The sequence below is a fragment of the Muntiacus reevesi genome, chromosome 2 (genome assembly GCF_963930625.1).
Source record: "Muntiacus reevesi chromosome 2, mMunRee1.1, whole genome shotgun sequence".
NCBI classification, from domain to species: Eukaryota; Metazoa; Chordata; class Mammalia; order Artiodactyla; family Cervidae; genus Muntiacus; species Muntiacus reevesi.
This window is the reverse complement of record NC_089250.1, coordinates 117,452,603-117,524,691: the sequence shown is the minus strand read 5'-3', so window position 1 is coordinate 117,524,691 and position 72,089 is coordinate 117,452,603. Positions and strand designations below refer to the sequence as shown.

Below are 72,089 nucleotides of genomic sequence, written 5' to 3'. Positions count from 1 at the left end.
GCCTTCAATCTCTCCCAACATCAGGGTCTTTTCTAATGAATTGGCTCTTTACATCAGGTGGCCAAAGTATTGGAGCCTAAGCTTTAGCATCAGTCCTTCAATGAATATTCAGGATTGATTTCCTTTAGGATTGACTGGTTTGATCTCCTTGCAGTCCAAGAAACTCTCAAGAGTCTTCTCCAACACTACAGTTCAAAAGCATCAATTCTTTGGCACTCAGCCTTCTTTATGGTCCAACTCTCACATCCATACATGACTACTAGAAAAAGCATAGCTTTGACTATACAGACCTTTGTTGACAGGGTAATGTCTCTGCTTTTTAATACTCTGTCTAGATTTGTCATAGATTTTCTTCCAAGGAGCAAGCATCTTTTAATTTTAAGGAATGAGAAAAGTGAAGCCAGGATAGAGAAGAGAAAGAAGCCTTTTTGAGAAATGTGGATTTGATTTAGGCTTGTGAGAAAAATGGAATTTTGGGCCAGTGAACAAGGTATTCTAAAAACATTTGAGGAAAAGGCAGTATGGAATGTTTTTTGAATTTCCTATAATGCTTCTTAAGCTTCTTTCCTCCTCCCTCATAAGTAGCTTTTCTTCTCTGTGACTCACATCTCTGACTCTCTTCATCTATGTGTCACTCTCTTCATCTATTTGGTTAACTGTCACTTACCCAGATCCTAATTGTGCCTTCTCATTTTCTTTTGGACATTATCACCTAACTCATCAGCTTCCTCTCAGTCCTAACCATTATACCACTCCAGACTGAACTCAACCTACAGGTCTATAGTCACTTTAGTACTTTGTCACAGGACCATCAGCAATATCCTCCTTTTCCAATCAATCTTGCCCACAGAATCCATGATCACGTCCTTCTATGCTATTGCTTATGGCCTAAAATCCCCACCTCCTAACTCCCTTGCTGTACTGCTTCCTATAAATTCCTCTTTAACTTCATAACTACCACTCCTTTCACTGCTCCACTTTCCACAGGACTGCTCCTGGGGTTCACTCACATGGCTTGGATTGCATGGCTCAGAATCATAGCCATATTTTTACTGGCCCTTGGCTAGCAACCATCTTCCATGGGCTTCCATCAGAGCAGCTTAACTTAGCTAAAAAGACAGAAAACTGAAGAGATTACCAATCACCAGAAAGGTATAATTGTGTTGCCTATGATATGCATGAAAAATTTTGAGGTGGGGGAAAGTCAGACCAAACCACTCAGAGTAATAGTGCCAACTAAGTTTGCTCAAAAAAGAGACTTTAAAATTTTGTGATATCCATTATATGCTTGGCATTTTTGTATGAAATTTAATTCTCAAAAGAATCCAGTGAAGTAGATGTTATGCCCATAATACCTCAAGACTCAGGCAGGTCAAGAAATTGCCCGAAGGTACATGATAAACAGAGACACAGCTCCTGAGAGATGTTAGTTTCCTCTGCTCTGCTGCTTTCTGCTTATTTCTGTAATTACAGAAATCCCTTCCTTTAGAGTCTTTTGGCATCTTGACAGTGAAGTTTATCTCATAAATAAATTTTTGTATTCAGTGTAAATAACAGCTCTCTTTTGACCTTGGCTGTCTCATCTGTTTCCTAGTTCTGGATGTTAAATTACATTTCATTATGTGTACATCTGAAATAATATTAGATTTTTGGGGAGCGGATATTAGAAGTTGCCATAAAAGAGACTTATATATTAAAATGTCCATTCTCTAAGAGATTGTCATGTGGGTATTTAGTAAGTAATATTTGAAGGTATAATAGAATCCAAAGTGTACTTTGGAATATATGTGTGTGTGTGTGTATACATATCAGAATACCACTTACATTCATTTTGGATATTCTCTACATTTCTTTCTATAGAACAGCTTCAGTGCCGTGCCACCTGGTCTCTGAATCTCATATCCAGGTCCTGTGCTTGCTACTTTTTGAAGCTCTATAGAAGAAGTCTCAAAGCCAGCTTTCCTGGGCACTGCTAGTTGACAAAATTCTGGATAGTAGCAGAAAGACAATCATTATTTCTATTGCTTCAAAAATTCACACGCTTTGGTGTCGTGTGTATAAAAATCTGTGGCAGCTGATTGGATTGTGGACTTTTGATGCCAATTTTATGAGGCTAATGCAAACCTAATTCTGGTTTACCATAGTTTCCACCAATAGAGGAACCCCAATATGCCGATGGGTGAAGCAAGACATGGCTATTACACAGAGCAACTTGGTCATGAAATTCTTTATTTATGACTGCATTCAGAAAGCCATGAACCTTTCCCACTTACTATCATATTTTAAAACCCTGCCACACTTGTGAGCACACATATAAATCAGGGTGCATCTTTAAAAGATAAATCTCACTCCAAATCCAGGGCAAACTAGTGCATCCTTTTTTTATGGAACCTATGTGACCTGACTGTAAAGAGAATTTTTGATTAATCAAAACTAAGATTTTAATAAAGAAACAGCAGGTGGGCTAACCACAAAATTAAAACTCCCAACCATCTCAGAGTAATAAAGTCATAAATATAAAAGTGCTCAAAATATCTCATTTGCATCTTTGAATAACGTCCCTGTTTAGCCAGGAGAGTGCACTGCCTTGACCAGCAGAGGGCAGTTTCCCACATTCATTGTCTTCCTGGTTCAGTCTTGTCTCAGTATCTTTGTCAATCTTTCACTGTGTAATAGAGCAGGGCTGCATGATAATTAATTGCCATCTGCAGTGTGTTTTTACCAGTAATTTTTACGCCCAATTGCTCAATTGCAATATCGTATCAGCCGCATTTCAGCACATGCTGGAAAACAAAAATGTGCCTTTGGCTTCCTAATCAAATTTGGTCAATTTAAGGATTCTCTTTTGGCAGAAACAATGTCAATTTATTTCTTTGACTGCAGTATAGCCTCCCTATTAGTAGTTAAAATTTTATGACTTTCTGAATAAGGCAGACCAAGGTTTGGAATTAGACTCCGAAGCCTTTGTGATGTGGCTTTGTGATCTTAAAGACACAAGAGACACAGGTTAGGTGTCTTCCCAGGATTAGGAAGATCCCCTGGAGGAGGAAGTGGCAACCCACTCCAGTATTCTTGCCTGAAAATTTCCATGGACAGAGGGGCCTGACAGGCTATAGTCCATGGGGTCACGAAGAGTCAGATACTACTGAGCAACTGAACACATATGCACTGGTTACTTAAACTGGGCTTATTTTCTTATAGTAAAATGTAAATAATGGTACTATAGAGTACAAGGTGGTACTGAGGTTAAACATCCTAACAATCCATGAACTATGCACTTGAAGAATTTTTAGCTCACTTATGTAAGTTACATGTGATCTTAGAACATAGCCTCCCAATAAATTTACCTAAAGAGGTTTTGAACTACAGGAACTACTTCTAGGCAAACTATTGAATCAACACACCCATCTGTTGGTTTAGTGACTGTAAGCATGGCAAAGGATTGATGGCAAGTGCACTTTTTCATTCATAAAATACTTTTATGTTTATTATTTTATTCATTCTTCATGGCAAATCCTTAGTGAAGCAGGACAGACAGTAGGATCTTCCTTTGCAATGAGGAAACCAAGCTTCAGAAGGTTAAACGATTTGTTTCCAACACGGCAATGATAGACTCAGAGTTTCAACTTAGTTCACTCTGATACCCAGTCCACGGTAATCAATCTAGTTCCTCTGAAGAGTCATGGCATTTCCCTCTCTCAGATCCTGCCTCTACATTTGTAACCAATAGAATTAAGACAAATTACCCCCGAGTTTCTTTCTAGCTTTGACCTCCCAGGAGATTGTAGAAAAATTTCCATGAAAGGGATGGTTCTAATATTAGTAGAGAATTGTTGTGATATTTGTACTATTCTTAGAAAATAAGGTTTCAAAGCTTAGAAATACTGAAGAAACTTCTTGGAGGGAAGAGAGGTCAATAAAAAAGGATGGTGAGGTTCTATTGTCCCTGGGTTTTAAAAATCTAGAGACTTTTAAAAGCCAACTGTTTTTCCTCTTCAATACCCATGAAATATCACCTATCATCACTTTAAATACCACCCCTTTCTTTCTGTTTCTTTATCTGTGCCAGGTCTTTGTTGCGGTATGCACAATCTTTAGTTAGGGCTTGTGAACTGTTACTTGTGGCACGTGGTTCTAGTTGTCAGACCAGGGATAGAACGCGGGCCTCCTGCACTGGGAGCACAGTCTTAACCGCTGGACCACCAGGGAAGTCTTCTCAAGTTTCTTTCTAAATCAGTAAATTATAGAACACCAAGCTAACTTCTCTACCTCACTGCCATCTAGACACTACCCTAAAAGCAAACAAGTAACTCCCAATAGCAGTAGTAGCCATAATAGCTATAGTGACAGTAATAAACACGAGTAGGTTTTCTGTGTGCCAGAATTGTCCTTTGTGCTTTTAAAGGCACTATTTTTTATAATCTTTTTGATCTAATGAGGTGGGTACTTTTATTATCCATTTTATACAGCTGAGTAATTTGCTTCATTGTCTTTGCTTCAGTGGCATTTCTTGTCTGGGCTACTATCACTGATTTCCTAGTTAATTCCATAGCTTACCAATGTACTGTGTACTATGAATTTGTATGTATTTGAAGGTACTATGAATTTGACCATTCTAGGTACCTAGTATAAGTGTATTCAAATAGTGTTTGTCTGCACCTACTGTATATTGGAATGCATTTTTAAGGCTAATTTAATATATGTCCTACAAAGAGATTGTACCTTCTTGCTTTTTTCCCCCTGCGCTATACAGTCAGTTCTCATTAGTTATCTATTTGAAAAGCAGAGATAGAGACACAGACGCAGAGAACAAATGTATGGATACCAAGAGGGAAGAGAAGGTGGGATAAATTGGGAGGTTGGGATTCATTTATACACTACTATGTATAAAATATACAAGTAGTGACAACCTACCTTTTAAATTTTATCTCATCTCATTTCATTTCATGCCTCCTCCCTCTTCTGTCATAGGGCTTAACCAATATTGAATTCTTCCCAGTAACTTGGTTGGATCAAGAATTTTCCCAGACTGTGGTCTCTTTCCATGGGGTTCCCTGACTAGAAAGCCTTTCTTCCTATTTTTCCCTTTGTTATCCCCATGCATATCTCCAAATTAATGTCATTTCTTCAGATAGGATTTTCTGGATTACTTGATTATTTTTCTCCAAAATGCAGGACATTTAAACAACCATTTTATTAGATGAAAACAAAAAATATAGAACACATTAAACCATAATTTAAACAAACAAAAAATAACAAATTGCTCAAGGATAATAAAAGAATAAGCACGAATTAAATGAATGACTCTCATCTTTACTATGTAAGATTTTCACCCTCATTAAAAAAAAAAAACTATACTAGTCCACCAGAAGGTAGCATTCAAGGTATTCTGGATCTAACTAATAAAGAAATTATAGAAATATTACTCGGGGAGGTGAACGAGCATCCACCCAAGTATTAGGAAGGTACTCAGGGATGAAACTGAGAAACTGCTGGCCCGGCATTTAATTGGTAAGGCCATATGATGAAAGTTATAAAATTATAATTATATGGATGAGATGAATGGTAACTAGTTCACCCAATCCCAGAACAGTAAAACTAGTAGGCACTCTTCCTAACCCATAGCTTTGAAACTTGAATGAAATATACTTTACACTTAAGGGAAATAAAGTGAAACATTTTAAAATAGAAATATATTTTGGAAAGTTCATATTAATTCATCAATGTTACTATGATGGTATGTTAAGAAGAATAAGGCCAATGGGGAATCCATAATTTAGCTTTTTTAAAAAAATTTTTTTATTTTTTTTTCATAATTTAGCACTTTAATCAGAAGCCCTGGAGCCAAGACACGCTTATCTTCAAACCATTTCCTTATGTGATAGGTTAACACATTTGATGCAATGTGTCAAATTATTACCTACAAGTATACAGTATTTTAGTCCGCACTTTGGTGTCAAATATCTTTCTTTACTAGATTTATGGTGCCAACTCTCATTTAAGTAGCAGACCTACCATTTATTAGGTGGGTACAGGACTGAGTGAGCCTCTTGAGGGGACTGCTGCTAAATTAACTGTGCGCCTCAGTATGTCTGAGGTGGTCATGCTAAGAAGGTGGTTCCCTACTCTATGCCCCAGTGACTGACCACCCACTAGACCTGTTCTTCCTAGGGCTTTGTTCTTACCTTAAATCATTGTTCAATCGATTCTCAATAAATATTTATTGTATGCCTACTAAAAAATGCTAGTTGCTGGCCAAATGGAAAAGAAAGGGGCATCATATCATCTCTTGCAGTGGATGCAAGAGAAAGAAAAATTAAGGGATCATCACTGTATAATGTATAAAATGCTAGAAGAGAAACAAAGGAAAACTGAAGATGAAGAGTCTCATAGAGAACATAGCATTTGAGTTAAATCTTGACCTAAGTTCATAGGGCAACACTTGCGAGGAGGAATGAAAATGTTTATGGAAGAGAAGAGAGATGTGCTAGAATATAATATGCTTAAGAAAATGAAGTTCATTCAAAGGCGAAATGTCTAAAGAGGTAGGCTTCAACTTAAGGAGAAGTCAAACTCTGTCCTGAAGGAATAGAGACTGGGGCCACTGAGAGAAAAGGCTTCACTAAATTTTGAGAGAGAGAAGGAGACGAGACGAGCCTGCTGCTTTCCAATTTGTCTGGCTAGATGAATTATGGTGATGTAAATACTCTGAGATGGGAAACACTAGAGGCAGATTAGTCAAGAGTGTATATGTTGTGTGTATGCACAGTGGAGAGGGAGAAAGTGGTAAGATGGTGGGTTCACCTTTGGACATGTTAGTTTTGGGTCCTTTAGGTAGAGATGTATAGCAGGAAATTTGATGCACAGTCATCAAAAGTCATCAAGACTGACTTGATCAAAAGTCATCAAGATTGACGTTTTGGTTGAAGATGATGACTGAAAAGTCATACAGATAAGAGTGAAAGCCATGACACTACATGAGAATGCATAGACAGAACATTTAATGGAAAGACAAAATGGTATTATTTAATCAGTGCCTACAGTCAAAGCTATATTTTTCTAGTAGTCATGTAAGGATGTGGGAGTTGGTCCAAAAGAAGGCCAAGCACTGAAGAATTGATGCTGGAGAAGACTCTTGAGAGTCCTTTGGACAGAAATGAGATCAAACCAGTCAGTTCTAAAAGAAATCAACCCTGAATATTCATTGGAAGTACTGATACTGAAGCTGAAGTTCCAATACTTTGACCACCTGATGCGAAGAGCTGACTCACTGAAAAAGACCATGATGCTGGGAAAGACTGAAGGCAAAAGGAAAAGGGGCCAGAAGAGGATGAGATGGATGGCATCACTGACTCGATGGACATGAATTTGAGCAAACTCTGGGAGATAAGAGTGGTCACAGGACTGGAAAAGGTCAGTTTTCATTCCAATCCCAAAGAAAGACAATGCCAAAGAATGTTCAAACTTTGTTCAAACTTTGTTCATAGTTGCACTTATCTCACATACTAGCAAAAAATGCTCAAAATTCTCCAAGACAGGCTTCAACAGTACATGAACTGTGAACTTCCAGATGTTCAAGCTGGATTTAGAAAAGTCAGAGGAACCAGATATCAAATTGCCAACATATTCTGGATCATTGAAAAATCATGAGAGTTCCAGAAAAACATCTGCTTCTGCTTTATTGACTACACCAAAGCCTCTGACTGTGTGGATCACAATAAACTGTGGAAAATTCTGAAAGATATGGGAATACCAGACCATCTTATCTGCCTCCTGAACAATCTGTATACATGTCAAGAAGCAACATTTAAAACTGGACATGGAATAACAGACTGGTTCCTAATCGGGAAAGGAGCATGTCAAGGTGGTATATTGTCCCCGGGCTTAATTTAACTTATATGCAGGGTACATCAAGTGAAATGCCAGGCTGGGTGAAGCACAAGCTGGAATCAAAATTGCCAGGAGAAATATCAGTAAGCTCAGATATGTAGATGACCCCACCCTTATGGCAGAAAGTGAAGAAGAACTAAAGAACCTCTGGATGAAAGTGAAAAAGGAGAGTGAAAAAGTTGGCTTAAAACTCAACATTCAGAAATCTAAGATCATGGCATCTGGTCTCATCACTTCATGGCAAATAGATGGGGAAATAATGGAAACAGTGAGCGACTTTATTTTGGGGGGCTCCAAAATCACTGCAGATGTCCCCCTACTGTCAATATTTTATACATTTCCGAAGTCATCTGGGGATTTTAATATCTTAAGTTCTTCATACCTAAATGTATTCAAAACTATTGTATTTTTCTTAGACTACACTAAAAGTAATCTGAGAAAAAATTAGCTCAGGCAGGTCAGAAGCATTTTGATGAAAGTAAAAGGAAATATTTGAGTTACCTGGCTAAAGAATCATTAAACAATTTTTCATCAAAAGAGACCCATAAGAGCTCCACAATTTTTGAAAGTTTGAATGTAGTGTGAAAGTAGAAGATTAGGGATATAACCAAAGACTTTGAATTCCAATTACTTGAAAAATAATTAAAGTGAATTTCTTATACATTTGATTATGCTTGGACTTTAGTCTTTCTAGGCCTCTTAACTATTTTATGAATTAAGGTGTGTCTGTAACAGAGTCTTATGCCTCTTTCCTCAGTGAATATCAAAGCCATCTCGTGTTCTTTATTTCTTACTAACTCTATTAAATTTAAGCTATAAAGAACATGGTACCAACTGACTACTAAGGGATTGAAATTTTAAAGTACAAGCAACATTTAGAAAATAACAATATAGATTCCACACACATAGCTTAGCACTTTGGAAAAAATAGACAAATAGTCCTCTCTGCTTTGAGGGAAGAAAACTAAATTTAGCATTATTGTCTACTGTATCTTGATAAATGCCATAAAAAGAATAACACTGAGACTCAGGAGCCTCTCCTTTCACATTGGTTCTTATAACTGTTTCTAGGATCTTGATAAGCTGCACTCTCTTTGGGTCTCATTTTCCTCATCTCTGAAATAGGATACTTAGAATCACTCATTCCTTCATCTCTAATAGTCTGAGTCTATGAAATAGTTGGATTCAAAGATAACTGAACAAATCTTGGCAGGAGAGATTGGTCTTAGGCCCAGCTGATGCAAAGAATGACGAGATATACAGAGTCCAGCAGCTTTTCTATATTTGGATGCTGAGATGTTCTTTGTAGTTTTCATCTCGGAAGTTGAGAGTTGTCAACTTTTCCTGATTCAAGTAAGCAGATGCTTTTCTTCTGGCCACCTTCAATTATCTGCACCCTGAAACTAGTGGGAGCAAAGATTTTAATCAGATCCACATGAGTACTTGGTGCCACTGGGCATTATATGATTAAGTCTCTAAATAACACTCCAGCCGAATTCAAATCAAAGAGCCTGGATTGCAATTGTCAGTGCATCCACCAGCTATCTATGTGCTGAATAAATATTGCACTTCCTGTGACACAAACTTGCCAAGATACTCCTAGTTTTTTTTTTTTTTTTTCCCCCTAGCATGAGGGCTCCCAACCAGGAACCATGTCCTGGGAGATTGTGGCAGGCTCTGTTACACACCATTTCACACACCTGTTTTTGTCTCCATAAATTCGCAATTACTTTTCCTCCAGGCTTAGACTGATTAGAGCATTCTTTCTCCTCCAGTTGTTGCAAAGGCAGCACTAATACGAATCAGCTCAAATGCCAGAACAGGTCAAAGCTTTAGCTTTTAGCCTCCTCAGTGAGCCTAGTTTAAGTTTAAAAAGGAGCCTTTAAGCCTTGCTGTATAATGCTGTCTTTTGGCCTCTGAGCAAGAAACCAGGAGAGTTAGTAATGATCACAGCAGAGAATTTATTAAGCTGCCCTAATTGAAGGCTGAAGTGAGGGGGAAGTAAGGATGCAAAACTTGACCTGATTGAGCCTGAAGACTGGAGTAGGAAGACAACTAACACTCCATGAAGCATCTAAGAACTAGAGGCTTAAACATTTTATTTTACCCTCATGACATCTCTTTAAGATAAGAATTGTTATCACCATTTTACAGGTTACTCAGGTTAAGTAATTTGCCCAGGGTCACATATCTACAAGTAGAAGATCTATGAGTAGAATGCAGATCTGTGTTCAGGCCAGCATTTTCCCCCCCTGTTTCTAGTCTTCTGGGGAGAAAACTGAGCTTAGGGATATATAAGGCAACAAACAGGAAGAATGGTTTTAGAAATCAGTTTCCTTTGGTAGCAAGACAATGACTAAAGCCTGCTATCATGGGGTTGGAGGCAGAATATGGAAAGGGACTAAAGTAAAATCTGGCCTCTGTAACCTGACACTGAATTAAATCTCGGAGACAGATTTGAGTGAAGTAGAAAAGATTAGTTTTATTCTTTTGACAGGCAAAGAGGGCCCCAGTGGGCTAATGTCCTCAAAACTGAGTCCCAACTTGGAAGGGATAGTGAGGAGTTTCACAGCAATGGTTCAGAGGATGTGATCAGTTCAATGGACATTCTTCTTACTGGTTAGTTGTGAGATAAGTGGGAGTCAGCATCATCAGCCTTCTGGCTCCGGTGACCTGTGGTCTCTGAGCTTGTGGGCGGCATACAATTACCTTATCACATCGGGTGGTGGTTTCACTATCTGCAGAACAGCTCAAAGATAGTGTTATGTAAATCCCTTCAGGGGTGACCAGGACCCTGCCCCAAGGCTACACTTTTGTTTCTTTTGACAGCTCCTGGCCATAGGAAGCATCACTAGGAACAAAGTTAGTGAAGTTGATGGGATTCCAGTTGAGCTACTTCAAATCCTAAAAGTAGATGCTGTGAGAATGCTGTACTTAATGTGCCAACAAATCTGGAAAACCCAGCAGTGGCCACAGGGCCAGAAAAGGTCTGTTTTCATTCAATCCCAAAGAAAGGAAACACCAAAGAATGTTCAAACTACTGAACAATTGCACTCATCCCACATGCTAGCAAAGTAATGCTCAAAATTCTCCAAGCCAGGCTTCAACAGTATGTGAACCATGAACTTCCAGATGTTCAAGTTGAATTTGGAAAAGGCAGAGGAATCAGAGATCGAATTGCCAACATCTGCTGGATCATTGGAAAAGCAGGAGAGTTCCAGAAAAGCATCTACTTCTGCTTTATTGACTATGCCAAAGCCTTTGACTGTGTGGATCACAACAAAGAGTGGAAAATTCTTCAAGAGATGGGATTACCAGGCCGTCTGACCTGCCTCTTGAGTAATGTGTATACAGGTCAAGAAGCAACAGTTAGAACTGGACATGGAACAACAGACTGGTTCCAAATAAGAAAAGGAGTACATCAAGGCTATATATTGCCACCAGGCTTGTTTAACTTATATGCAGAGTACATCATGTGAAACGCCATACTGGATGATGCACAAACTGGAATCAAGATTGCAGGGAGAAATATCAATAACCTCAGATATGCAGATGACACCACTCTTATGGCAGAAAGTGAAGAACTAAAGAGCCTCTTGATGAAACTGAAAGAGGGGAGTGAAAAGTTGGCTTAAAACTCAACATTCAGAAAACTAAGATCATGGCATCTGGTCCCATCACTTCATGGCAAATAGATGGGGAAATAATGGTAACAGTGAGATACTTTATTTTTTTGGGCTCCAAAATCACTGCTGGTGACTGCAGCCATGAAATTAAGAGACACTTGTTCCTTGGGAAAAAAGCCATGACCAACCTAGACAGCATATTAAAAAGCAGAGACATTACTTTGCCAACAAATATCTGTCTGGTCAAAGCTATGGTTTTTCCAGTAGCCATGTATGGTTGTGAGAGTTGAACTATAAAGAAAGCTGCATGCCAAGGAACTGATGCTTTTGAATTGTGGTGTTGGAGAAGACTCTTCAAAGTCCCTTGGACTGCAAGGAAATTCAACTAGTCCATCCTAAAGGAAATCAGTTCTGAATATTCATTGGAAGGACTGATGCTGAAGCTGAAACTCCAATACTTTGGCCACCTGATATGAAGAACTAACTCGTTTGAAAAGACCCTGATGCTGAGAAAGATTGAAGGCAGGAGGACAAGGGGACAACAGAGGATGAGATGGTTGGATGGCATCACCAGCTCAATGGACATGAGTTTGAGTAAGCTCTTGGAGTTGATGATGGACAGGGGAGCCTGATGTGCTGCAGTCCGTGGGTCGCAAAGAGTCAAACACGACTGAGCTACTGAACTGAACTGGATCGAACCCTTGTCTCTCCATCTTCTTTCTTCCATAATTAGCAACTATTTGAACCTGCTCATTGGAGCTCAGGGAAGGTCTTGGAGGCTGAATGAAGCCTATTTCCTATAATCAGTAAATGGGGGACACAGAAAGGCTTTTGTGCCCAGGAGCCCCACAGAGTCCTGCTGGATTTCAGGGGCAGAGGGTACCTCTAATGAATTATAGGTTGGGAGGGCTAGCTGGGAGAGAAAGCATCCAGGGTTCAGGCTTTGTGGATAATTAGCTGGGGCTTCAAGGTATTCATGTAGAAAGTCCAACTTTTAATTTTTGTTACTATCAATTAAACCCTCCAAAGCCAGCCATACTGTTCCAATCTACTGCTCATGCTGGTTGCTGAGTCTCACATGCCCTGCACTTAAGTAATGTGACAACATGCTTCTCTTCCGTGAACTTCACATACCCAAGGCCCCCCAGGGTATGGAGATTTGTCTCTTCCCACTTGCCCTACTCCTCCATCAAGGCTCGGATCAAATGTCTGTAGCCTCTTCTAAGTCTCCGAGGTGAAAATGGAAATCTTCTACTGAATTGCTTTAGCACATTTATGAAGTTCCAACCACAGGACAGTTTTTGTATAAGCTTTGTATTCCCTGCTAGGTTCTCAGATACTTAAAGCTTGAGGCAAGAGATATGGCAGAAGAGGCACATATTTGAGGTTTGAAAATCTTCTCCTTTCTCCTTTCAATATCCTTCACAGACATGATGATACCCAGAAAATATGTATGAAGTAAAGGAATTTATTCCCACCATTATGCTTGCTTTTTCTTTTCATTTCCTTGATAGAAACAACTGATCATCCACTGACTAAGTTTTTATTTACTAAAAACCAACTATGTGGATAATTATGTGAGGGACCACATTATAGAAGGCTTTTTCTCTTATGCTAAGACACTGTTAGTCTTATTTCAGGAGAGATGAATAAGTATGACACAAGGAAGTGACATGATCAGAGTTATATTCCAGAAAGATCCTTTCTGGTGCAATATTAAAGACAGAATGGAGAGAGGTGAACCAGACAGGAGAGAGAACAGAAGTATGGCAACATTCCAGGCATGAGATGATAACGGCTTAAATCATTCTTTATGATGGAGAGGGAAAGGTCTGATGGAATAATAGACTGTGAGTGTCTGTTCATAGACCGTTATAGCCCAGATTTCACCACCTGATTGCATATTGCTGCTTCCCAGTATCTGACTAGTCCTTCATTTCCACTCCATGGGATTTGACTTTTTGTCTTTGTAGATTTGTCAGATAGAAAAAATTAAAACCTTATTATTAAAAGAGAATAAACATGCATTTCTTTTACACTTGCAATGTAAGAGACACGAGTTCAATCTCTACATCAAAAAGATGCCCTGAAGAGGGAAATAGCCACCCACTCCAATATTCTTGCCTGGGAAATCCCATGAATGGAGAAACCTGGTGATCTATAGTCCATGGGGGTTGCAAAAGAATCAGATATAGCTTAGTAATTAAATAACAACAACACAATGTATATCATCAAGAAAAAATGGGTTCCAGAATGTGATGGTCTCACAACACTGTCATAAAATTGCTATGAACCTTGGGCCATATGATGATTATATATGTAGCTATCCAAGGAACTGCCAAGTTCTTTTCTACAGCTGACCTAGCATGTTACATTTCCATTGGCAATGTACAAGTATTCCAATTTCTGTACATCCTCACCAACACTTGCTATTTTTTCTTTTTTTAATTATAGCTATCTTAGTGGTTATGAAATGATATCTCATTGTGACTTTGATTTACATTTTCTTAAAGACAGTTGATGTTTAATATCAGTTCTTGTGATTTTTGTGAAATTTTATATCTTCTCTTGGTAAAGGCCTATTTATATGTTATATGCCCCTCAAGCATAGATTTATAATTATTTTTATGCATTTGAGTGAAAAATAAAAATCTGAAGTTACAAAAAATATAGTGATATTTGTCTTTATATTGCCTGTGTATTTACTTTTATTGTCAACTTGTATTTCTTCATATGGCTTCAGATTACTGTCTAGTGTTCTACCTTTAGAATCTGAAGGACTCCCTTTAGGATTCCTTGTAGGGCAAATTTAGTTTTAATAAATACCCTTAGGGTTTGTTTGCTTATTTGCTTGGGGATATTTTAATTTCTCCTTCATTTTTTGAAGGACAAATTTTCTAGATATAGAATTATCTCTTGCCAGTTTTTTTTTTTTTCTCTCTCAACACTTTATGTCATCATACTGCCTTTCTGCTTCTATGGTTTCTGATGAAAATGACTGCTAACCTTACTGAGGATCTCTTGTGCTTGGTAAATTTGCTTCATTTTTCTCACTGCTTTTAGATTATATCTTATCTTTGACTTAGCTACTTTGATAATAATATATCTTAATATGAATCTCTTAGTTTATCATATTTAGAATTTATTGAATTTCTTGAATTTGTAGACCTATGTATGTCATTTCCATATCTGTATTAATTTTAGAATTAGCTAACCAAATGCTACAATAAAAGCTTGTAGATGAGGCATGAAATTAAATAAAGGCCTGTAGACTAATTTGGAAAAATCAGTATCTTAACAATATTGACCTCCAAGCAGTATATTTTTTCATTCCTTAGTTCTAATATTTCTCAGTAGTATTTGTATCTTTCAGAACACTGAAACTGTTTCTTTACATATCTTGTGTTAAATACACCTCTTAGTTTGGGTGGTTGGTGGTATAAAGAAAATGAAGTTTTTAGTTTGATTTTTCCATTTCTTTACTGGTAATATATAAACACAGAGGTTTATTTTTGTAAATAAACCTTGTGTCCTCTGACATTATTAAATGTGCTTATTCAAATAATTATTTTATCAATTTCTTAGATTCCTCTATATAAGCAGTCATGTTGCCTGCCCCAGAGAAAAAGTTTGCCTCTTTACACTTCCGGCGTTTTGTATCTTTCCTTTTCTTTTTTTTTTTAATATTACTTTGGTCATCTATGCCTTTGTTGGTATTTTATCTAGTTGTTCTATCAGTTGAAAGAGGGAGCTGTTAAATTTTCAAAAATGATAATAGATTGATTATTTTAATTACTTTAATTTTCAATTCATGTGATTGATACAAAGGATATAATTTTTTTGTCTTTTTCTTGAACTGACCATTTTATCGTGAAATATTCCACATCATCAAAGTCAAATATCTTTGACTTAAAGAATATTTTATTGATATAGCCATTCTTGCTTTCTTATGCTTGCAGTTGCATGAGGTATCACCTTTTCATCATTTACGTTTAATCTGTATTTGTTTTATATTTGAGATGTGTATGCAAGATGTAGAAAATTTATGCTATTTTTTAACCAGTTGTACAATCTCTGCATTTCCTTTTGTGTGTTTATTCCAGTAACATTTAAAATAAATACAAATGAGATTGGATTTAGATGTACCATTTTATTCTTTGATTTCTCTTAGTCTTCAAAATTTTTCGTTCTCTGTTTATGATTGCCTATCTTCTTTTCGATTATTTAAACTTTTCTTAAGATTCCATTTTATGTTATTCATTGGCATTTTAGATATGCCTTTATGCATTATTTTCCTAATAATTGATATTAATGTACATATTATAAACTTTTCAGTTTATTTAGAACTAATATGAAGCCACCTCAAATAAACTGGAGAAAACTTGCAAACTTGCATGACCATTTATCACCCACTAATAGTTTACTCTAGAGTTTTCATGTGTATTAAATTTAAATAAGTAAAAATGAGCACATTGCTATGTTATTATTTTACCTTATACTGAGGTATACTTTTATTTTTGTTTCTATTAAGATTTTAACTTTGGAGTGACATGGGCAGCATGGCTGGAATAGATGTCCTCTGTTCATTTTCCCCCTTTAGTAACAATAGTCTGGTATTCATCCGTGGAAGAAACTGCCTTTGTTTGAGCTGTGGGATCCCACATCATATGCAAAGGGACCCAGGGGGAGTCTTGCCAACCTATGCCTCGTGTAATGGGAATATTTGGTCCTGGTTGTGGAGCCTCAACTGGACCCTGACCCTGCAGTGTCTCATGAACAAACTCCAGTCCCTCTTGACTGTGGTCTGGGAGCCCCTGGAAAACACTTACTTAGACAGTCATTTGTGAGTAAGAGAGACTTTGGGGATGTCCAGGTTTCCAGAATTGAAGTTTGAACACTCCTCTGGGGCAAAAAATACAAGTCTGTATGCACGGGAGAAGGTAAAAGAAGCAAGACAAATGACTTTACCTGCATTACTACTTCCCCAAGTGGCACAGTTTAGTGCCAAGAAAGATCTTCTTACCCCATGGTTTCTCCCTCAGAGGAAAGAGAATTTGAGTGAGTGCCCAGCTTCCCCAACTGTGCAGGAAGATGACGAGGAGGTCCACTTCACTCTGAGCACCATCCAGAGTTCAGAGTTATCATTGTGAAGTACAATAACAGATAATTTATCATTTTATTCATTTTGAAGTGTATTTTCAGGGCATTAACTGTGTTAAGAGTGTACAACTTACCCCATTATGGGAACTTGCTAAATGGGTACAGAGTTTCCATTTAGCATTGAAAAAAAGTTGTGAAACTAGGTGACAGTGAATGTGTTTTCAGCAAAAGCTTGACTTGTAAAAGATCAGGGTAAAGTGGGAGTAGAGAGGCTGGGATCTAATACTTAGTAGTCACGAGTCACATGACTAGGGCTGAGAAGAGGCTGGGAGAGTGTAAGGACTCTAAGAGAGCATAAAAAGGATGTGGTTTCCACTTACTGCATCACAGACTTCATCATGAATCCCGCCACCTGTGGCTGACTTTGGCTTTTGTATCTCACTAATAAATAGAGACAGAAAGGAAGTTGAAGGACTCATCATATATTACTTCCTATTTATTCGTTTCTTATGACATCCTTTGAGGAATGTCAAAATTTTGGAAGATAATACTGAGTTGCTATTTTTCATTAATCTTGTTTCAGCATGATGTCCTAGTAGATAATGAAGGAGGGACAACTATTTTTCATATATCTGACTTTAAATTCAACATTCTCAAAAATAATTTACAAGTCTGGGAAAAGTTATCCTTTTCTTTTTTTTCACATATGCCTAGACCACATGTTTTGCAATGTAGGAGTCAAAATTTTGATACTGTAGTATTCTGGATTTTTGGAGTAGCCTACCTAAGCTAAGAGGCTTTCCAGGCGGTGCTATTAGTAAAGAATCCACTTGCACATCAGTCAAAATGGCTGCTATCAAAAAGTCTACAAACAATAAATGCTCAAGAGGGTGCAGAGAAAAGGTAATCCTCTTACACTGTTGGTGGGAATGCAAACTAGTACAGCCACTATGGAGAACAGTGTGGAGATTCCTTAAAAAACTGGAAATAAAACTGCCATACGACCCAGCAATCTCACTGCTGGGCATACACACCGAGGAAACCAAGATTGAAAGAGACACGTATACCCCAATGTTCATCACAGCACTGTTTTCAATAGCCAGGACATGGAAGCAACCTAGATGTCCATTGGCAGATGCATGGATAAGAGAGCTGTGGTACATATACACAATGGAATATTACTCAGACATTAAAAAGAATGCGTTTGAATCAGTTCTAATGAGGTGGATGAAACTGGAGCCTATCATACAGAGAAGTAAGTCAGAAAGAAAAACACCAATACAGTATATTAATGCATATATATGGAATTTAGAAAGATGGTAATAATGCGAGACAGCAAAAGAGACACAGATGTAAAGAACAGACTTTTGGACTCTGGGAGAAGTCGAGGGTGGGGTGATTTGAGAGAATAGCATTGAAACATGTATATTACCATGTATGAAATAGATCACCAGTCCAGGTTTAATACATGAGACAGGGTGCTCAGGACTGGTGCACTGGGATGACCCTGAGGGATGGGATGGGGAGAGAGGTGGGAGGGGGGTCCAGGATGGGAAACACATGTACACCCATGGCTGATTCATGTCAATGTATGGCAAAAATCACTATAATATTGTAAATTAATTAGCCTCTAATTAAAATAAGTAAATTAAATAAAAAACAAATTAATAATAACTGACTTCAAAGACAGAATGGCTGAGTTTTTTACATATTAATATTTGAAAGAGGCAAAATGCATTGGTGCAGCTTGCTTTTAAAATATAAATCTGACATTGTTAAAATAGTTCAGTAATTATGTTTTGTGCTTAAATTCTTGAAGAGTTATGAAAATACATTTGGTTCATTATAGATCATTTCCTTACAACTCTGTGCCTATTTACTGATATTTTAGTATCTGTGTATAATAATAATAGAGATATGCTGAACATTAAAAATTAAAAAAAAAAAGAATCCACCTGCAATGCAGGAGACACCAGAGACAGAGGCTCTATCCCTGGACTGGGAAGATCCCCTGGAGGAGGGAATGGCAACTCACTCCATTATTCTTGCCTGGAGAATGCCATGGACAGAGGAGCCTGGCAGGCTACAGTCCGTAGATTTGCACAGAGTTGGACCCAACAGAAGTGACTTAGCATGCATACATAAAAGCAAGTGTGATGTCAGGTAAACACATTTTTTATACGTTAAAATAATTTCTCATATTGTCTACAATTGCTTCTCCAAGAGGTGATGAACACAATTGCTTGAGTCTTCAAGTGTGTTGAGGGAAAGCTTTTATTTAGACCTGATCTAAGTAAGAAAGAGAATCAACTTGCCTACTGCCATTTAAACATTCACTGACATACCAGAAAAAAAAAAAAAGAGAGAGAGAGAGAAAATTAAAATTTGCAGTAAAGTCTCCGGGTAAATGGTCCATTTTTCTTATCTTCTGTTGATATATTTTCCAAAGTTTTCTTTTGGTTGAGATTCTGTGACTACAGAGATCAATTTTTCAGAGCAAATGGATAGATGAAGGTGTCATAATAAGCAATCAAAATGGAAGGTTTTGCGTGTACATGCATGTGTAGGTGTAAGTAGGCTGATCCTTTGAAATAGACCTTGAGAGATACTGTGATAGACTCTAAAGAATGTGATGATTGATAAGATGTGGGTGGGAGAGGAAAATTTGAAAATGATGCCTGGACATCTTGTTTGGGCATCTTGGTGGATAGTTATATCTTTCAACAAAATAAAAAATACAGAAGTGGGAGCAGGTCTGAGAGTGCAAAATAATGAGTACTGCTTTGGACAAGCTGAGTTGAAAGTGTCTGTGGGCTATCAAGGTGATGTCCAGTAGGCAGCTGGATATATGTTCTAGTGCTCGAGAGAGAGGTGTGGGCTGGAAAAGAGATTTGGAAGTCATCAACAGCACGTCAAGCGCTTGTCAAGTGGAAACTCAAGTGAAAGCCCCAAGATTCATTTTATACTCAACAGACCAAATAAAATACCAGGAAATTCTTTGTGCAAATGGTGCATTTCTCTCTGAGAAATAGCATTCCTATAGCAGAAAACTTTAGTGTTTTAAAACTCTTTGCAGTCCCCTTGTGAAATACAGTTTTTGATAAGTGATCATGCTACCTCTGTCCCTGTGCCATAAAATCGATATTTAACCAGGTAAAGCGAAAATGGAGATAATAAAAAAAATAGTACACAAGATATTAACTTAATAAAACCAGCTTAGGTATTTCATCCTGGACTCTGTAATTAATGACATAACTTTTAAGGAAAGGGAGTTAAGAAAAACATTGGGGAAAAGAAGATTATAAATGTGTGTGTGTGGTTTTTTATTGTGGTAATGTACAAATAACAGATAATTTACCTTTTTTTTTTTTGAAATGTACATTCAGGGCATTAACCATATTAACAGTGTACAACCAACCCCACTATAGGAAGTAACTGCTAAATGGGTACAGAGTTTCCATTTAGCATGAAAAAGAAAGTTCTGGAACTAGGTAACAATGAATGTGCTTTAGGCAAAAGTTTGTCTTGAAAGAGAGCAGGGTAAAGTGGGAGTTAAGAGGCTGAGATCTAATACCACCTTTCCAAAAATGAGATCTGTCCCTGGGTTTAAGATACCTCTCAAGGCTTAATTTCACACTTTATAAAATGAGATAATAGAGTAAAAACTACAGGCTTGTGATGCTAAAACTGAATTATGTATGTGTAGGTGTATGTGTCACTTATCCCAAAATGGGACATTTAATACATATCGGTGTACTAAATGATCAGTGTATTTAATGGGACATTTAATACATAACATACAGAAACCACTGGTTTCTGTACCTGAAGCCCAAAGTACAGTTGGTGTGGGTGGGACATCAACTGCCCATCAGTTGTCCCCTGGAAAGTGACTCCCCTTGGGAGTTTGTCATCACACCAGTGAAGTGAAAACAGTGGAATAAAAACAAGCAGTGAAATGAATGGCAAAGCTTTCCTGTGCTTTGATGGCGTTAAGTGCAAGTTCACTTGCAATACAGTGTATATTCAGAAATAGATTTTGAAATGTGGTGAAGAATTTTAGGAGGATCTAAAAGCCATCCAAAGAATTCAGGAATAAGTTGCTGAGGAGGTGTGAGATTTAATCAGTAAGTGGATAATGAGATTATGGTTAAAAAGTCAGAAGCAGAATGATGCACCATATTGAAGAATTAGGAGAAAGATAAAGGATGGGGGTGTGGAAGATAAAAACAGAGAGAGAGTGGGAGGGAGAAGTATCGATTTAGTCAGATTTAGTCCTTCATCATGTCTTCTTTTTGTAGCGTTAGTCACTCAGTCGTGTCCGACTCTTTGTGACCCCATGGAAAGCTGCAATGTCGTGTTTATCCAAAAGCCAATGAAACAAGGCAGAAGAACCAGGTAAACAGGTGAGTGGCTTGATTCATCAATTTCCTGGAGACAGAACTTTAAGAAAGGAGGGTCCTAGAAGATGAAGGGAGAAAGAATGTCACCTATTGGCCATAACAGTGTCGTTAGAACTCTGCTCATCAATGCTTAGAACTAAGAATAGATTTTATTTTATTTTTAATTGGAGGATAATTGCTTTACAATGTTCTGTTGGTTTCTGCCATATAACTGCACATATAAGTCATAATTATATATACTGTATGTATATATATCCTCTCCCTATGGAGTGGCCCTCCTATCCCTTCCCCATCTCACCCCTCTAGGTCATCACAGAGAACCAGGCTGGTTCCCTGTATTACACAGTGGTTCCTCACTAGCTGTGTGTTTTATTCATGGTGTTATACATGTCAGTTCTACTCTCTCAATTCCTCCCACCCTCTCCTTCCCTCACTGTGTCCCCAAGTCCATTCTCTACGATGTTAAATTAAATCAGAAAATCACTTTTTCGACTCATTGTTTATTCACTCATGCATTCACTGGCTGATACATTCATTTGTTCAATCAATAAGTAAAATTTGAAAATCTACTATACTGCAGTGCATGGGGTCACAAAGAGGCGAACAAGACTTAGTGACTGAACAACAATTATGTGCAAGGTCAGAGATATTGCAAAAGATTTTTCCTAGATATTGGGTGATAGGAAAACTAGGAACAAGGAAAGACAAAATTTCAGTATGAGAGCAAGGGAGTGACCTAAATGTAGAAATTTAAGAATTTGAATCCATTTTCAGAGGGACCTGAATGTGAAGAAAATAGGCTCACATGAGCTTCTCTGAGTGTACTATTCTCATCCCAGTAGAACTCACTTTATAAAAAAGCATCAGTTATAAAGCCTGGTTATAAATTATTTGAAACTTAAATCATATTTCCTCAAAAACACAATACCATGCATGGTACATAATTCTAATGGTTTTTCCATAAATACCTCATTAATCCCCAATGTGGCAGGGAATAAAACTACCAGCATATTACAGGTATGCAATGAATCTTCCCATGATATCCCGAGGGCTCTGATTCAGAAATACTGCTTTAATTGGATTATCCTGTAGTTGTATTTAACTGTGGAAATTCAACTAAACAACACAGGGGGAAAAGTTAGAATGGGGCCAAAAAGAAAATAAGCGTTTTAAGTAGTAAATGTTGCCATGTGACATTTTACTCCAAGAGGTGCCGTCCAAGAGGACACATGAGATGCCGACTTAAGGCCGTGGCGCTTTCAGTGAGTCTCATCCCCACGCGCCTCCCTCTCCTAATGCGAGTGTCGCTCACTTCTGAAAGTGATACCTGAGTTAAAGATAGACAGTAGGCTTTTTGAGTTGGGAAAGCTCTGTTTACAGAAGACAGAGATAGTGTTGCATCTCCTGGGAACTTCTTGCATCTTTCTTTTTATCGGAATATACTTGCTTCACAGCGTCGCGTGGTTTCTGCTCTACAGCAAGGTGAATCAGCTCTATGGACACATACATTCCTTCGCTCTTGAGCCTCCCTCCCACGCCCCCATCCTAACCCTCTAGGTTATCACGGAGTACCGAGCTGAATTCGCTGCACTATACAGCAACTTCCCACTACCGACTTCACACAAGGCAGTGTATATATGTTGATGCTACTCCCTCAGTTTGCCCCATCCTCCCCTTCCCCTCTGCACCACCCACCCTGGCCACGTGTCCATCGGTCCATTGTCTATTCTGCGTCTCTATTCCTGCCCTGCAAATACGTTCATTAGTACCATTTTTCTAGATTCTATATATGTGAATTAACATATGATCTTTGTTTTTCTTTTTTTAACTTAACTTCACTCTGTGTGACAGACTCAAGGTTTATCTTGCCTCTTGAAGATTCATCTCTTGCAAGTTATTGGCCTCTCCAGTGATAGTGGGTTTTCTAATAAGAAAATCTGTTTCTCCCTGAAAACTCCCACTTCCCTCCTTGATGATACAAATTTCCTGACTCTCGTATCTGGATTCTTAGTCCAACCAAAATTCTATGGCAGTTCTCTGAGTGGTCCCGTGTGTTCTCTCCTTTTCACACAGAAGCCAGGGGTAGTATTGTTCAGCTTTTTCCTATGTGCTTTCTTTGACCTTATGTGTCCAAGCTGGTATTATCTCAAACGCTAGAGGCTTGACATTAACAGTACATCGTGAGTTTAATTGCTATCTGAGGACTATGTGAAGTTTCTAACTCATAGTAAGTTGCATCCTTTCTGCAAGTAAATTTATTCTTCCACAAGAGTCAACTGTCTTAGTGGCAGGGTCCACTTGTAAAGGCCTTTGTATCTAAAGCAGACTTCAGCTCACTCACTGAATCTGTTTGCTTATAATGACAGCAAAAATATACAGACTAGAAATAAAAGTACAGCCACTGCAAATGATGGTAGGAGAATGGGCTTTGTTTTAGATAGGATGCTATAGGAAAAACTTTGACCTCTGGTGGAAGCAAAACAGTGCCCATCAAAATCAATAGGCCTGGAGTATAGGCTGTGGTCAGTAGATTCTGTGTTGAAGGACCACAGGCCAGTGTGAAGTGGGAAACCCCAAGGGTAAAGAAGTTCACATGTTTCTTGATGTTAATTACTATGTTTATTTGAATTTAAGTTAGCATATATCCTAGTGTTATTATTTTATAAACAACAAAGGAAGACACAGTGTAGTCAACTTCCAACACACTGTTCTCTGATGTAGAGATTTTATTTTAGATGTATTAATATTCAGATATATAGAGTTTTAATATATATCATGCTGCTCTGTTCAGTAACTCTTTGAATATACAATATTGTCTGTTTTGCTGCTTGCTCGTAGTGTATTATTTTTGAGGACATTAAAAAAGGCAGCTAAACTCAATACATCTCATACTAGCAATATAAGTAACACATAAAGCTATTGTACAATGGATGGTTATGGCCAAGCCTGCCCATTTCAGGCAGTAACAGTCTACCACACAGTTAGCTACTGACCTGCTGCCTGGATGGTGCGTATTCAAACACTATCAACTCTAAGGGATATCAGAATTCAGGAATTTGTAGTATGTGAAAAATAGCATGCATTTTATTATTTTTGAAATGGCATAGTTGAAGGAGAACATGCTTTCTGTTTTGATTGTGATGAACTTAATAAATGTAAGGGTAGCTCTACTCCAATCAAATGATGTGCAGATGTGTGGGACAAGGATTAATTCTGAAGAAATTGATTCTAACATGTTGACATTTGTCACCATGACAGGAAAATCGTTATTCCAAGGGATTTGCTTTCTGTACCTGGTAACAGATACCAAGCTTGCCATTAGAGGAAAAAAACGGAAATGCAGTGAAACCTTGAGCACTTAGAGGACAAACTGCCTTTTGATGGCTGACGTTTGCCTGGATAGAGTACATTGTAGGAGATGGGTTTTGTCATGCACCGTTTCTTCTAAATTTCATAGAAATCAAACGAGTTAAAAATCATTGTTAGCACATTTTATTGATGAGGAACAGAGGTGCAAAAAGGCAGAATAACTCACTTGGTATTCCATAGCTTGTAAACAGAAGGGTGTAATTCAAAATGCCAAGCTGAAGCGTTTCTCATGCAGCTATGCTGTCTCCTGGCAAGTGAACTGGGCCAGTAACTTTCTCTTTATGTGCCAGGTGTTCATAAATTAGGCATTTGTGAGTTGGGAAGACACTCCACAACTCTGGTTTTCTATCAGAATAAATCAGGACTCTCTACTGGCTTCACGGTGGAACCAATGCAGGTGCATGTGGTATCAACTTTTGAGAGTGAGTGGTACAAGGCATTTGATTGTTTTTCTTCATATATTCTTTCTTGAAGGTTTTAGTTGATGGGATTTTAAAATTATTTTTCAACTATTAGACTAATACAGCTAATTGTTAAAATGCTAGTCAATATAAAATATACAATAAAAAAAAAAACAAAAGAGGTTCTTCCTCTTGTTGCCTGCTACTCCAAGGCTTGATGTTGTTCAGTCCTAAACTGTGTCTGACTCTTTGCGACCCCATGGACTGCAGCATGACAGGCTTCCCTGTGCTTCAGTATTTCCCAGAGTTTGCTCAAACTCATGTCCACTGACTAGTGATGCCATCCAACCATCTCATCCTCTGTTGTTCCCTTCTCCTGCCCTCAGTCTTTCTCAGAATCAGGGTCTTTTCCAATGAGTCAGTTCTTCGCATCAGGTGACCAAATATTGGAGCTTCATCTTCAGCATCAGTCCTTCCAATGAATATTCAGGACTGATCTCCTTTAGGAGGGACTGGTTTGATCTCCTTGCAGTGCAAGGGACTCTCAAGAGTCTTCTCCAACAGCACAGCTTGAAAGCATCAATTCTTTGGCACTCAGCTTTCTTTATGGTCCAACTCTCATATCCGTACATGACTACTGGAAAAACCATAACTTTGACTGCTGCTGCTGCTGCTGCTGCTAAGTCACTTCAGTGGTGTCTGACTGTGCGATCCCATAGACGGCAGCCCACCAGACTCCGCCGTCCCTAGGATTCTCCAGGCAAGAACACTGGAGTGGGTTGCCATTTCCTTATCCAATGTATGAAAGTGAAAAGTGAAAGTGAAGTCACTCAGTCGTGTCTGACTCTTAGCGACCCCATGGATTGCAGCCTACCAGGCTCCTCTGTCCATGGGATTTTCCAGGCTCTGTCCATGGGATTTTCCAGGCGAGAGTACTGGAGTGGGGTGCCATTGCCTTCTCCGATACCTTTGTCTATATGGACTTAATTCAGCAAAGTGATGTCTCTGCTTTCTAATATGCTAAGTTTGTCATAGCTTTTCTTCCAAGGAGGCAGCATCTTTTACTTTCATGGCGGCAGTCACTGTCTGCAGTGATTTTGGAGCTCAAGAAAATAAATTTTGTCACTGCTTCCCCTTTTTCCTCATCTATTTTCCGTGAAGTTATGGGACTGGATGCCATGACCTTAATCTTTTGGATATTGAATTTTAAGCTATCTTTTCACTCTCCTTTTTCACCTTCATCAAAAGGCATTTTAGATTCTCTTCACTTTCTGCCATTAGAGTGGTGTCATCTGCATATCTGAAGTTATCGATATTTCTCCCAGCAGTCTTGATTCTAGTTTGTGCTTCATCCAGACCAGCAATCAGTGTCAGTACTTGGCTGTGTCTCTTCTATGATGATTTTTAGATTCATATACAAATAATGTACAAGTTTTATAAAAAAATTATACCAAATTATTCATATTGTTATGAAATATGCCTTTTTACTCACCAATATGTCAAAACATAAACTCAATTTGATCTATTTAAGATTGAGGAGAAATTTAAGGAGATTTAAAGGGGAAATTTATTGGTCATGAATTCCAAAGAAGGATTGAATGATTGTACTATAGGATCATAAGTTTGAGTTGGGCCTCAGTATTTCCTGAAACCAAAATTTTGAACACTCTTCTCTAAACTCAGATTCTTGCATACTGTCAGCTGGATTTGCAAAACAAAACATCTCTACAGGAAGGGAAATGAGGCTACTAACAAGTTCCCAAAGTGCTTTTTCTTAGTTACACTTCAAAAATCTATGACATGACTCTTAATTGATTCAGTTTGGGTTAGGTATCCATCTCTGGATCAATCAGCATGTGTATAAGACTGTGGAATTATGACTGTCATATCTTTGTTCAATTACCCAAGTCAGGGACATTCAACATTGGCTTACAGGACAGGGAAATTAAAATATGCCAATTTCCAGCTTAAACTATGTGGTTGGGAGCAGGAACTGGGTTTTAATAATGGTCTTGTTACATCTCTAAACAAATATCACAAGGATAAAGGTTATCTGGATGAACAAAAAGATAAGAATCCATTAAGCAAAATATGAATGTATTATAGATCATTTCCTGCCTCTCTATGGATGGGCATTCATCTTAGCTTATATTTTTCATCATTACAAATATTTTTCATTATTATAAATAATGCTGCTATGATCATCCTTGCACACATATCTTTCTGTCCATATAATCGTTTCTGCATAATAGACTTGTAAAAATGGAGCTGCAAGTTAAAAGCATATGCATGTTTTAATTCCACAAATACTATAAAATCCCCACCAAAAGGTATTTACACAGCCACCAACAGTGAATGTTTGTGCACCTCACAAATCCCTTAAAAACCATCAGATACAATGAACTAGAAGGAAACTAAACACTTTTATAAGTGGATTATAAATCTGTTACTTCATGGTAAATGTTGAAATTTCTAGGCTCTATTTTTATAAAATTTCAAGGTATGTATTTTTAAGAGTGAATTGACAGTGAGTATGAAGCTTAGTATTAAACTTCGGAAAATTCGGGGTTTGTTTTCCCCAAGAGAGGAAAAGCAAGTTAATCTCAAGACTGAGAATCTACCTCATCATGGAATATGCTGGTGGAAGAGATGTGTTAGATTACCTAGAGGCTCATGGCACATGAAAGGAAAACAAGTTTGAAGAAAATTCCACCAGAAAGTATCTGCTGTGTGTGAGTACTGCCAACAGAAGTGGGTTGTTTACTGAGACTGAAAGGCAGAAAACCTACTCTTGGATGTGGACATGAAATTAGGATTGTAGACCTCGGCATCAGCAAAAAATTCACCTTTGGCAAATAGTTGCACAACTTTTGTGGCAGTAATTTTCCTGCCCCAGAACTATTCCAGGGCAAAATTTAAGATAGACCCAAGTGAGGGGGTGGGTGTGAAGGCTGAGAGCTATCCTATATGCAGGGGTCATCTGATCCCTGCCTTTGGATCTCAAGGAGCCATGAGAGAAGTTATGGAGTGAAACATACCATAGTCCCTTGTACTTGTCCATGGAGTGTAAAAACCTGCTTAAGAAATTTCTTTCTCAGTCCCACCAAGAGAGTCACTTTTGATCAAATTATGAAATATTCATGGATAAATCTGGGTCATAAAGAGAAGTTAAAACCTTATGGAACTACTCCCTGACTACAAAGACCCCCAGAGGGCTGAGTTGATGGTGTTAATAGATTACACACAAGAAGAGCTCAAGGACTCACTGATGGGCCAGAAGTCTAAGGTGATGGCCACCCATCTGCTCCTGGACATACGAGCTCAGAATTGGAGGGCTGTACAATTACTCTGAGGCCCCAGCCTTCTGCTAATCTGGCCAACAGCAGCATTCCTTTCCCATTGCACATGAGAATAGTCTCTGCCAATGCCAACCAATGGAGTTTCAACAATGGAGGTTCAACCAGTGGAGGTTCTGCCGCTCCAATCCACTCCCATCTCTAATTCTCAGAGCAGCAGTGCAGACAATCAGCAGCTTTAGAATGACCAGGAGCCAGAACAAAAACTGGCAGCACAACCAACTTGCTGGCCACCTCCCTGCTTGTCTTGGAGAAGAAGAAAATAACTCCTATTACCTCCACAGAGAGCAATCTCTCCACTAACAGAAATCAAAACAGGAATTCCTCAAATCTAGAGAGGGCAAGCCTCAGCCAGAAAGCAAAGAACCGAGCCAGGCTAAGTCCTGGGGCCTCTTGTGGCAGCTTTGGTGCAGCCCAGCCAGGCCTCCCTGTGCAAAGAATTGGGAGGTGCCTCTGCCCAGTTGCATCAGCATGTCATATCCCTGTTGTTGTTCAGTTGCTACGTCATGTCTGACTATTTGCATCCCCATGGACTGCAGCATGCCAGGCTTCCCTGTCCTTCACTGTCTACCGGAGCTTGCTCAAACTTATGTCCATTGAGTTGGTGATGCCATCCAACCATTTCCTCTTCTGCTGCCCCCTTCTCCTCTTGCCCTCAATCTTTTCCAGCATCAGGGTCTTTTCCAAGGTGACTTCCCACCATGGTGGAGCCCCAGACAGGAAATCCCTTCCATACTGAACAGCTGTCACATATATACGACCAGCAGAATGTGCCCTGTGGGAAGAACCCAGCCTCTTCCTCTGGCGGCAGACAGGACCCGCAGACTTAGTGGAGACATTCAGCTCAAACTTCACCTGGTGGGCAACGGAGGCAATTATAAAAGAATTTCCAGAGCCAAAGTGGTACTCACTCTCCTTTACTTGGAGTATGAAGATTACAAGCAGGTAGAGTCTACTGGGAGATCTAAGGTTCTGGATGCAAACAGCTGCCAGTATGAACTACAGAATAAATACTTCCTATTTTGTGTGCAGAGCTCCTGGGGCCAAAGGGACCACATGCAGTGAAAGATGGAGGGGTGCAACATGATTTGAGGTTTCTTAATATGTTTGACCTAAGTGCATGGGCCATTTCCGGGGCCTTCAGAAACTTTGCCTCTAAGACCACCAAGGAGTTTCAGCTTGTAAAGGCTGCCAGGAGCCACCAGCGAGACAAGAGAAGTAGGCTGGCCCTAGCTGCCAAACCAGCCACTCTGTCCCATGTTTCCCCCTGGGTCACTTCTCCTCTTCTCAAAACTTTCTCTTTTCTTCTCTCTCTCTCTCTCTCTCTCTCTCTCTATATATATATATATATATATATATATATATATATATATATATATATAATTTTTTTCCCCCCTGCCAGGGGAAAGAGATTGATCTTTTGAAATAATGACGAACTATCCAAATGGAAACATAACACTCATATACCTCTCTCTCTCTCTCTGCTATTAACTCATAATGTCTATTAACATGTCTTTGAGCTGAATAGAATAAACTATTCTTTATAGTAATAGACTACATGTTACATAGTAAATATGTTCACATCATGCCCTCTGGAGCAAAAGGGAAGCATACATATATAAAATCTCTGGGTCAGACGGTCAAAACTGTAATCACTTAAAATCAAGGATGGCATGAGAAAACAGGAAAGCACTGAGCTACTTCTGCAAAGAAAAATAAATTGCTTTTCTCTGGAATAAATATAAGCCAATAAAGCTCAGCCAAATGACTTCATGAGTATAAATGTTTTCCAGGCAAACTTATAAAGTGCTAAGATGAACACATCTAACCTGTTGCAATAAAGCTGTTTGGTAATAAGAGCCCCTGAATTCCATAGCTCTAGGGAGGATTAAATATTTTATCTTCTAAGGAACAATAATCAGTTTGGGAGAGTGAAGGAACTGGCTTTATTTAATATTTGATTTTCTTTCCCTGCCATTTCCATGAGTCACCTTTTGGTGTTGACTTTCAGTTTAGCGGCTGTTGTAGCACCAAAATCCTGAATAATGAAGAGAAAAGAGTGGTTTCGTTTAGAAGAAGTAAATATTCCAGCAGCTGTGAACTCAGGGTTTAAAAATCATTCTAACTTGCTGAAAACAAACAGACCCAGCAGAGAGTCAAGTGAGAAGCAAATGGCAGAAATACTTGTGCGAGTCCATTCACTGGGTGTGTGGTGAGTGGCTCAGCTACGGTTTACCTCTTGTTATTTACTTGTTTCTTCCCGGGCTTTCACACCCCCACCCCCACCCAGATGCCCTCAACTGCTGCATCTTAAACTGTACCTCTGCAGACCAACTGATTCCTTCATTCCCTTTATTTAATAAAACATTGCTTATCTATGAAGATTGTTGTTTTTATTCCATCACTAAGTTGTGTCCACCTCTTTGCAAGCCCATGAACCGCGGCATGCCAGAGTTTGCTCAAATTCATGTTCACTGAGGAGGTGATGCTATGCAACCATCTCATCCTCTGTCACCCCCTTCTCCTCCTGCCTCCATTCTTTCCCAGCATCAGAGTCTCCAATGAGTCAGCTCTGTGCATCAGGTGGCCAAAGTATTGGAGTTTCAGCTTCAGCATAAGTCCTTCCTGTGAATATTCAGGACTGGTTTCCTTTAGGATTGACTAGTTTGATCTATAAAGATAAAATATTTAAAATAATTTTTATAGTGTTGTTGTTCAGTCACTCAGTCATGTCTGACTACTTGCGACCCCATGGATTGCAGCATACCAGGCCTCACCAACTCCCGAAGTTTGCCCAAGTTCATGTTCGTTGCATCAGTGATGCCATACAGCCATCTCATCCTCTGACACCCTCTTTTCCTTCTGCCCTCAATCTTTCCCAGCATCAGGGACTTTTCCAATAAGTCGGCTGTTCACATAAGTTGACCAAAATATTGGAGCTTCAGCCACACCATCAGTCCTTCCAATGAGTATTCAGGGTTGATTTTCCTTAAGATTGACTTGTTTGATCTCCTTGCTGTCCAAGGGTGTTTCAGGAGTCTTCTCCAGCACCACAGTTCTAAGGCATCAATTCTTTGGCACTCTGCCTTCTTTATGGTCTAGCTGTCACAACCATACATGACTATCAGGAAGACCATAGCCTTAACTATAAGGACATTTGTTGGCAGAGTAATGTCTCTGCTTTTCAACACACTGTCTAGGTTTGTCATAGTTTTCCTGCCAAAAAGCAATCATCTTCTGGTTTCATGGCTGCAGTCACCATCTGCAGTGATTTTAGAGCCCAAGAAGTGGAAATTTATCACTACTTCCACCTTTTCCCCTTCTATTTGCCTCGAAATAATGGGGCTGGATGCCATGGTCTTAGTTTTTTAATATTTAGTTTTAAGCTGGCTCTTTCATGCTCTTCCTTCACTTTTATCAAGAGGCTCTTTATAGTAGACATGCATAAACAAATATACTGTACTAAGCACTATTTTAGGCTGTTGGAGCAAAGAATATGATATAACTAATTGTGAGGGGAATCATCAGAGGATGGGCAGAAATAGGAGCTGCAAATATATAAGGAACCAGCTTCTAGGTAAAAAGACCTGGACTAAAAACCACAGAGTCTCAAATGTTCGCTGAGATAAGTAATAGCAAATAAATAGATATGACATAGCATGACACAGAATATGACTTGCTGCAATGTGATAGGAGATGATACAGAAAGATACACTGAAATCAGATTCTGAAGTGTCCCAAGAGCAGAAGAACCTGGTCTTTATTCTAGAGGTAAATAATCAACAATGGTGATCAGATACAGGGTGTATTCTAGAATGATCACCCCATTTTCAGGATAGAGAATTTCCATTAAAAATCCCAGTTTCTAAATTTTTCCACAACATGAAGAAAAAATATCTGAGACTACAACTTTGGTTAATACATACCAATTACCAAGATGGTTGCTTTTAAGAGGAACACATTTTTTAGTGAAATTACTAGTGAATACAATTCTCCCCACTGTAAGTAGACTATGAGAAAATGAGGTCACTTCTTCATATCTTGAAATTAAAGCAAGAAGTAATATGGTGAGTAGAGAGTCTCTGAGTGTCTGGCTCTCTTTTGATCTTTAGTGATGATACTCACCAGTGGATAAAGTTACTGAACTAAATCCAATGCTCAGTGGAAAGTAACTGCTTACTGGAGGCATTAAGTGCCACCTTAACCCCAGTCTCTTTCTTGGTAAGCTTCCCCTCTCACAGTTCCTGTGTATTTGATACAATGAGCAACCTATCCCAAAACTCTGGCCCCAAGTGATTGGACAAATCATAGGCACAAAACCTAAAGGTAGTCAAACCCCTGAACTGGCCTAGTACACCTATTTCCTGACTTGGTAAGATTCTCTACCTTGCACACATACCATGATCTGTAGACAAGCATCTCTGGCATCACCATATAGTTAGTCAAACATGCAAAATCTCAGGCCCTACCCAAGACCTCGTGAATCAATCTGCATTTTAACAAGATTCCCAGTTGCTCTGTATCCATATTAAATGTTAAGAAACAATTCTAGACTAGCAGGTCTGACTGTCTTGAGAATTTAAGTTAGGAAATATTAAAAATATGGAGTGATTAGTAGACTGAAAATAAACAGACATACAAAGCATAACTGTGTTCATGTTCATGGCCAATTACTTCAACAGAAATCTTGTGACTCCTTTTACCACTGAGGTGCCTGTCACTAACCCATGTCTAGACTCTCCTACAAGTTACAGGTGTTCAAATTCCTCCTGCAATGTTTCTGTTCTTAGATTTCCATGAAAGTCACATCTTTCATGTATTTGTAACTAACTACCCTCCTCTTGGAACCAGTTTGAAATTCTGTTTCCTATAACAAAAGTTGCCAAAATAAAATACTTCTTGTAGTAGCAATCACTGAGGAGTTAATGTGAGGAAATCTCCAATTTAATTTAGTAATTCTAGTAAGAGCAACATTTCTCTTGTGCAAAAAATCGGCAGCAATTCATTTCCTCAGCCAGACCTGGCCAGTGAAGGAAAAACAGATCACTCTCATTTAAGACTTGCATTAATCTCCTCAGGCTAACAGGATGACATTCCTTGTATAGAAAAGTATCACTTACTTGACCTAAAAGAAGGAAAGAAAGCACATCAAGAGAAAATTGTCCTCCCTTTTCACAGGCAAATTGGTAATTTTTGCTGATGCTTCTCTAGGGAGAACAGGGGGTTTGATGTAGACTTTCCAGTCTTAAATTCAGAAGGTTTGAATTTTTTCCAAGATCTTTGCCGAGAGAGATTCTCTCTTTTTTCCCTATGTAATTTTTTTGAAGCATAGTTGATTTACAGAATTCTGTTATCTTCAGGTATACAACAGTGATTCAGTATTTTTTATAGATTATATTCCATTTAAAGTTATTGCAAAATAATAGTTATGCAAGCCAGACAGAGGCAAATATTGTATATTATCACTTATATGTGAAATCTAAAAAATAAAAGTCAAATTTATAAAGTGAAACAGAAGCAAACTCACTGATACATAAAACAAACTAGTGGATTCAGCTGGGAGAGAGATGGGGGAGAGGTAAACTATGAGTATGGAATTAAAAGATATAAACTACTATGAGTAGACAAAAATGGTATATTGTACAACACAGGGAATTTCAGCCATTATTAGGAGAGTCTGTTTATTGACATTTCCTCCTTTGTTTTTACAAACTCCTTAAAAGAGAATACTATTCATCATGGACACTCTGTCCTGCCTCACTGCAAGATATTTGATGTTGAGCAAGTTATTTAACTTTCTTGAATCTTCAATTTTTATAAAAGGAGGACATAAAAACCAAGTCATTCCTCCTATATGATGCTATTTTATAATCAAATCTAATTATGTATGTATGTATCTATCTATCTATCTATATCATCCTTGGATATTTTCCCTCCTTATCTGAAGGTTCCATTATCTACAGATTCAACCAACTGCACATACATGGGCCAAATGTATATGTAATTTTCAATGTCAGTTATATAAATGCAAGATATTCTTAAAATATTCTGTGGTGTCTTAATACTTTTTCAAAATGTTTTAGCAGTGGAATTTTTGCTCAAAGAAAATATTGTATATAAAGTAAATATAAGAGCTGGTGATTTGGTTGAATTAGCTGTGTGGTGATGAAGGTGCCTGGTGATTTGAGGAACTGACTCTTAGAACATAGTGACTGAATGTAGAGTTTCATGAAGAGTAGTATGAAAATCAGATTGCTATGCAACTTGAGTCATCACGTATTCATCTCAACAACTATTTATAAAGCTTCTGAATTTTATATCAGGAATAGGGCAAAAATACAAAGATCTCAGTTTAGCTGAGAAAGAGGTAAAAAAAAATAATACATTACATGGTATATGTTGATAATTGATTTTGGAATAGGATTATTGAAGCACAAATCTCTCATCAATTACCTTTACCTAATAAAAGTGGAGTAAAATTTTACTTGTTGGATGGCATCCCTGACTCAATGAACATGAGTTTGAGCAAACTCTGGGAGATGGCAAAAGACAAGGAAGCCTGGCATGTTGCAGTCCATGGGGTTGCAGAGTTCGATATGATGTAGTGACTGAACAAGAAATGATGTTTGGAAAGAAAAGAAATGAGGTTATATTTGACCCAGACCTTTAAGGATCCGTAGGAAATTTTGTGTTAATAAGTGAAAAAAGAATACTCCAAGCAAGGGGAAACTTAGGTAGATAAAGCCATAATGCTGTAAGTGAATGGCTTCAAAAACATCACATAGTCTGGTTAGACTGGAGTTTAGTTTATGAGAGAGGCAGTGGTGGAGAAAAACTTAAAAAGACAGGCTAGGACCAAGCTGTGAAGAGTTTGGTTTTCATGAAGTTCTGTCTTTTTGGCAATAATTATTTAATAAATGGGCTTCCTAAGTGGTGCTAATGATAAAGAACCTGTCAGCCAATGCAGGAGACATAAAAGATGTGGGTTCGATCCCTGGGTCGGGAAGATCCCCTGAGGAGGGCATGGCAATCCACCCCCATATTCTTACTTCAAGAATCTATGAAGAGAGGACCCTGGCAGGCTACAGTCCATGGGGTTTGCAGAGTAGGACATGATCAGAGCGAACAAAAATAGCTAAAATGCCAGTTTTGGAAAAGCGTTTGTGGCAACCACATTGAAGAGTTTGCTGGATCACCTTTTTTTGCTCCTAAGGGTCCACAAACCATCTTGTCATTCTGTTTCCTATCTTCCAGGAATCTGACCTGCACAGATTGCACTGATGTGCTGCCATGACCTCTAGTCTGGTGAGGAGCCGTCAGTGGGAGGCACCAGCAGGAGGCTGGTGGGGCGGAGGGTGGGAGAGAGGTCTGATGGGCAATTCTTTGCTTTCCAGCTTTCTTCCTTCTGGGTCACCACTGGTGAACTGCATCTCTGTAGCAAAAGCCATGGTTCCTGCTATGTGATTTTCTTCACAGTTTCTTTTATTTCTTTTCTTTCTTTCTCATATATTTATTTATTTATTTATCATTTATTTGCATCAGGCTAGACTCGGGCATTTTCATTTTTAAAAACAGGGTTATAATCTACTATAAAATATATTTTCAAGTCATATTCTCAGAGTCTTGGCTCTTCAAGCTGACTCTAATGTTCTCTTGACATGTTCCACATTCATATTTTGAAAAAATATTTTATGAATGGATAAGGAAGCTGTGGTACATATACACCATAGAATATTACTCAGCCGTTAAAAAGAATTCATTTGAATCCATTCTAACGAGATGGATGAAACTAGAGCCCATTATACAGAGTGAAGTAAGCCAGAAAGATAAAGAACATTACAGCATACTAACACATATATACGGAATTTAGAAAGATGGTAACGATGGCCCTATATGCAAAACAGAAAAAGAGACACAGAAGTACAGAACAGACTTTTGAACTTTGTGGGAGAAGGTGAGGGAGGGATGTTTCGAAAGAACAGTATGTATATTATCTATTGTGAAACAGATCACCAGCCCAGGTGGGATGCATGAGACGAGTGCTCGGGCCTGGTGCACTGGGAGGACCCAGAGGAATCGGGTGGAGAGGGAGGTGGGAGGGGGGATCGGGATGGGGAATATGTGTAACTCTATGGCTGATTCATATCAATGTATGACAAAACCCACTGGAAAAAAAAAAAAAAAGAAAAGAAAAAGAAAAGAAAAAAAAAGAAAAAATATTTTAAATTGCAGGGTAATTGCTTTATAATGTTGTGTTAGTTCCTGCCATACATCAACATGAATCAGCCATAGATATATGTCTCTTCCCTTGTGAACCTCCCTCCCATCTCCCATCTCATCTCACCCCTCTAGGTTGTCACAGAGCGCCAGGTTGAGCTCCCTGTGTTATATAGCAACTTCCCTTTAGTTATCTATTTTACATATGGTAATGCATATATTTTCAAAGCTACTTTCAATTCATCCCACCCTCTTCTTCCTCCATGGTGTCCTTAAGTCTGTTCTCTATGTCTGAGTCTCTGTTTATACTCTGCAAATAGGTTCAACAGTACCAATTTTCTAGATTTCACACATATATATATATATGCATTAATAGATATTTGTTTTTCTCTTTCTGACTTACTTCACTAGATATAACAGGCTCTAGGTTCATCCACCTCACTGACTCAACGTTATTCCTTTTAATGGCTGAGTACTACTCCTTTGCATATATGTACCACTACATTTTATCCATTCATCTGTCGGTGGACATCTAGGTTGTGTCACTGTCCTAGCTCTTGTAAATAGTGCTGCAGTGGTGAACCTTTGAGTATATGTGTCTTTTTCAGTTATGGTTTTCTTAGGGCATATGCCCAGTAGTGGAATTGCTGTGTCACACCATTCTTTAAGTATTTTCTTACTTTGAGGCTCAACACAACATTTGAGATGCTTCTTATAGTTTTAGTGGCTCAGCCCTAGACAATTCACCATTTTTCCGTGGAGATCTAGTTGCTTCCAAGGGTTCAAGTTATGCTCATTGCCCTTTTGATGCTGCTTCTAGGCCTCTCAGTAGACAGACTTAAAGAAGGTCTATCAGTTTATGTTGGTACCTTTGCATCTAATCTAATGCTATGAAGTTATGGGCTTCCTAGGTGGCTCAGTGGTAAAGAATCTGCCTGCCATTGCAGGAGATGCAGGAGTCATGGGTTTGATCCCTGGGCAGGGAAGATCCCCTGGAGGACACAGCAACCCATTCCAGTAGTCTTGCCTGGAAAATGTCAAGGACGGGGGAGCCTGGAGGCCTGCAGTCCACGGCTGCAGTCCATGAATCACAAAGAGTTGGACACCACTGGGTGACTGAGCATGTATACACTCAGAATTCTAACCTTCTCATTTCCATATAATCCCTTCCTCCAACTCTTGGAAACCTGATTGTCCACTTCTAGTATACGTGGATTAGTTCCAGAATTATTAGTTCATGTCACTGAGAAGAGGAAACTTCCTCAGGTTTAGGAAATGACAGTAGGTCTCTGCTCTCATGAGACCTGGGATATCGCACCATTTCTTTTTGTTTTCTCTACAACTCCACTACACATCTGCTCACAGGCTTTTTATTAGACACTCTGTAAGTATCTAATTTGACTCTGTCATCTGCTTTCTACTGGGATAATTACTGATAAAGTGTGCTAGAGAATGACTACTTACAAGGGGTTTAAAATATGTAGAAAGAGACAATCTATCCTCGCTCTTGTCTGTAGGCGCTGAGCACTTTGTGTCAGCACCAGTGGATTTATCCTGTGCCTGGTTTAATCATGGACAAAACTGTAGTGAGCCATGCAAGAAGAACCTTATATTGTGAGCTGTGTGCAGATAGAGATCTAGGGAAAGACATATACCCTTTTATACACTGTGGAGAATTAAGTACCTGTTTTAGATGAGCTAGTTATTTCCACTCCAATTAATAAGATCCTACTATTTTTGCTTTTTCACCTGTATCTGATCTGGGGATGGTTCCTCTATAGCTACCTTTCCATTGGCAAGACTCATGAAGAAGCATAGGACATTTCTGCAAAAAGCCATGTCATAAAGACAATAATTAGAAACTGGTACTGGGAAACATGGAATACCTGAGCCCTACAGCTAACAACTAAAAGTAGTAAATACTTTCTTAAGGAAAAAAATTTTTTTTCTGGATTTGTCATAAATTACTTATACTATTTGATTCAGAAACAAACTCTTCTCTAATTTACTCTTTAAAAACAATCTTGAAAAATGACCAGAGAGAGTTGTGTTAAATCATTTTCATTTCATCATTACTTTTATTAATTAAATCTTGAAAACAATTAGCATTAGTATATTTCCTAAATCTACTTTGGTGAAGCTTTTATAATTATACTTTAGTTCAATAAATAATGGCAGACACTTAAATACAACATATTAAAAGAAAAAACAAGACATGAAATGGGAAATTTAACTATTAACTCATATTAAGAATATTAGGAATTATGTATCCAATACATTAGAGTTTGGAAAAGTAATGTTATCATATGTAAATGAAAGAAAATAAATTGGTCAGTTTGGGAGGATGCTGGAGAACTAAATTATTATTTTACAAGCAGATAATTAATGGGGAAGAATGAAACACTTGTCTATTTTTTTCTGTTAAAAATATACCAGCAGGGCTTCCCAGCTGGCTCAGTGGTGGAGAATCCACCTGCCAGTGCAGGACACACGGTTTCGATCTCTAATCCAAGAGGATCCCACATGATGCAGAGTAGCTAAGCCCATGAGCCCCAACTGCTGGGCCCACACTGGAAAGCCCTGTAGCCACAGCTCTGAGCCCATGTGTCCTAGGGCCTTGCCCTGCAGCGAAGGAAGCCATTGCAATTGAGAAGCCTGCACGCTGTGACTGGAAAGTAGCCTGTCACACACACACACACACACACACACACACACACACACACACACACACACACACACACACACACACACACACACACACACACACACACACACACACACACACACACACACACCCCAGTAGATTAATAAATAGAAATCGAGAAGAAATTTTTATTTATAAAAACATTATGCCTTCTGGGCAGCCGGAGACCTACGGAAGGTGGCAGTGATGGCGGCCCGGCCGTATGGATGGCTTGGCGCGGCGTTTGGGCTGCGACTGCTGCTGGCGACCGTGCTTCAAACGGTCTCTGCATTGGGAGCGGAGTTTTCCTCAGAGTCTTGCAGAGAGTTAGGTGTCTCCAGCAACTTGCTCTGCAGCTCCTGTGATTTGCTTGGACAGTTCAACCTTCTGCAGCTGGATCCTGACTGTAGAGGGTGCTGTCAGGAAGAAGCACAATTTGAAACCAAAAAGCTGTATGCAGGAACTATTCTTGAAGTCTGTGGATGAAAATTGGGGAGGTTCCCTCAAGTCTAAGCTTTCGTCAGGAGTGATAAACCCAAACTATTCAAAGGACTGCAAATCAAGTATGTTCGCGGTTCAGACCCTGTGCTAAAGCTTTTGGACGACAGTGGGAACATTGCTGAAGAACTAAGCATCCTCAAATGGAACACAGACAGTGTAGAAGAATTCCTGAGTGAAAGTTGGAACGCATATAAATCTTAAATTTTGTCCTATCCTTCTGGAGGAATCAACCTGCCTGACTTCAGACTCTACTACAAAGCCACAGTCATCAAGACAGTATGGTACTGGCACAAAGACAGAAATATAGATCAATGGAACAGAATAGAAAACCCAGAGATAAATCCATGAACCTATGGACAACTTATCTTTGACAAAGGAGGCAAGGATATACAATGGAAAACAGACAACCTCTTTAACAAGTGGTGCTGGGAAAACTGGTCAACCACTTGTAAAAGAATGAAACTAGAACACTTCCTAACACCATACACAAAAATAAACTCAAAATGGATTAAAGATCTAAATGTAAGACCAGAAACTATAAAACTCCTAGAGGAGAACATAGGCAAAACACTCTCCGACATAAATCACAGCAAGATCTTCTATGACCCACCTCCCAGAATACTGGAAATAAAAGCAAAAATAAACAAATGGGACCTAATTAAACTTAAAAGCTTTTGCACAACAAAGGAAACTATAAGTAAGGTGAAAAGACAGCCCTCAGATTGGGAGAAATTAATAGCAAGTGAAGAAACAGACAAAGGATTAATCTCAAAAATATACAAGCAACTCCTGAAGCTCAATTCCAGAAAAATAAATGACCCAATCAAAAAATGGGCCAAAGAACTAAACAGACATTTCTCCAAAGAAGACATACAGATGGCTAACAAACACATGAAAAGATGCTCCACATCACTCATTATCAGAGAAATGCAAATCAAAACCACAATGAGGTACCATTACACGCCAGTCAGGATGGCTGCTATCCAAAAGTCTACAAGCAATAAATGCTGGAGAGGGTGTGGAGAAAAGGGAACTCTCTTACACTGTTGGTGGGAATGCAAACTAGTATAGCCACTATGGAAAACAGTGTGGAGATTTCTTAAAAAACTGGAAATAGAACTGCCACATGACCCAGCAATACCACTTCTGGGCATACACACCGAGGAAACCAGATCTGAAAGAGACACGTGCACCCCAATGTTCATCGCAGCACTGTTTATTATAGCCAGGACATGGAAGCAACCTAGAAGCCCATCAGCAGATGAATGGATAAGGAAACTGAGGTACATATACACAATGAAATATTACTCAGTCGTTAAAGAATTCATTTGAATCAGTTCTAATGAGATGGATGAAACTGGAGCCCATTATACAGAGTGAAGTAAGCCAGAAAGATAAAGATCATTACAGTATACTAACACATATATATGGAATTTAGAAAGATGGTAATGATAACCCTATACGCAAAACAGAAAAAGAGACACAGAAGTACAGAATAGACTTTTGGACTCTGTGGGAGAAGGCGAGGGTGGGGTGTTTCGAGAGAACAGCATGTATATTATCTATGGTGAAACAGATCACCAGCCCAGGTGGGATGCATGAGACAAGTGCTCGGGCCTGGTGCACTGGGAAGACCCAGAGGAGTCGGGTGGAGAGGGAGGTGGGAGGGGGGACCGGGATGGGGAATACGTGTAACTCCATGGCTGATTCATGTCAATGTATGACAAAACCCACTGCAATGTTGTGAAGTAATTAGCCTCCAACTAATAAAAATAAATGAAAAAAAAAAAAAAAACATTTCATAGAATTTAGAAGATCTCAAAAAAAAGAAAAAAAACCATTATGGAGAAAAAATGATTTAACTGGCTTATCACTATTTTGCCACACTTAATAAATTATTCATAGACCTAAGCTTTATTTCTTAATGGTAGCTATTATCACAAAAAGAGAGATAACTAGACATTATATATGCCTTGATGGAGGAATACAACACTAGCTATAAATATGAAGTGTTTTTACCCTCTCACAAATACCAAAACTGAGTCAGGTTAAACCTCTAAGCCCAAGTATTAGAGGAAACAAATACACAGAGGAACATATCAAGTAACACTATATAAAGAGTTTACAGTCTCTACAGAATTTTTAAAATTGCTAGAGAATTTTCATTCTGAAGAGATCTGTAAATTAAAAGAGATTTAAGAACTCGATTAGACAATTCAAAAATGTAGATTTTGTTATTTAGATTCTGATTCAAATTAAAAAGTTGTACCTCAGAGAGGTCTCAAAATAGCTATGATATTAAAATTTTAATCAATCAACTTATTGAGTTTTCTTACTGATTTTCTATTGCAAGAGTTTTTCAACTAATTTTCTCGAATTTCTAAAATATGCATTCGTAGCATCTTCAGTAATGAAAAATTTCCATTATCTTTTTCAGTATGTATACTTTTCTGTTAATGAAGAGAATAACCATTGTTGTTTGTTCTTCATTACTTGCTTTTGGCTTGAGAGATTATGTTATTTATAATTTTTTAAATTTTTATTTTTTTATTGAGGTATATACTTTAAGGTGTACAACACAATGACTCATTATTTCTAAGTATTGCAAAGTGACCACCATAATAAGTCTAGTTAACATCTAACACCATACATAGTTACTAAAGGAAATATTTTTTCTTGTGATGAGGACTTTTAATATCTACTCTCTTAGCAATTGTAATGTGCAGTATAATACTATTAGCTATAATTCTTAATAACATTTTATCTTAAAGATAATACTCATTATATTAATTTTAATAGTACCTTTAAAGACATATAGATTATTTTTTAATATTTATTATTTATTTGGCTACACTGGGTCTTAGTTATGGCATGTGGGATCTTTAGTTGTGGCATGCAAACTCTAGTGTGCTATGTGGGATCTAGTTCCCCGACCAGAGATCAAACCTGGGCCCCTTGCAATGGGAGTGTGGAGCCATTGGATCACCAGGGAGTCTGCTTTTTCTATTTTTGCAAGAGGTTTATTCTTAGAATGATGACTTTCACAAAATGACTTTTCCCCCAAATATTACTAATTGATTCAAACACTTTGAGTAATATATGCTAATCATAAAAATTATCATCAGCATAACAGAAATAAATACTCAAGTATAATTGGTTACCCAATAGAATATTGTCTTTAAAGCCCACTCAAATGCCTTTTCATCACCTATTAGGTATATTTTTTGTTTTACATTATTTTCTGATCACATATTTTATTTACTTACTAACAGTAATTTTTAAAAAAATACTATAAAATATAAAGAATAATTTATATTACTGTAATTAATATTTGTAATAATATTTATATTTTTGCAAATAACAATTTGCAATTATTTATAAACTGCAATTTCACCAGCTAGCAATGAGCACCCCTTAATCTTTTGTATACTTCCAATATACTAACTTTTTAATAGTTTGAAATTCATGTATGTAATGATTCCGGAAAAACATCTACTCCTGCTTCATTGACTACGCTAAAACCTTTGACTGTGTGGATCATGGTAAACTATGGAAAATCCTTCAAAGAGATGGGCACACCAGGTCATCCTATCTGTCTCCTAAGGAACCAGTACACGGGTCAAGAAGAAACAGTTAGAACTGGACATGAAACAACAGACTGGTTCAAAATTGGGAAAGGAGTATGACAAGGCTATATATTGTCATCCTGCTTATTTAACTCATATGCAGAGTACATCATGAGAAATGTCAGGCTGGATGAATCACAGGCTGGAATCAAGATTGCTGGGAGAAATACCAATGACCTCAGATATACAGATGATACTACTCTAATGGCAGAAAGCAAAGAGGATCTAGAGAGCCCTTTGATGAGAGTGATAGAAGAGAGCAAAAAGGCTGGCTTAAAACTCAGCATTCAAAAAATTAAGACCATGGTTTCCCGTCCCATCACTTTGTGGCAGATAAAAGGGAGAAAAGTGGAAATAGTGACAGATTTTATTTCCTTGGGCTCCAGTATCACTGTAGACAGTGACTGAAGTCATGAAATGAAAAGATGTTTGCTCCTTGGAAAGAAAGCTATGACAAACCTAGGCAGCATGTTAAAAAGCAAGGCATCACTTTGCTGACAAAGGCCCATATAGCAAAGCTATGAATTTTCCAGTAGTCATGTATAGATGTGAGAGTTGTACCACAAAGAAGGCTGAATGCTGAAGAATTGATGCTTTTGATCTGTGGTATTGGAGAAGACCCTTGAGTCCCTTGAACTGCAAGGAGATTGAACCAGTCAATCTTAAAGGAAATCAACCCTGAATAACTTATTGCAAGGACTGATCCTGAAGCTGAAGCTCCAATACTTTCGGGTACCTGATGTGAAGAGCCAACTTACTGGAGAAGACCCTGATACTGGGAAAGACCGAGGGCAGGAGGGAAGGGAAAAGGCAGAGGATGAGATGGTAGGATGGCATCACTGACTAAATGGACATGAGTTTGAACAAACAATGAGAGATAGTGAAGGACAGGGAAGCCTGGTGTGCTACAGTCCATGAGGTGGGAAGGAGTCAAAGACGACTTAGCAACTAAACACAACAATGAGTTTTAAAATGATTTTGAAATATTCACACTGCTTCCAAAGGCAATAGGTAAGTGGTATTTATTTTTCTTTCTTTTCATTTAAGTTTGTTGTTCTTCATTTTTATTTAAGCTTTCAAAAATTAATAATTATTAAATGTTGTCATTTTCTTACTTACAATAAAGAGGTAGAAACCAAAGTGAAAAATCAGTTGAGATCTTTATGTTTTCAAATTCTATATGAAATGCACTCTTGATGCTATGTTGATGGTCATGTTTGACTGAGGTATATTTTAGATCAGACTTTACAAAGCTAACTGGAATTTTACACGCAACATCAAACCAAGAATATTGTACTCCCATAATATCTGTAGTATACATCATACTTGTCTAGGATAAAAATTCCATTCCACCATTTTTTCCATAAGTCTGACATGTTGAGTATCACAGAACAAAGTTAAAATGACAGATATTTATTAAACATCTGGCTGCTCCAGCATTAATAGGACTTAGAATCTTGCATTTCTAGTTTTCAGCTGCCAGTTCCCAAGCAAGTGATTTTACTGATAAAGGGTAGCTTTGACAGGGAAGAAGAGACAAGGGCAATATGATTTAGGAAATTGAACAGGTTTAATAGAGAGTATTTTTAGAGCTGAAAAGAGAAATGCCTCAGAGCTTCTTTAAGCTTCTCTAAAGTTGATTCCAGGATGCCAACACAGCTTTCCTTATCAAATGAAGCCAGAGAAGGTCAAGAAAAACCAGCCCACCCAGTGAGACAGACAGGCTTTCAAAGAATTGAAAATGGAAGATGGTTTTGGCAAGGCGATTTGGATAGGGTACAGGTGAAATGATTCTTTGAGGGGCTCTTTTGCCCTCGTAGTTTTAATATTTTGTTGTACTGATTTTCTTTCTTTCTACCTACCTACCTACCTCCTAGTCACTCTATAGTTCAAAAATTCAAAATATATTGTATGCTCCATGTGAAAAAAGATGTTGGAATAATGTAATTTAACCTTTTTAGTAGAGCCTGTATCTGGAGATTCTCCATGCACACAGGAATTGGGAGTCTTACTTTGCCACGCCAAGCTACTCCATGATTGCTCCACCACAGCCCATTAGACCTCAACAAAATACACCCACCTGACTCAGTCAGTCCTCGTGACACACACCTGAGCTCAAGTGTCTGTCTGGCTGGGCTTTCCCTCAATTTTCTGTCTCTTTTCTATGACTGTATTGCACAATCTCTATTCCTCTTCTACTAATCATTTCTCTTTCCTACACATAACCCAACCATAAATTCACTTTTAAAATAATTATTCACAAGAGTTGTTAGCTTTGGCTTAACATGAATGATTGATTTTTTTTTAACTCTCTTGGACACACATAGGGTATTCTATGCTTACATAATTAATAAGAATTATGAGGCCAGCACTCTGCGGCTCCGAGGTTGCTCTGAGGCTGTTATCTCCCTGGATACCCATGCAGCTGTACCTTCCTCTGGCCCGTGCAGGAGTGTGTGCACCACCCTCCCATTTGTGGATCTCTGGTTCCTCCTGTGCAAGGACCACAAGACTTCTCTTTTCCCATCCGGGTTAGCCTGACTTCACCTTAAGGGTTCTATCTCTCACCACCTCCCTGGCCTTATGTAATTTCATGCAGGAACTCAGATTTAATAGAACAAAAGGCAGAGAAAGGCGTTTACCTTCAATAACCTTTTGTTTTGTACTTCATCATAAATCTAAATTTATATATATATATTTATATGTATACACATATATATTTCTATATCTTGTGTTCAGAGATAAAAGGGAAGATGAAAAGGAATCTAAGAAGTACTAGGTAGGCATTTGGGTAGGTGAGTCATAAAAATGAGTAATCAAATCTCTTCTGTTTCTTGGCATATAATTTAATTCCATTTAATTCAGATATTTAGATAATTTTATGGAATAACTCTTAATGGACTTTGACAACAAGACTCAGCAGTAACTGGAACTTTTCTTAGATGATTTGACTTTAGATGCCAATATACCTAACCATATGCAGAATATCTTTGTTTTTGAAGATATGTTAATAACAGACTGAAATTTTATTTTCAACACACAGCAGTTGGGCAGCAATAGAATTGGATGTGATTGTGCAGAGCTGAGTGTATTTTCTTGAATCTCTTCCCTAGGAACTTCTAGCCGAGTTGCTGATGTTTCAGCGATGTTTCTCAACTCACAGAACAGAGTTGCATTTTAAAAGGATACAAATGCTAAACTTAACTAAAAATCTTTGAAAATTTTTATTTTGCCATTAATTTACCTAATGCTGTGCGCATGCCAAGTCGCTTCGGTCCTGTCCAACTCTTTGTGACCCTATGGACTGTAGCCTGACAAGGTCCAGTTCTTGGGATTCTCCAGACAGGAATACTGGGGTGAGTTGCTATGCCCCGCTCCATGGGATCTTCCGGACTGGAGATTGAATCCATGTCTCCTGTATTTTTTGCATTAGCAGGCGTATTCTTTACCACTAGCACCGCCTAGGAAGATCCTCATTTACTTAATAAGTATTCACAATACACTGCTTTAATGGGTAAATGCAAAACAGTAGGAACACTATAGCCTGAATCTTTGTAGAATTTAGAAAATCATTTTAGTTTCTTTTGATAATGAAAGAAGGAAATAGATTTGGAGCCAATGAGATGTAATGGAAAGTGCCAGGAGATTGAGGTTTATGCCCTCCTCTGTATTTTATCTATTCAATCAGAGGTTAAATACATGCTGGCATTCTTTAACACTAAATTTCTGTCCAAGTATGAATTACTTACATTATTCCTAAATCCAAATATATTTAGGAGCCAGTTACTTTTTCACTTTTCCATCCTCCATAAAGTAAAGGTAGAGTATAAGGTTTTCCTCCCATTATGATGGAAAGTTCACAGTGGTGTAGCTACATTTATTTAATCAAGAATTCTCCAGACAAGAATATGAAATAAGGATTCCATTATCTGCATTTTAAAATGAATTAGCTTGTAGGGATTTTAGACTTAAGACACATGAGCAATATAATGAAATGTTACTTTAAACAATATTATGTATGAGATGCTACTTTAAAATAACCTATTCAGTTCTCTATTAGAAGAAACTTGAACTACATGGAATATCTTTCCCCTCCCTCCCTGATCTTCACTGAAGCAATTCATAAAGTAATAGCAACAAGCTTTTATTGGTTGCTTATTATAAGCTAAGTACTATTAAAATGATTTCTTGCATTATATCATTTTTTTTAAAGAGTCTACATATGCCACAAGCATCAAAATGTTTTTGCCTCAAGTAGTGTTGTTGGGAAAATGTGATATGATGGGATAGACTCAGGGCTCAGATATTTTTTCCTCCAAACAAAACAGTAGAGATTGGGGAAATAAATGGAAAATATCCTAAAAGACCAATATTAGTATGCAAGGGTAAGGAGCAAAGACAAGCATGATTTGAATGAATAGACAAGGAGAACGCCACATTGAACCACTTAATCTCACTGCTCTGCTCAGTTGCGAAAGTCCTTTCCGACTCTTTGAGATCCCATGGACTGTAACCTGCCAGGCTCCTCTGTTCATGAAATTCTCTGGGTAAGAATAGTGGAATGGATAGCCATTTCCTTCTCTGGGGCTTTTCCCAACCCATGGATAGTACCCGGGTCTCCTGAATTGGAGGCATATTCTTTATCATCTGAGCCATCAGGGAAGCCCCCTTTAACTGCAATAAACTACAGATAATAACATATTCCCATGTATTCACTGAAGAAATTGATTAATGCTGACTTTTTTATTTGTGTAGCTTAAATTTTTAAATTAAATAGAACATGCAAATAAATCTAAAGTTCCTCCGTTATTCTTTTTAGTTTTTATTTTCCTTAAAAGCAAGCACTGTTGTATACTTGTCTTGCATAATTTTGGTCCAAGTTCTAAACTGTTGCTATATATTTTTTATCCTTAAAGAACATGCCTGTGTCTGTGTATTGATTTATAAAATTTGCATAACTTCCCTTTTACATTTAATCTTATTTTTCTACATGAATTCAAGTTAATACAATAGTTTTATTTTAAATATTTAATTGTTAGGTTTATTCATTCTCTGCAAGTAAAAGAAAGTGAAAGTGAAAGTCACTCATTTGTGTCCAAATCTCTGCGACCCCATGGACTCTACAGTCCATAGAATTCTCCAGGCCAGAATACTAGAGTGGGTAGCCTTTCCCTTCTCCAGGGGATCTTCCTAACCCAGAAATCAAACTGGGGTCTCCTGAACTGCAGGCAGATTCTTTACCAACTGAGCTATCAGGGAAACCCTGATATGTTCACTCTCTGAACATAACACATTTATCTATCCCTCCATTGATGTTCTTTTTGACAGCAACAAGGAGGTTTGCAAAGTTTTGCAAGATATAGTTTATCAGAATGAGGAATTGCTCTTCTTCCTATTCATCTGAGAATATTTTTCTCTGAGAATTGTAAGTGGTTCATAAATATTATATATATATATATATATATATATATATATATATATATATATATCCAATCTTGGCCTTCTTTAATTATGTAATTTATTATTGTAGCAAAGATAACTAGCAGTTTGGTCAAGTATAAATACCACTGATGGTCATTTTTGGTGTCTTATAGCAAGAATTCTTAATAAGTACTATCTCTGAAACAAATGTCTCAAAATAGATCTTAATTAAAAAATAAAGTTTTACTGATATATAATTTAATGCCATAAAATTTGTTCATTTAGAGTGATTTTTAATGCTTTTTAATACATTCACAGAGTAGTGTAATCATTGCCACAGTCATTTTTGATCATTTTTATCTTGTACCCATTAATGAGCACTTTAATTGGTGTAAATTAAACAAGCTCTTGCTCTTTCCCCCATAAATTCCCACTGGGTTCTAAGCAGCCACTAATATATTTTCTGTTTCTACAAATTTGTCTATTCTGGATATTTCATATAAACAGTACCACATAATGTGCAGTATTTTTGTGACAGGCTTCTTTGTCCTAGCATAAACAGTTTATGTTTTTGCTATCCATCCATGTCTTAGTGATATTGACTTCATTCTCTGTTATTATGAAATAAATTTCATTATATGGACATGCCACATGTTGTGTATTCATTAATTCATCTAGGATGGAATTTTGAGTATGAGTTTTTATGTGGAGCTATACCTTCATTTCTCTTTTTTAATTAATTTATTTTTATGGCTGTGCTGGGTCTTCGTTGCTGTGTGTGGGTTTTCTCTAGTTGCACAAGCAGTGACTTCTCTCTATTTGCAGTGCACAGACTTCTGTTGCCATGGGTCTTGTTGCAGAGCTCAGGCTCTAGGCTGCTAGGCTTCAGTAGCCTGGCATGGAATGTTCGTGGACCACAGATCAAATCTGCGCCCCTGGTATTGGCAGGCTGATTCTTAACCACTGGACCACCAGGGATGTCCCTCTTTATTTCTCTTGAGTAGAGACTTACGGGTGGAACTGGTAGGTCATATAGTGAAGAATCTGTCTGCCAAGCAGGAGATGTGGGTTTGATCTCTGGGTCAGGAGGATCTCCTGGAGAAGGAAAGGGCAACCCACTCCAGTATTCTTGCCTGGGAAAGCCTGTGGACAAAGGAGCCTGGCGGGCTGCAGTCCATGGGGTTGCATAAGAGACAGATACAACTTAGCAACTCAATGACAACAAGGTGGTAACTCAATGTTAAACAATTTGAGGAATGGCTAAACTGTTTTCCAAAGGGCTGCACCATTTTACATTCCCACCAACAGTGTATAAGGGTTATAACTGCTCCCAATCCTTGTCTAAATTTATTATCATCTGTCTTTTTGATTATAGCCATCCTACTGTTTGTGATGCAGTATCTCACTTTATTTTTTTCTCCAGTGGTGCCTCTGTCATTGGAGATGAATAACAAATGGATGTCTTTGTAATTTTAAAATCTTCTTTGGAGAAGTGTCTACTCAAATATTTTGCCCATTTTAAAATTGATTGCTGTTTTTTAAATTATTGAGTTATAATATTTTTTAAATAAATATGGATATAATTATCTCATTACATACATGATTTGCAAATAATTTCCCTATTCTGAGTTGTCTTTTCACCTTCTTGATGGTATTCTTTGAAGGACAAATGTTTTTAGTTTTGATTAACCATGATTTTCAATCTTATACCTTTTGCTTTTGCTGTTAATGAAAGATTGTGATTTACTCTTATATTTTCTTCTAAGAGTTTTGTAGCTTTACTCTTCCACTTAGGTTCATGACTCACTTTGAATCAGTTTTTGTGTATGGTGTGAGAGAGGGGACCAGGTTAGTTATTTTGGGTGTGAACATGTATTTGCCCCATATAATAATTTTTTTTCTGTATCTTAACCTCATGTTCTTCTGTAGTTATCATACTTATTTTCCTAAATCTTAATGAGGTGAATGACGTCAATATTTTCTGATACTGTGCCATTCTTCTGCTTCTGTTATGAATTGAAGTTGATCACAATACTATTTTAATTCACTGTCAAATTTCATTTTTAATATTTTATCTAGAATTTTTCATCTATTCTATAATTGATCTCTTATAATGAAAATATACATTTAATTAACAGTCTTTAAACTTTTCTGATATTGGTTTTACCAGCTTATGAAGTGAAGTGGACAGTTTCATAAATTTCCTCCTCTTGAAGCAATTTTATTTATAGAAATTCAGTGAAGTATTATCTTAATGCAATGGCCTCCTTCCGTGTTTTGCATGTGTCTGTGTTCACACGAATGCATGTGCACATGGCTTATAGGAGAAAAAGAAATAATTTTTAAAAAACAAGTAGTAAAAATCTTTTCCCATTTTTATTATTTTAATTCATGTTATGTTCTCCTAAAAATTAATGTATTCAGTCTGTTTTAAAATACTGGGTTACCAAAAAGTTCGTTCATGTTTTTTCAAAAGATGTTACACCAAATGAACCTTTTGTCAATCCATTATATTTGCATTTCTAATTTTAAATAATGTTCACTGTATGTGGTTTTGGATCTTGTTTTTATTTACAGTGTTTATTTCTATTCTGTTTCTTCAGTCTTGCTATGTTAATTTTCAGTCTTTTCCAAGAACCAGTTTTTAGTTTTGTGTATCCCTTTTATCTTTTAAAGATGTTTATGACATACATTTTTATGATTTTTTAAAATTTTGTAATACAAGTCCATTCTTTTCTATATTTCTTTCATATAGTTTCTTATATTTTATTTCTTCTTTTTGGAGTTGGGAAAAGGTGGGTAATGAATGTAATCTTTTTGATTTACTTAGTTGATTGTTTCAGATATACTATTTTTTTCTTAGTATTATCTGAATTTAAGGCTGAAGTGTTTATGTATTAGTTTAGCTATAAGTCATATGGTTTTAGCATATACTACTTATTGTTTAGAATGGAAATTTTTATAGCATCTGTTATACTTTCTTCTTAAACTATAGAATAATTAAAGTACCCTTTATTTTATATTTTTTTCTCTTAAAAAATATACTTATTTGGCTGTGGTGGGTCTTAGTTGTGGCATGTGGGATCTAGTTCCCTGACCAGGGATGGAACCCTCACACCTGCATTGGGAGTGCATAGTCTTACCCTCTGCACCACGAGGGAAGGCCCTCCTTTGTTTTAGGTTCTCATTATATAGAGGTTAGATTGTCATTTAATCTAATTGTCATCTAACCTTAATTGAAGATTTCTAACATTTTCTTGTAATAAAAAAAGCTGAGATAGTGTTGATTCTTTGAAATTGGTTGAGATTTCACTGATAGCCTGATATTTAGTCATTTTCTTTGTGAAATGTTACATTTGTCTTTGAAAAATGAATTTATTCTTTAATATTTTTGTCTAAATTTATTTAATTTATGTTCCAAATCTCCACCCATAGTTTCTACAGCTTCAAAACATAAAAACCTATGAGCCATTCTGTCTTCAGCTTCCAATGTTTGCCCTGATTTTGAGATTCCTCTTCATTTATAATGCTTGGGCAGTTCCACCTTTCAATTCTTAATGCTACTCTGTATACCCAGACACTTTATAATATTTATCCAGAAGTATTACATATTTAGAAAAAGGAATCTCAATTAACAGCTCTTTTTTTTTCCTCAAGTTTACCAGAAACTCATAAGAGTAATTTTCAAAATATTCAATATAGGACCATTTTTTACTATCCAGTCAGAATAGTAAATTCAGACAAAAATTGCTTATAACTTTAAAGAACAAAGATTTCAGTACTTTAAAAGACATTACAAATTACATAAAAAACAACACTTCTCAATTTAATTTAAAGAACTAAAATACCACTTTAAAAAGTCACAGGTAACACAAAATAGATAACTATAATACATTTCTCATTATTTTAGCAGTCAAATGTTTATATAAAAGTAAGTCAAAGACTTTTATAATAAATTAAAATAGCAAAACACTATAAAGTACTGTCTATCCAATAAATAGGAAATATATGGATGGTTGAAATTAGATATCTGGTAATATTTGAAGATATTTTAATGGACTAAAACATGTTTATCCAGTTTTACAATGAGGAAACATTTAATTAAACACAAAGTGAAATATCTATTTTTGCTGGTAATACTAAGACTAGAATGATACTACTTTAAGATGATAAATATCACTCTTAAACCATAATAAAAAATATCATCATTTTAATACTTGCAACATTCCCATTAAATCAGACCTATAATAATGTCATATGTAAACCACTCTTCTAAAAAAATCTGCATAAGAATTTTCTGCAAATTGCAATCAATCCAATTTGCAAAGAGAAAATGGAGGCATATAATTGGAAAAGTCTGGGAAATTCATCATTATTTGCAGATCATATGACTTTACCATGGAAACCTAAGAGCTTAAACTGACAAAAATTATTAATTACAATAAGAAATTTCAGTAAGGTGTCAGCTTATGAATAAAAAGCACAGAACATCTATCTTTCTATGTGTAGCAGTAATCAGTGATAGCATTTAAGTAAATGTGTAAGAATAAATTCTAAAAGAAAATTGTAGCAACTATGTGAAAAAAAATGACTGGCTCACATATAAAATTTAGAAAACATGATTTAAGATACATATTCTCATAAAACTTACCTGTGAAAGCTATTAGGGTTCTTCTAAAGAAATAAGCAGTTTTAAAATTCATTTTGAAAGATAAATGCTGTAGAATTCTCATATTTTGAAGTAATAATATAATAAAAAGTATGAACTGTTTTTACATATACCAAGCCCTATTAGAATTTTCTGGTCTTGTATACTTTTAGCACATTGTCTCCCTTAAATTGTACTTCTAAAGGCTAAATTCACACTTTCCTATAAGAGTAGTCTAACACCATGATCCATTATGAAGATTTTATCATAAATCTCCTTTATCAACTCTGGCAGTACCAACATCTTTATATAGTTGTGTTGCTGCATTTATTAGGTTAACTTATTTGCTGTCTTGCACTATTTTTTAAAATTAGTGATGAGCAACAATTTATATCTCACAAACTTAACCTTGTTTAGGTAAAGATGACTACCACTGGATTTTGAAAAATATGATGTTTGACCTTGGTCTTACACCCACTGGATTTAGCTTGATGTACCATTTTTAATAAAGATTAAAATTCAAGAGTAGACTTCTGGAATGGAACTTCAAATACACTCTGAGACCTTGAAGTTAGAGTAAAGATGAATCCAGAACCTCTCTCACTTCTTACGTCTTTTTCACTTGATTATCTTCTGCTTTACAGTGCAAGCTCCTTGAGGATAGGGACTTTCTTTATCTATTTCAAGCTCCTAGAGCAATGCTGGACACATGATATGTCCCTACTCAATACATGAAGGGAAAAGGAGAAGAGCTTAAATCTTATACATCTCACATGGCACTGTGGAAGGCTAGAAAACGTGATGGTGTGAGGGTGCAGTCGGAAGGGAGTGGTTAACATGTGGGTAAGAAGGTGTATTGAAGTCCTGGGCTATGCAAGGGGTCATTTCAGCTCTTTCTTTCTTTCTTTTCCTTTTCTTTTATTTATTTACAACTGGTGGATGTGAAAAATATGCTCACCAGCCCAAAACCAAAGGATGGACTCAAAGACACGAAGTACTGAGACAAGGAGACTTTTAATGATGATTTTGTAAGATCAGGTGTCTGGTGGGCAGGCACACCCAGGGTGGTTACAACAAGCAATTTATTCCCTAACACACAGGTCCCCCACACCCAGTTCCTCATTGACTGAGTATAGTGGGGGTGTCGCTCAGTTGTGTCTGACTCTTTGTGACCCCATGCACTATACAACCCATGGAATTCTCCAGACCAGAATACTGGAGTGGGTAGCCTTTCCCTTCTCCAGGGGATCTTCCCAACCCAGGGATCAAACCCAAGTTTCCTGCGTTGCAGGTGGATTCTTTACCAACTGAGTCACAAGGGAAGCCCATGAATACTGGAGTGGGTAGCCTATCCCTTATCCAGGGGATCTTCCCAACCCGGGAATTGAACAGGGGGTCTCCTGCGTTGCAGGCAGATTCTTTACCAACTGAGCTATCAGGGAAGCCCCACAATTTTCCCATTCATGGCCGAAGTTTCATTATTTCCTTATAGGGTGTCCTTTTATCTCCTGTCCCAACTTACATCTGCATTTTTCAACAAAGACTTTCTTGCAGGTTTATCCCTTCCCCCAACATCCTGTTTGCTTAGGGACCCTCCAGGTGCATGAACTGTGTCATGTCTGCAAGTCCTTAGGCAAGTTTAGAGCCAGGGCACAGGCATAGGGTGGAATCCTATCTCTTTAGGATCCAGTCTGATCTCCCTCCCCCAACCCTGCGTGCTGAGTCACTTCAGTCCTGTCTGTCTCTGTGCAAAGCCATGGGCTATAGCCTGCCAGTTTCCTCCGTCCATGGGATTCTCCAGACAAGTATACTGGAGTGGGCTGCCATGCCCTTCTCCAGGGGATCTTCCAGACCCAAGGATCGAACTCGCGTCTCTTAGAGCTGCTGCATTGGTAGGCGGGTTCTTTACCGCTAGCGCCACCTGGGAAGCCCTCCTCCCCTCATAGCCCTTGTCATTTGTTACCCAACCCTAACTTTATCTAAAGAGTCCAGGCCTCAACTTTGTCGTGTTTGCAAGTATATCTGCTAGTAATTTTTCCACTCAGAGCTAGTTCCTTTGTCTTGAAAATGGACTGCTTCAAGTTTCTATTGCTTACAGAGGATGATTGCTTTACAATGTTGTGTTAGTTTCTGCTCTACAACAGCGAATCAGCTATAAATATACAGACATCCCTCCCTCTGGAGACTCCCTCCCACTCCCACATCCCACCCCTCCAGGTCATCACAGAGCATGGAGCTGAACTCCCGTGCGCTACAGCAGCTTTCCGCTAGCTGTCTGACACATGGTAAATACTATATATGGCAATGCTATATATTGCTATATATGACGATGCTATTCTCTCAATTCTCTCCTTCCCCTGCTGTGTCCACAAGTCCATTCTCTATGTCTATTTCTCTATTCCTGCCCTGCAAATAGATTTACTAGTGCCACTTTTTTTCTAGATTACGTGCATGTGTATCTGCTCAGTCGCTTCAGTCGTGTCTGACTCTTTGCGACCCTATGGACCATAGCCTGCCAGGGTCTTCAATCAGTCCATGGGATTCTCCAGGCAAGAAGACTTGAGTGGTGTGAAATGAAAATATCTCCTGCCATATCAATCAATAAAAAATGTCACAGCCATCAGTGATTTCTGTCCTCCAAATGTGAACGAGGGCTCCCCAAACTGCAATCCAGCACATGCCCCCCCCCCCCGACCCCATGATGATTGCTGAAGAGCTGAGGGAGTGCAAGAAATAAGATGAACAAGGATTGGCCCCCAGATAGCTGAGGTGCATACGAAAGGAATGAATTCAGTGAGTCCAGAGGCTTGCATCCTCCCATATGTAGAGTGCTAAATTCCTTAACTTGATACCTGATCTTTGATGTTCAGACTGCCTGCTCCCTGTGTTGCAAACTTGTATATAGCCTGACTTTCTCTTCTGCCTTCTTGGAGCAGTTTTCTCAGAGCTATTGAGATGCTGTCTCCAGAGCTCAGAGTCCTAGACATTCCCACCAAATAAAATTACTCTCTACTTTCAGGCTGTGAGTATATTTTTTAGCTGACAATGGGTTGCCATGCTCTTCTCCAGGGGATCTTCCTGGCCCAGGGATTGAACTCACATCTCTTGCATTGCAGGCAGATTCTTTACCAATAGTCACCAGGGGTGCCCCATGCGTTAATATACAATATTATTTTTTCTTTCAGACTTTCTTCACTCTGCACGACAGACTCTTAAGTTCATCCATTCTCTACAGATGACTCAATTTTGTTCCTTTATATGACTAATATTCCATAGTATGTATGCACCACAGCTTTTTTCGTCTCATTTCCTTTCCCAAGATCAAGGTCAGAAAATCTGCGCCTGCAGGAAAATCTACAAGTTGGTCAAGAGGTTGCTCACTAGCATAGAGCATCACAATTTGAAGGTAGTGACTAGAACCAGTCCTGGAGCTATTGTAAAAATGTACAGATCCAGTGTCTATTCCTGAGAACCCTGGTGGTGGCTGCATAAAGGCACCAGAAGTCCACCCCCTGCCCATGGATCACGCCCCAGGGACTAGCAGCTATGGTCTTGTGATTCCTTCTGTCAGTGTGTGAACTTTTGTGTGTTCACCCTCGGGTTCTGCTGTAACTGGGAAGGGGCAGGAAGAGAAAGCCAACACTTTACCTGGCTGAGAGGTGGCGTGTAGATAGTGTTACTTTCTTCTGCTTTTATGAACTCCTTGTACCTCCTAGCTCCTCTAGGCTGGGAAAACACCTGTTATACTTCCTGAGAGCTGGCCAGTTTTTTTCTGCTTTACAAGTGGAAATACAATTCCCTTTAGGCTCAGAGTCTACATTTAAAGGGAAATTTCCTGCTTGTTTATCTCCTCCCGGTTTCCATTTCAAAATGTCTCAGCAAGTTTTTCTGTAAGCAAGCTGTATATAAATGAATGTGTAGTTGTATTTGCTACATATTAGAGTCCAGGGTATTGTGAAACACATCTGAGAATGATGTGGAGGAAATCCTCTAGGGTGAAGGCTAGAGCAAGCCAAGGCAGGCTCTGAAGATTAAGACCTGAAAGTATGTCATTATCACACTCTGGCTAACCCTGCTGAGCCCCATTCAAACATTCAAATCAGTAGAAAGACTTTCCTCCTAGGAAGAGATTTCAGACTGGAGGGGTGCGGTTTCTGACTGGGCTTGTTTATCTTGTTATTCACCAGTGGGATGGCTGTAGCAGTACTTTCTCTTATCTCACCATTCTTGTTAACAAACTGAGGGGAAGGATTTTTGTACTATCTTCTTTTAAAATGTTAGTATAGTAAGTCAATGAAAAGAAATTGATTCATAGAACATTAAAGTGGAATGAAAACTACAGTAAGTCCCCTACTTGTGAACCTTCAAGCTGTGAACTTTCAAAGATGTGAATATACATTCCATCAACATCAGGTGTAAGGGAGCTTGCAGCTTGCCCTCTCTCTCCTATTAATGATGACCCTTTAACTATCATCTCCCACCTCCTCTCCTTCTTCCAGTCAGTAACTCTTCTTGCCTGTTCACTCGATGCCAGTCCCTATCTGCCAGCTATTGTACTGTACTGTACTGTTCAAGGTAAATGTACTGTAAGATTAAAGTTTTCTTCTATTTTTTGTTTTTTTATGTGTTATTTGTGTGAAAGGAATTTTAAACCTATTACATATAGTACCATATCTAGTTGTGTTATTTGGGTATCTAGAATAACTTTGTTGGATTTATGAACAAATTGAACTTAACAAAGGCATTCTCAGAATGGAACTTGTTTGCATGAGGGGACTTACTATATTTAAATATTTTATTTTTATTCTATTTGATATAACACTTTACAAGTGAAAAGTGAAAGTGAGGTCGCTCAGTCATGTCTGACTCTTTGCAATCCCATGGACTGTAGCCCACCAGGCTCTTCCATCCATGGAATTTTCTAGGCAAGAATACTGGAGTTGGTTATTTCCTTCTCAAGGGGATCTTCCTGACCTGGGGATTGAACCTGGGTCTTCTGCATTGCGGGCAGACGCTTTACCATCTGAGCCACCAAGGAATGTGATATAGCACTTTGCAAGTGATTCTGGTAATTGCAAAAATACAGGAAAATTATTGCTACCCTATTACTTATATGCAACTTTTCTTGGTAAATTTTATTATAATAGATGATTATCCTCTATTTTTTTAATCTTAAAGATAATTTCTGTATGATTTTATTGTTGAGTTTTAAGAGTCTTTTGCATATTTTGGATAATAGTCTTTCACCATATGTGTCTTTTGAAAATATTTTATCCCAGTTTGTAGTTTGCCTTGTAATTCTCTTGATATTGTCTTTCCTAGAGCAGAAAATTTTAATTGTAATGAAGCTCAGCTTCTTCATTATTTCTTTCATGGATTTTGTCTTCAGTGTTATATCTAAAGGGCTGCCTCAGTGGCTCAGTGGTAAAGAATCTGCCTGCCAATGCAGGAGACTCAGGAAACGCAGGGGACGCAGGTTCAATCCCTGGGTCAGGAAGATCCTTGGGAAAAGGAAATGGCAACCCACTCCAGTATTCTTGCCTGGAAAAATCCTATGGACAGAGGAACCTGGTGGGCTGCAGTCCATGGGGACACAAAGAGTCAGATATAACTTAGCAATTGAGTATGCACCCATTTTATATCTAAAACGGCATCAGCATACCCAAGGTCATGTAGATTTTCTGCTCTGCTATCTTCTAAGGGTTTTATTGTTTTATGGTTTATACTTAGGTCTATGATCCATTTTAAGTCATTTTTGTGTATGACTTAAAGTCATGCATATGAAAGGTGTATGTCTGTGTATAGATTCTTTTTTTTTTTTTTTTTTTTTTTTGGGCATGTGAATGTCCAGGTAGTCCAGTACTCTTTGTTGAAGAGACCATCTTTGCTCCACTGTATTGTCTTTGTTCCTTTGTCAATGATCAGTTAACTGTGTTTATGGTATGTCTATTTCTGGGATCTTTATTCTGTTCCATTGATCTGTTTATCTGTCCTTTCACCAACATCACATTGTCTTCATTTATTGTATAGCTACAATAAATCTTGAAGTCAGGCAATTGGAACTGCCTCCAGTACCTTGTTCAGTAGGGTGGCACTTGGACGATGACCTGGTTCTGGGTCCATGGTTAGGTACTCAGTTGACTGACTGCATCTATTACCAGGTGTATGACTGGTGTGGCTCACACCAAACCCCTGGGAGGCTAATACTTGCCCTGGACCATGGCTGAGAGAAGCTGAGACCAAGCCCTGAGAGATGCTTCAAGTTCCATGGACACATTTGAGGTCTGCAGGCCTAGTTCTAAAGACGTAGATGGATGTATATCCAGTCAGGTCCCAAGACAGGTTAGACTGGCCCATGACCATGAGTGGAAGAGTTGGAACTGAGTATAGGAGTGTACATATGTTTGAGAGAGATATATATGTCTGTATCTGATCTTTGCATAAGCATACATACTCTAATACACTTTTGGTATTATTTTGAATAAACTGTTACCAGATCATTAATAAGAAAAAAACGCTTTTTAAAATTTCCCTTCATTTATTTCTTCTTCGATACTCATCCATTCTGTGTGTAGACCCAAATTTCTGACCTATGTTATTTACCTACTTTCTAAATAACTTCTTTTTAACATGTCCTATAAAACAAGTCTACTGACAACAAATTCAGTCTCTTTTTGTTCTTCTGAGAAAGTCTTCATTTTCCTTTACTTCAGTTCAGTTCAGTTTAGTCGCTCAGTCATGTCCGACTCGTTGCCACCCCATGGACTGCAGCATTCCAGGCCTCCCTGTCCATCACCAACTCCCAGAGTTTACTCAAACTCATGTCCATTGAGTCGGTGATGCCATCCAACCATCTCATCCTCTGTCGTCCCCTTCTCCTCCTGCCCTCAATCTTTCCCAGCATCAGGGTCTTTTCAAATGAGTCAGCTCTTCCCATCATGTGGCCAAAGTATTGGAGTTTCAGCTTCAACATCAGTCTTTTTACAGAGTAAATTTACAAGAGTAATTTTGTAGGCTATAGAATTCTAAGTTAGTGAGTTTCTCTTTGAACACTTTAAACATTTCCCTCTACTCTCTTCTTTTTTCATAGTTTCTGCAAGGTATAATTTTTACCTTCCTTTATAGAAAGGTGTTTTTTTTTTTTCTCTGCCTTCTTTCAGAATTTTTCCTTTGTCTTTGATTTCCTGTAGTTTGAAAATTATATGCCTAAGTGTAGATGTTTTGGAATATTTCCTACGTGGTGTTCTCTGAGTTTCCTGAATATGTTGTTTGAGTCCAGGCATTAATCTGATAAAACTCTCAGTAAGTGTTGTTTCAAATGCTTTTTCTGTTCTTTTTTCTCTTTTTTCTTCTGGTATTTCCATTACATGTATGTCATGCCTTTTATATTGTTCCACAGTCCTTGAATCGTCTGCTCACTTCCTCTTTGTTCTCACTGTTTCTCAGTTTTTGACAATCTCAGTTTTGACAACTAGCATGGAGAGTCTCTCCTCAACCATGTCTAGTCTACTAATATGACCATCAGAGGAATTCTTCATTTTCACTACTGTGGTTTTTATCTAGCATTTCTTTTTATTTCTTTCTTAGGATTTCCATCTCTCTGCTTACATTGTCTATCTGTTGCAGCCATCTGTTGATCTGTTATGGCCCTTGGTCTATTTATCTTAGTTGCTTTAATTTCCCAGTCTGGTAATTCCACCACCCCTGCCATATCTGGTTCTAATGCTTGCTCTGTCCCTTCAAATTTTGGTTTTGGTTTTTGGTATGCCTTATAATTTTTTCTTGATAGCCAGACATGTTGTGTTGTACCAGGTAAAAAGAACTGTTAGAAATAGGCCTGTAGTAATGTGGTTGCAAGTTGTGGTGGGAGGGGAAGCGTTCTACAGTCCTGTGATTATATATCAGTCTTCAGAAGGCCTATGCCTCTAAACACATGAACTTCACATGTGTTTCTCAGGTTTTTCTCCCACTTTAAATGGGACAAGATAGCTAGATTAGGTTGAGTTAGACATTGCCTTTCTCAGGATATTTAGATTCTGATACTACCCCATTTTAGGTTCTGGTTAACTATAGTTTCCCCCGAGTGCAGGCCTTGTTAAGAATAACAGAGTCCTTTAGTGTATTTTAAAATGATTCCCTTTCTCCTCTTCCTGCACAGTAGTTTGACCTGTGCCTTCCTTGTTTTATGGATCCAAGAACAGTTGGTTTTTCAGTCTGTTCAGCTTTTTATTCATTATTAGTATGGAGTGGTAACTCCCAACCTCCTTACATATGAAACTAGAAACTGCAAGTCCTATGTATAACTTTGTACTATTTTCTAAACTGATTTCCTCTAATAAATATTGATCTGTATTTCTTGGAATGTACCATTTTACTGGACCTTGATGTGATAATGAGGTAGTAGAGGTTTAGTCTGCTCCTGTCATTTTATAGGTGAAGAGAATGATGCCCCTCAGGGGGCAGTGACATACTCAATTTCCTGCAGCCAGTGACCATTCAAGGCTGAAACTCACTGAGGAGTCTTCCCTTCCAGGTAGCTTTCTCTTCAACAGATAGAAAAGGCGTGAGAGTATAGGTGGGTTAGTGGCTCTAGCAAGCCTCTCCTGACTTGTGAAAGACAAGTGTGTGAAAGACAAAAATAGTGACCACATGTTGCAAAACCTGAATGCATCAAGAGATTTTCACTTGATAGATATATTGAATTTTTAAAAAATAATAAAATGACTACTCCATATTCACAAGCCAGATCAAAAGTGACTTCTTAAGAGAATCCCCACTGCGTGGAATAATTTTCTCCTTCATTTGCATTCCAATTTCACTTTGTTTTAACTACATTATGACATTTGCCACATTTTATTTTAATTTTCTTTTCAAACATCACTCACCAACTAGTTGGGGAGTATATTAAGCAGAGCAGCATTTATTATTCCTCTTTCTAGTCCTAATATCTAACTCTGGCCCATAATAGTTGATCAATATATTAATATATTTTGTGAATTGAATTGCTATGTGCTTTCATCACAAGTAGCTTTAAGCATGTAGATTTTCTCAAATTTTGCAGAAGCATGAATTGGTTGAACTTCTTTCAAAAGAGCCACTTAATAAATGTTTATTCATTACTAGCTCCTCTTTATGCACTGTGTTAACAGTAAAGATAGAAAGATATCATTCTTATCTTCAATGGACTTTCATCTTAATGGGGAATATAGAAAAATATCAGTAAACACAATATGATAAAACTGTAGTACAGAAGTATGTAGACATAGGCCAGGCAACTCCTACACTGAGGAACTGCCCCAATAAGCTTCCAAGGAAATGGTAAAATTTGAAGTGGGCTTTGGCAAAGAGATTCAAACTTAACCATGTACATATGGTAGGAAAAGTTCTTCCATTCAGGAAAAGAAATGCATTTTAAATAGACATGCGAGTATGGGTGGCAAGGGGAAGAGACAAGGATAGTGTGATTGGGACAAAAGTTAGGCTGAGAAGTGAGGATTAATAGTTAAGCAAACAGATTCTTGCCAAACTGTGGAATGGGCTAGCAGAATGTGGATATAAGCTTTTGGGTTTTTGGTAGGAGTGCTGAATTTTACAGTTATTTTTAAAATTTTTTGGCCACATCATGTGGCCTGCGGGATTCTAGTCCCCCAGTGATAGATCAAGCCTGTGCTCCCTGCATTGGAAACATGGGGTCTTAACCATGCACTTCCAGGGAATGCCCAAGAGTGTTGGTTCTTAACCACTAAAATTAGTTGTGAATTTTCCTTCCCCCAGTGTTTTCCTACATTAATCTATTACTATATCTATATATCTATATATGACATTCTCACCTGCTCAGTTAATCTTGATGGAAAGGAACCAGAATTATTAGTTTCTCACTTCTTGTCACCCACTTAACCAAAAATCTTGAACACATTCACTTCTCCCTGTCTCCACTGTCGCTGCCTGAGTCCAATTACTGTGACCATAACCAAATCTTCATTGTTATCATCCTTTCTCCCTATTTCCATTCTCTTGTCCTTTAATGAAATTCTTATACGAAAACCACAGTCAAATCTCTTATAAATGTCAGATGAAAAGTGTTTCCTCTACCATGTCTATTCTTTATGTCTTAATTCATGTAGAATAATGCTCAAATTCCTTATCTTAATCTATAATCTTGCATGTTGTGGCTCCTGCTTTCATCGCCAGCATAACTGCATGATGCTACTCCCCAAGTTCATCATGCAGCAGTCACAGGGACCTGGTTTTGGTTTTCTCACATGTGTTTTTTCTTTCTCTTTCCTTATTCTTCATAGGACTAGCTCCTTTTCAGCCTTCAAGCCTCATTTTAAATCTCACACCCTTGGAGTCTTCTTCAAACTTATAAAACAGATTGCTTTGATTTATTTTTAAGCTTATTTATTCTCACTTTTAAACTAAAATATAGGTACAGAAAACTGCTATAGAATGCATATACAATTAATTATTGTGAGACTAACATCTTTGTTAGGAGTCGACCAATCAGTTCAAACCTAGAGGAGGAAATGGCAACCCACTTCAGTATTCTTGCCTGGAATTTTAATAAGCATTTCCTTGCACTGCTTTAGTTTTATCATACAAGTGTACCGCCCAAGGCTTCCCAGGTGGCTCAGTGGTAAAGAATCCACCTGCCCATACAGGAGATACAGGAGATGTACGTTCAATCCATAGGTCAGGAAGATCCTCTGGAGTAGGAAATGGCAACCCACTTCAGCATTCTTGCCTGAAAAATTCCATGGACCGAGGAACTTGGTAGACTACTGTCCCTGGGGTTGCAAAGAGTTGGACACAACTCAGTGACTGAGAATGTATACACGTATCTCCCTAAATCTTATTCTGTAGCCTCATCCATTTGTCTCTGTTTTGTTTTGATGTATCTATCCAATAGATTTGGTTTATAGGTTAGGCTTTTGTCCTTTTTTCCTTATGTTTTATTTTTTAAAATTGAAGTGTAATTTACATAAAATGAAATAGACAGATTGTAAATGTACATTTCAATAAATTGTTTCAAATCTATGCCTCTCTCTAACCAAGAGAGATGATGACCAGGTTATCATCTCAAAAAGTTTCCTCACCCCCTTTTTTTTATTCGCCCCATCTCCCAGAGGCAACAACTGTTCTCATCTTTATCATCATAGATTTTCCTTGTTCTTGAATGTCATAGAAAGAGAATTATGCAGTGTGTACTCTTATGTTCCAGATTCTTTCATTCAGCATAATGCTATTTGAAGTATTAGTCATCTGTCTTCTTTCATCACTAAATAGTATTCCATTCTACAAATATACTATGCTATTTTTTATCTGTTCTCTTGTTCATGGACACATGGATTGATTTCAACTTTGAGAAAGCATCAGTAAAATGTGTACATTCTTATACAGGTCTTTTCATGAATGTGTTTTCATTTCTCTTGGGAAAATTTCTAAAAGTGAAATTGTTGGATTGTGTAGTGAGCATATGTTAAACTTTATAAGAAACCAACTGTTTTTCAAAACATTTGTACCATTTTACATACCAACCAGTAATACATGAGCATATCAATTGCTTCACAAATTTGCCAACAATTGGAATGGAATAGCCATTCTAGTGGGTGTGTGGTGGTATCACACTGTGGTTTGTTTTACATTTATCTGATGACTAATTCATTGAACATCTTACTATGTGCCTTTTGGAGAACATTATTTGTGAAGTGGCTGTTCAATGTTTCCCCTGTTTTAATTGGATAGTGAATTATTTCATCTATTTTAAATTGTAGAAGTTCTTTATACACAGACCTGTATGTGTTCACACACACACACACACACACACAGAGCCCTTGCTCACATATATATATATGTCAGCAGGTGTAATGGTGGATGTGTATCAGATGTATTGAGAATATTTTCTCAAGTCTGTACCTTGTCTATTTTCTTACGAGTGTCTTTTGAGGAGACTATTTAATGATGTCCAATTAATTGACTTTTTGCTTGATGTTTAGTACTTTTTGTGCATCCATGAAATTGTTATCTACTCCAAGTTCATAAAAATATTCACCAGTATTTTTATCTAGAATTTTCATTAGTTTAGCTTTTATGTTTATTTATATTGTAAATCTCACATTAGTTTGTGTGTATAGTATCATATACAGGTCAGTTTTTTTTCATACAAATATCTAGTAGTGTTATTGCCATTAAAAAAATTATCCTTGCCTCATTGAACTATTTTAGATGCTTTTACACACACAAAAAAAATCAGTTGACCTTGTATGTGCAAGTTTATTTCTCTAATCTTTTACTTTATATTTTACTATATTTTAACCCTTGATCCAATATACTCTGTCTTGAGTCCTCTTTCTTTTCCAAATCTTTTTACACTTCACTAAGGACTTTGGATTTCCATGTAAATTTTAGAGTTATCTTATCAACTTAATAAAAGGCTGCTGGAGTTTTGATTGAAATTGTCTTGAATTTTTAGATCATTATTGCTCAATCATTTAAAAAATTGTACCCCACACCAACTCCAAGGAGAAAAAAAAAAAGTGAATTCTATTTAAATCTTCTGAAGCAAAATACTTAAAATAATAAAGAATAAGATCTTATCATAAGGTTGAGCCTTGCAAGATGATAAGCCATTTTCATCCTTTTGAGGGGTGATATTGTCTCTGCTGAGAACATATGTGGATCAATGTGGAGAGAACCTTAATAATATTTAACCTTACCTTCTATGACTGTGCTCTTTCATTTATTCAGGTCCTCTTTAATTTCTCTGACAATGTTTTCTAGCTTTCACTGTACAGTTACTTCATGTTTTCTGGTTAAATTTATTTTTAAACAAGAAATTTGGTTTCCTTATACCTTTAGAAAAGTGGTATTTACCAATCATTTATTAGTATATAGAAATATGGTATATAGAAATATATGGTATATATATATATATATAGCAAAATATGGTATATAGAAATTGATGCTTTCAAATTGTGGTGTTGGACCGAGGAAACCAGAATTGAAAGAGACACGTGTACCCTGATATTCATTGCAGCATTGTTTATAATATCCAGGACATGGAAGCAACCTAGATGTCCATTGGCAGACTAATGGATAAGGAAGCTGTGGTACATATACACAACGGAATATTACTCAGCCATTAAAAAGAATGCATTTGAATCAGTTCTAATAAGATGGATGAAACTGGAGTCTGTTATACAGAGTGAAGTAAAAGAAAGATAAACACCAATACAATATACTAACACATATATATGGAATTTAGAAAGATGGTAATGATGACCCTATATGCAAGACAGCAAAAGAGACACAGATATAAAGAGCAGTCTTTTGAACTCTGTGGGAAAAGGTGAGGGTGGGATGATTTGAGAGAATAGCATTGAAACATGTATATTACCATATATGAAATAGATCGCCAGTCCAGGTTCAATGCATGAGACAGGGTGCTCAGGTCTGGTGCACTGGGATGACCCTGAGGGACGGGATGGGGAGGGAGATGGGAGGTGAGTTCAGGATGGGGAACACATGTACACCCGTGGCAGATTCACGTCAATGTATGGCAAAAACCACTACAATATTGTATAGTAATTAGCCTCCAATTAAAAGAAATAAATTAACTAAAAAAAACTGTGGTGTTGGAGAAGACTCTTGAAAGTCCCTTGGACTACAGAGACATCAGTCAATCCTGCACAAGAAATCAACCCTGAATATACATTGGAAGGATTGATGCTAAAGCTGAAGCTTTAATACTTTGGCTACCTGATGTGAAGAGTCTATTCATTGGAAAAGACCTTGATGCTAGAAGAAACTGAGGGAAGGAGGAGAAGGGGGTGATAGAGGATGAGATGGTTGGATGGCACCTCTGACACAGCAGACATGAATTTGAGCGAGCTCCGGGAGATGGTGAAGGTCAAGGAAGCCTGGTGGGCTGCAGTCCATGGGGTCACAAAGAGTCATACCTAACTTAGGAACTGAACAACAACAACATATAGAAATACAATTCATCTTACTATATTCACATTTTAACTTTCATGAATAATAGTAATTCTAGTAGTAGAGTTTATTCCTTTTTGACAGATTCCTTTCTTAGGATTTTAAACCTAAGCCATCAAACAGTCAGCAAATAAAGACATCTTTGTATCTGTGCACTTTATTTCTGTTTTCTTCTCGTAACTCATTCCTGAGGGGAGGGTTATAAAAATGAAGTGAGGAAATACCTTATAAAGTGAGGATAAGTGTTTTTGCTGTTTTTCTTTTCTAGTCTTCTCTCAATCAACCAGCACTGACTACAATCAGTCAATGTGTCCATTCTTGTCTTTTTCCTCTCTGGGAGCACCGTGTCCACCAGAATGGATGGCCTGACTTCCTGGGTTACCAAAGGTAGGACCGCAAGGGTTTTCTTTCATTAGAGGGCAGCTGAGAAAAGGGGAGTCTTCTCAGCTGGCCTCCAAAAGAGAACACAGCAGCAGGATTTGGCCAATTACTACAATTTTTCATCAAACAGTGCTTTCTTTAAGGCTGCCTCTGAGAGGGTCCCTAGCTTATAAGTTTACCATTGTGGTTTTCATAGCCAGAGTTTCTCTTAGTGCTGACTGGCTTTGATATCCCAGGAGGTATGTGAGAAACTGTGGTCCAGGCTGAATTAAGGTCAGAAGAAATGAAAAAATGCAATTACAGTGGAGACACATCCTATTTTCTTATCATCTTGTTTTGTGTGTGGCTGTGTTTGCTTCAATATTGTGCAAACTTGATAATTAGTTCCTTGAAGATTTCTGGTACTGAATTGAATTAAATTGAGGGAAAAAAGCTTTCATCAAACATCATTGGATCTGGATATAGAGGAATGAATGTGTAATACAATGTGAATAAAGGAAAACAGAAGTAAATGCACAAGAGACTGGAAATAGAATGAGCTGGTAAAAGAGAGTTATAAAAAGGGGGGAAAAAAGAGCTGAAAAGAAGTTGTAAAACACATCCTGAAAATCTACCACATTACATGCATTATATATATATATATATACACACATATATATATATACACACACATATATTTGCCTTTCATAACCTTTCTTTAACTTATGGAAAAGTTAATGCATGCTCATTTTCAGTAAATTTGTAAATTACATTTGTCAGTTATAATTCAAAGATAAAATTTGCCTGAAATCTCTTTTATGTCATCGTTAATATCATGTCATATTGTTTTTAACTGTTTCTTTGACATCACTCACATCTATCTATATCTGTCTATTATCTATTATATAATATGATGTATCACAATTTAGACCAGAAGGAACACATTGTTCTGTATTGTAGTGTTAGTCCTCCAGTTCTGTCCAACTCTTTGTGACCCCATGGACTGGGTCCCACCAGGCTCCTCTGTCCTTGGGATTTTCCAGGCAAGAATACTGGAGTGGGAAGCCATATCCTTTTTCAGGGCACCTTCCCATCCCAGGGATTGAACCTGGGGCTCCTGCATTGCAGGTGGATTCTTTACTGTCTGAGTCACCAAGTAATGTATGTTAAATAAAATCTGTAACTTAGATTTTATTTAATACACAATTTTAATCAACTTTATTGAGGCATAATTTATATAAAAGGTCAATCATTTGAAGTTGACATTTGGAAACTGATAAATTTAGGCACCCATTAGCCATAGCCCCATTCAAGGTGTTGAACATTTCCATTACCTCAGAATGTTCTCTTACGGCTCTTGCATTAAAGCATCCCTTACTGCTGCTTCAGATAATCAATGATTTCCAAAGCTACGCAGTAGTTTTATACATGTATGTATAAACTATGTATACTTTAGCTATAGATTAATTTTAGGCATTAGTTTTATGGATTCTATAATTTCATATAAATCAGATATTTTAAGTACTCTATGTCTGATTTCTTTTATTTTGCATACTGTTTTTGATATTCATTCATGTTTGCTTTTACATGTATGTGTTCACTCATTTTACTGCTGAGTAGCATTTAATTATATGAATATACCACCATATTACTTATATGTAAGTCTGGATTTCATTTGCTAATATTTGATCTGGAACTTTTATTTTATTTATTTATTTATTTCAAACCCTTGTGTCGAGGGCTGACTTTCAATAGATCGCAGCGAGGGAGCTGCTCTGCTATGTACGAAACCCCGACCCAGAAGCAGGTCGTCTACTAATGGTTTAGCACCAGGTTCCCCACGAACGTGCGGTGCGTGACGGGCGAGGGGGCGGCCGCCTTTCCGGCCGCGCCCCGTGTCCCGGGACGATGATCTGGAACTTTTAAATCTATGTTCATGACTAATTCTGGTCTATAATTTAAATTTTCCAGAAATCCTTTGTCAGCTTTAGGCATAGTGTTTTTTACTGTTGTTCTGCCTTCATAAAATGTTTAGAGAAGGGTTCTCCATTTCTTTATTATTATTATTAGCAGAAAGCTTTATGAGAGCAATCTAGTTCCTAGTATGGATTTGCCAGTTTCTCAGATCTCTCATTTATGGAGAATGTTTACTCTTTATTGTTTTCATACAGTATTTCTCACATAGTATTCCATGGAAGAGAAGAATTTCTTGATTGATTGAAAGATTCTTTAAACAAATTCCTAGTTTTAATTGTTTAGAGGCATTGCTCTAATTTTTTCCCTAGTTCCACAGTAGTTTATATGGCATGTAAATAAATGTCTATGTCAAAACTTGGAATAAACTTCAAAACTTTTTTCATATCACTTCATTGGATATACCTTCTATATTTTGATATGTAGTTTTCGCAGTCATTATTTTGAAAATAATATACTAGTGTGATTTGGTTTCTTAACTCAGGGGAGAGTATGGGAGCTTGAGAGTTTTGATTTTGTTTTTATCACTTTTGTATTTTATTTATAATTTAGTGTCACTATATTTAAAGAGAATGGTCTATAATAATTTTGCCTTCACATATACAATGCAGTATGGAAAATAGGGAAAAAAACTGTTATAACAGCAAGAAAAATATTGGGCAAAAAGCAGGATTTATCTATGAGCATGATTCTTTCTCCTATTTGCTTTTGTTTGAAAATCTTAAACCTGCTTAGGAGGTTATATTGAATATCCACATGTGTGATTCAGGATAGAGCGAGCATCTGTAAGGAGGCAGAAGAGACATAAAGATTCTTTTGGATGAAAACGCTAATTGGAGCCTGGGACAAGGGGGGAAGAAGTTCAGGATTCTCCTTCAAACAGAGACTGTATTCTGTTGTCTTGCTAATGCTGAAAAAGAAAGAAAAGGATAACTGAGTTTTTTTGCTTTGACTAAATGGCCTGTTTTTCAAGCAGAGAACCTTGAATGAAATTTAATGCCTTGAATTCTACCTTGCTTGTTCCTGCCTGCCCTATATCTGTTTTTAATCATCTAACATGTCTGCGCAGCTGCTTTTCTAAAGTATTAATTTTAAGTGTATTACATAAACAACACATGATAAACGTTTTTCATGCAAAGACTGTTTTATCTTAGAAAGTATTATTCATTTTGATTGCTCATATTAACTGATAAATTTGGTTTTTAGTATTTTTTTTTAATATTCTCTATTTTAGATATCTGTTAATACAACCTGTGGACTAAATGTGGTCTGGCTCCTATTTTTATATGAGCTAGATTGTTTTTACATTTTTAGATAGAGAAAGGAAAAGGAAAAATATGTGAGAGTGACCATATGTGGCACACAGAGCTTAAAATATCTACCAGCTGGTACTTTTCAAAAAAAAGTTTGCTGACCTCTGCTCTGTTTTATTTCAAAACATACTTTTTAGCAGATGCTGTCACAACCCTGCTCCTAGTCTCGCTTTGCTTATCCGATTGCTGGTACATGTGCCTCTTGACTTAGGGAGCAGGGGTTCCATCCCACATCCCGTTGCCTGAGCAGAGCACAGATGTCAAGCAATGAATGCCCCTGTCAGCAGTCTTCACTAGTGGATAAACATCCACTCTCTTGCGAAGAGCCGACTCATTGGAAAAGATCCGACTCACCGGAAAAGACTCTGATGCTGGGAAAGACTAAAGGCAGGAGGAGAAAAGGACAACAGAGGATAAGATAGTTGGATGGCAGCCCTGACTCAGTGGACATGCATTTGAGTACACTGGGAAATGGAGAAGGGCAGGGAAGTCTGGAGTGCTGCAGTCCGTGGGGTCACCAAGAGTCGGACACGGCTGAGCAACGGAACAGCATCTCTTGCCCTTCCGCTGGGAGAGTCTCAGGCACTTGTTCTATGCACGCTCACAGCGCCAAAGGAGTCAAGCTCTGGTTGACCAGGGCAGTGGTCACTTGACATTTCATGGCTTTACTTTGTTCCCTGACCCACTCCGCCACCCCCTATTGCTATCTGCTGGTATTACCTCTCAAATACTCACACTGAGTTCATGTGCCATTGCCGAAAATAGTCTTTGGGATGCTCTTTTCTGTTTTTTCTGCTTCCTTGAATTTCACCCAGCACTTAATTTCATACATAATGAATTCCTGAGAACATGTACAAGTTAAATATGTATAATTTGAGAAGCTAGATTTGCATTTTATAAGTTCTCACAGAGCCAAATATATCATTTTAAAATTTCTCCCTACTGTAACCTTTAGTCACTAATTTCAAGGGCATATTGTATATATCTTTTATATATACAAATATTTTATATACACTTTACATATGTACACCTGTGTATATTTTAGATTTTACTGATTTTTAATTTTTAAACTTACTTTTCTTTACAATTTCACGCACAGTTTACTAGGATTATTCAATGACTAAGACTACAGACTCAATTTCTTTATATACCCTTAACACTTTTTGTCTCTAAGTTTTATCATATTATATTATATTAGGATTGTGCTAGCTA

The 72,089-nt window shown here is 37.6% G+C and overlaps 1 protein-coding gene and 1 pseudogene across 1 annotated transcript; both read left to right on the top strand.

Moving 5' to 3' along the window:
- The first annotated feature begins 22,245 nt into the window (after positions 1 to 22,245).
- LOC136157235 (serine/threonine-protein kinase MARK2 pseudogene) lies at positions 22,246 to 28,287 on the top strand (annotated as a pseudogene).
- A 10,942-nt stretch (positions 28,288 to 39,229) lies between these two features.
- LOC136158146 (selenoprotein F-like) lies at positions 39,230 to 39,757 on the top strand. Its single transcript, XM_065919911.1, is given in 1 exon segment — positions 39,230 to 39,757. A coding segment is annotated over 1 exon segment (495 nt). The 5' UTR covers positions 39,230 to 39,249; the 3' UTR covers positions 39,745 to 39,757.
- The last annotated feature ends 32,332 nt before the right edge of the window (positions 39,758 to 72,089 follow it).